The sequence below is a fragment of the Aegilops tauschii genome, chromosome 1 (assembly GCF_002575655.3).
Source record: "Aegilops tauschii subsp. strangulata cultivar AL8/78 chromosome 1, Aet v6.0, whole genome shotgun sequence".
NCBI lineage: Eukaryota > Viridiplantae > Streptophyta > Magnoliopsida > Poales > Poaceae > Aegilops > Aegilops tauschii.
The window spans coordinates 209,534,014-209,606,102 of NC_053035.3; the positions used below are offsets into that span (position 1 = coordinate 209,534,014).

At 46.0% G+C, this 72,089-nt stretch overlaps 1 protein-coding gene and 1 pseudogene across 1 annotated transcript; one reads left to right on the plus strand and one right to left on the minus strand.

Annotated features, from left to right (window-relative positions):
* Window positions 1-30,543: 30,543 nt before the first annotated feature.
* On the plus strand, window positions 30,544-36,553 carry LOC109741811 (uncharacterized). Its single transcript, XM_020300895.4, has 11 exons — window positions 30,544-30,678; window positions 31,289-31,388; window positions 32,519-32,677; window positions 32,860-32,991; window positions 33,062-33,124; window positions 33,267-33,356; window positions 34,504-34,596; window positions 34,692-34,835; window positions 35,385-35,492; window positions 36,194-36,245; window positions 36,332-36,553. Exons 2-11 carry the CDS (start codon window positions 31,293-31,295, stop codon window positions 36,367-36,369), a joined length of 975 nt encoding a protein of 324 aa, XP_020156484.1. The 5' UTR covers window positions 30,544-30,678; window positions 31,289-31,292; the 3' UTR covers window positions 36,370-36,553.
* A 2,570-nt stretch (window positions 36,554-39,123) lies between these two features.
* On the minus strand, window positions 39,124-41,576 carry LOC109741805 (uncharacterized; annotated as a pseudogene).
* Window positions 41,577-72,089: the final 30,513 nt, after the last annotated feature.

A 72,089-nucleotide genomic window follows, 5' to 3' on the forward strand; every position in this document is an offset into this window, starting at 1 on the left:
CTCCTCCTTCTCCTATTCGGCCTCCTTCCTTAGGGGGGGTGCCACCCCTAGTGGGCTGGTGTGCTCCCCTCCTATGGCCCATGAGGCCCATTAATCCCCGGGGGGTTCCGGTACTCCGATATGTACCCGGTACATCCCGAATCACATCTGGTGTCCGAATATCATCATCCTATATATGAATCTTTACCTCTCGGCCATTCCAAGACTCCTCGTCATGTACGTGATCTCATCCGGAACGCCGAACAACATTTGGTCACCAAATCACATAACTCATACAAAATCGTCATCGAACATTAAGCGTGCGGACCCTACGGGTTCGAGAACTATGTATCCATGACCGAGACACCTCTCTGGTCAATAACCAACAGCGAAACCCGGATGCTCATATTGGTTCCCACATATTCTACGAAAATCTTTATCGGTCGTATCGTAGTGACAACATAGTTATTCCCTTTGTCATCGGTATGTTACTTGCCGAGATTCGATCGTCGGTATCTTCATACCTAGTTCAATCTCGTTACCGGCAAGTCTCTTTACTCGTTCCGTAATTCATCATCCCGTAACTAACTCATTGGTCACATTGCTTGCAAGGCTTATTATGATGTGCATTACCGAGACGGCCCAGAGATACCTCTCTGATACTCGGAGTGACAAATCCTAATCCCGATCTATGCCAACCCAACAAACACCTTAGGAGGTACCTGTAGAGCATCTTTACAATCACCCAGTTACGTGTGATGTTTGATAGCACACAAGGTATTCCTCCGGTGTTCGGGAGTTGCATAATCTCATAGTCAAAGGAATATGTATATGACATGAAGAAAGCAATAGGAATAAAATTGAATGATCAATATGCTAAGCTAATGGATGGGTCTTGTCCATCACGCCATTCTCCTAATGATGTGATCCCGTTCATCAAATGATAACACATGTCTATGGTTAGGAAACTTAACCATCTTTGATTAACGAGCTAGTCTAGTGGAGGCTTACTAGGGACACGGTGTTTTGTCTATGTATCCACACATGTATCAAGTTTCCGGTTAATACAGTTCTGGCATGAATAATAAACATTTATCATGAATAAGGGAAAATAAAATAACAACTTTATTATTGCCTTTAGGGCATATTTCCTTCAGTCTCCCACTTGCACTAGAGTCAATAATCTAGATTACATTGTAATGATTCTAACACCCATGGAGTCTTGGTGTTGATCATGTTTTGCTCGTGGAAGAGGCTTAGTCAACGGGTCTGCCACATTCAGATCCGTATGTATTTTGCAAATCTCTATGTCTCCCTCCTTGACTTGATCACGGATGGAGTTGAAGCGTCTCTTGATGTGTTTGGTTCTTTTGTGAAATCTGGATTCCTTCGCTAAGGCAATTGCTCCAGTATTGTCACAAAAGATTTTTATTGGACCCGATGCACTAGGTATTACACCTAGATCGGATATGAACTCCTTCATCCAGACTCCTTTATTTGCTGCTTCCGAAGCAGCTATGTATTCTGCTTCACACGTAGATCCCGCCACGACGCTCTGCTTGGAACTGCACCAACTGACAGCTCCACCATTCAATATGAATACGTATCCAGTTTGTGACTTAGAGTCATCCGGATCAGTGTCAAAGCTAGTATCGACGTATTCGTTTATGACGATCTCTTTGTCACCTCCATAAACGAGAAACATATCCTTAGTCCTTTTCAGGTACTTCAGGATATTCTTGACCTTTGTCAAGTGATCCACTCCTGGATTACTTTGGTACCTCCCTGCTAGACTTATAGCAAGGCTGTGACGCCCCCGTTTTGACCGTACACTAATCATGCACGCAAACGTGTACGATCAAGATCAGGGACTCACGGGAAGATATCACAACACAACTCTAAAACATAAATAAGTCATACAAGCATCATAATACAAGCCAGGGGCCTCGAGGGCTCGAATACAAGTGCTCGATCATAGACGAGTCAGCGGAAGCAACAATATCTGAGTACAGACATAAGTTAAACAAGTTTGCCTTAAGAAGGCTAGCACAAACTGGGATACAGATTGAAAGAGGCGCAGGCCTCCTGCCTGGGATCCTCCTAACTACTCCCGGTCGTCGTCAGCGGGCTGCACGTAGTAGTAGGCACCTCCGGTGTAGTAGGAGTCGTCGTCGACGGTGGCGTCTGGCTCCTGGGCTCCAGCATCTGGTTGCGACAACCAGGTAGAAAGGTCATCTCCCACGATGCGGCTATATCTCCCACGTGTCGAGGCACGACTTAGAGGCATAACCGCATAGTGGTTTTGTCGCAAGAAGGGTCATCTTCACACAATCCCATGTAATGAACAAGAATGGGATAAAGAGTTGGCTTACAATCGCCACTTCACACAATACATAAATATCATCATACATCATCCAAAATACAATCATATAGACCGACTACGGTCAAAATCCAGATGAAAATAAGACAACCCCAAATGCTAGATCCCCGATCGTCCCAACTGGGCTCCACTACTGATCGTCAGGAAAAGACACATAGTAACGACCACGTTCCTCGTCGAACTCCCACTTGAGATCGACGCTATCGTCTGCACTGGCATCGTCGGCACCTGCAACTGTTTTGGTAGAATCTGTGAGTCACGGGGACTCAGCAATCTCACACCCGCGAGATCAAGACTATTTAAGCTTGTAGGAAAAGGAGGAGTAGTGAGGTGGAGCGGCGGCGGCAAAAGCATATATGGTGGCTAACTTGCGCAAATGAGAGCGAGAAGAGAAGCAACGGAACGGACGTCATCTAGCAATGACCAAGAAGTGATCCTGAACACCTACTTACGTCATACATAACACTGACCGTGTTCACTTCCCGGACTCCGCCGAGAAGAGACCATCATGGTTACACACGCACTTGGTGTATTTTACTTGGGTCAAGTGACAAGTTATCTACAACCGGACATTAACAAATTCCCATCTGCCTCATAACCGCGGGCACGGCTTTCAAAAGATAATACCCAGGGGTGTCCCAACTTAGCCCATCATAAGCTCTCACGGTCAACGAAGGATAAACCTTCTCCCGGAAAGACCCGATTAGTCTCGGAATCCCGGTTTACAAGACATCTCGACAATGGTAAAACAAGACCAGCAAAGCCACCCGAATGTGCCGACAAATCCCGATAGGAGCTGCACATATCTCGTTCTCAGGGCACACCGGATTGTCCAAGCTTCCGATAGGCCAGCCCAGAGTTGCCCCTGGTGGCCACCGGCGACTGACAGTTTGGACCAATACTCAGAGGAGCACTGGCCCGGGGGTTTAAAATAAAGATGACCCTCGGGCTCTAGAAAACCCGGGGGAAAAAGGTATAGGTCGCAAATGGTAAAACCAAGGTTGGGCCTTGCTGGAGGAGTTTTATTCAAGGCGAACTGTCAAGGGGGTCCCATAAATCACCCGACCGTGTAAGGAACGCAAACTCAAGGAACATAATCCCGGTATAACAGTAACTAGGGCGGCAAGAGTGGAACAAAACACCAGGCATAAGGCCGAGCCTTCCACCCTTTACCAAAATATGTAGATGCATTAATTAAATAAGAGATATTGTGATATCCCAACATATCCATGTTCCGACATGGAACAAACTTCAACTTCACCTGCAACTAGCAACGCTATAAGAAGGGCTGAGCAAAAGCGGTAACTTAGCCAAACAACGGTTTGCTAGGAGAGGATGGTTAGAGGATGACAAGGCTAAAATGGGAGACATGATATAGCAAGTGATAGGTAGCGGAGCATGGCAATAGAACGAACAACTAGCATAGCAAAGATAGAAGTGACTTCGAGGGGTGGTCATCTTGCCTGCAAGATTCTCAGAGTTGTCGAAAGCTTGATCCTCGTAAGCGTACTCGACAGGTTCCTTGTTCACGAACTCGTCTCCCGGCTCTACCCAAGACAAGAGCACAAACAAACGGAACCACAATCAACAACGAGAAATGCACAAGCAACATGATGCAAAACATGTATGATATGCAAGATATGATATGCGATGCATATGTGTGCTCCGGAAGGAAAATGATGAACATGGCAGTAACTTGGCAAACCAAGCATGCCACTGGAAAGATGATATGATTTCGGTCGAAATCGATATAAAGATCACCAGAATCGGATGCACGGTTTGCAAATGGCAAGCAAAACAAGAATGACACTAATCTGCAATAAACAGCAAGATAGCACTTAAAATGCAACAAGTAACAATGCTACAGCACCCCAACATAGCAACAAAGCACATGGCAGTAATATACAGGAGATGCTTGACAAAAGATGAACATTGAGCTACGTCTAGTTCACAAGATATCAAGCTCAAACAAGCATGGCAAAAGAGCAAAAGATTACAGGTTCACAGACTTGGTGAAAAACTGGACATGGCAGAAAACAGCATCAGGTAGCAATGTTCGGAGCACGAAATCAACATGCTACAGGAACTTAAAATAGCAAAACAAGGCATGGAAGTGTTCTACTAAATGCACATGACAAAAGTCCCTTACTGACCATCAGCCAAAAAGGACCAGAAGATATGATGGCAAGCATGTAAACATAGCAAGTTTCGTTATCAGGTTCCAGACTTAGCAGAAAACAGAGCATGGCAGAAATATTAATATATAGGCCTCTTTGTGAGCTTGATGCACTCACTACAGATAAATGCATGACAAACCAAGCACCCCTACAGCAAGATGGCATGTTTACGAAGCTAACCATGGCAAGAACAATTGCATAGCATGTATGGATCAACTACAATAAGCTTGGCAAGATTGCAAATCATGTCAAAAATATGCCAGAAATATTTTATAGCAAAAGTACAGCAAGATTGAGTCATGCTATGGCACTCCATAATTGCAAAACATTGCAGGAGTGGATCAATTACAACTATATCTACAAAACATCCTTACTAAACATCACCAAAATATGCATGTATCTCTCTGTAGCATCAAGTTTACATGGCAACAAAATTACAGCAGACAAGGACTTAGAGAAATCACTAAGTCCCTGAAATCAGAAATATTACGGGGCCTACTTTGCATGCTTGTGCTAGTCACCACAGAGATCACAAAAATACATGGACTACACCACTGGAAAGATGGCATGGCATACTTCAAAACACATGTAGATCTCATGCTCATAAGATGCACAGATTAAATGATACAAAAATGGCAAATCTCCAAGTTCTGATAAGAACCAGAGATTAACAGCAACTAGCCCTCTTCCAACGAAGCTTTGGGCATCAAGATGACCTCTAATGAACATGGTGCAATTGAACAAAATGGAGAGCATCACCAGGCAAACAATTTGACATATTACACGCGCGAATCGGAGCTACATGCACAATGTTACGGCATCTCAAACAGGAGCACATGCTGAGAAATTTCCAGGACTTACAGAAAAAAGGGGGGCGAGAAAGTCAATGGGCACGTACGTTTCAGATCGGATCGAGGCTCCTCGAGCTCGTGGCTCGGTCGATGGCGACGGCGAGGCAGGAGCCGGCGGGGCCGACCGCGGCGAGGGGACCCGGAGGCCGGAGGAGGGGCGCCGGCCGGAGGCGGTGGTCGCCGGCGGGCGCGGCGGCGCCGGAGGAAGCGGCGGCGGCGGGGCCGGCCGGCGGCGGAGAGGCCGCGGCGGCGCCGGCGAGTGCGGCGGCGCACGGGAGCCCGAGCGGCGGACGCGGGGCACGGGGCCCGAGCGGCGGCGGCGGCGGGAGGAGACGGGCCGGAGGGCCGGGAGCGGGCCGGCGGGCCTCGGCGGCGGCGCGGTGGAGGCGCGCCACGTGGCGGCGGCGGATTCGCCGGGGCGGCGGCGGACGTTGTCCGGCGCGGGCGGACGCGTCCGGCGGCGCGGTGGGAAAATTTCTAGGGTTCGTCTGCAGTTTCGTTTTTCGGGGGAGATGGAGTTTTATAGGTAGAGGGAGCTAGGAGACTCCAAATGAGGTGCGGTTTTCGCCCACACGATCGTGATCGAACGACCTAGAGCATGGAAGAGAGTTTGGTGGGTTTTGGGCTGGTTTTGGAGGGGGTTTTTGCTGGATACTCAAATGGACATTGGGGATGCCCGGTTAACCGTTGTAGTACCAAACGACCTCCGAATGGAACGAAACTTGACCGGTAGTCTCCGGGTGGTATATTAAGACCACTTGACAAGCCTCGGTCCATTCCAAGAAAGTTTGACACACGCACACGAAAGAAAACAAGAGGGGTGCACCGGAGGAGATAGGAGCGCCGGATTGGAAAACGGACAACGGGGAAAATGCTCGGATGCATGAGACGAACACGTATGCGAATGCAATGCACATGATGACATGATATGAAAATGCATGACATGACAAAATACAAAACGAAATACAAAACCCAACAACGGAGGGAAAAACATAACACATAGCCGGAAATGGCAAGAGTCGGAGTTACAAATATGGCAAGTTACATGCGGGGTGTTACATGCACGTTGCGAACGCGTCCGGAAGCAGACCTAGCCTAGCAGGCGTTCCAGTCCAATCCGGCGCGCGCCACTCAGTCGCTGACGTCACGAAGGCTTCGGCTGATACCACGACGTCGAGTGCCCATAACTGTTCCCGCGTAGTTGGTTAGTGCGCATAGACCAAATGGCCAGACTCAGATCAAATACCAAGATCTCGTTAAGCATGTTAAGTATCCGCGAGCGCCGACCAAGGCCAGGCCCACCTCTCTCCTTGGTGGTCTCAACCTGCCCTGTCGCTCCGCCACAAAGTAACAGTCGGGGGCCGTCAGGAACCCAGCCCACCTCTACCGGGATGGAGCCACCTGTCCTTTTAGCCCCCTCATCAGAATCACTTGCGGGTACTCAACGAGCCGACCCGACTTTAGTCACCACATGTGTCATGTATATAAAGTATATAGTATATACCCGTGATCACCTCCCGAAGTGATCACGGCCCAGTAGTATAGCATGGCAGACGGACAAGAGTGTAGGGCCACTGATGGAACACTAGCATCCTATACTAAGCAGTAGGATAGCAGGTAAGGGTAACAACTGTAGCAACAATGACAGGCTATGCAATAGAATAGGATTAACCGAAATCAGTAACATGCTACACTACTCTAATGCAAGCAGTATAGAGAAGAATAGGCGATATCTGGTGATCAAGGGGGGGCTTGCCTGGAAGCTCAGCCGAGAAGGAGGGGTCGTCAACAGCGTAGTCGGTCGGGGCACCAGCAGCGACGTCGGTCTCGTAATCTACCGGAGAGAAGAGGGGGAAGAAACAATGAATATAATGCAAACATAAGCATGACGATGGAAGACATGACAATGCCCGGTGCTAGGTGTGCCCTAACGCGGTAGGAGGTGGTACCGGCGAAGGGGGAAAACATCCGGGAAAGTATTACCGGTGTTTCGCGTTTTTGGACAAATGAATCGGAGGGGAAAAGTTGCGAGTTTGCTATGCTAGGGATGTGTGGCGGACGAACGGACTGCGTATCCGGATTCGTCTCGTCGTTCTAAGCAACTTTTATGTAGAAAGTATTTTCATCTGAGCTACGGATTATTTTATATTAATTTGTAAAGTTTTAAAACATTTTCTAATTTGTTTTAATTTGAAAATTGAACGTCAAATTGCTATGGGTACACAGAATTGTACCCAACAGAATGTATGTGTTGCTGGCAGGTGGGGTCAAGGGAGTCCAGTCAGCATTTGACCAGTCAACTGTTGACTGGTCAACAGGGTCAAATAGGACCCACCTGTCATGGACTGGGTCAACCCAGTCAATAGTTTGACTGGTCAAACTGGACAGGGGGGCCACATGTCATTGACTGACAACTAATTAACCTAGTTAATTAGTTTAATGTATAGATTAATTAGGTTTAGTTAATTAGGTTAATTAGACACAATTAATTTGGTTAATTAATTAATAATTTTATTATTATTATTTTAAATTCTTTTTATTAAACTTTCTAGGGCGCGGGACCCCTTTGTCATAGGCCCCTGGGGGCCTAGCGGGCGAAACGGGCAGCGAGCACCCGGGCGTTTGCATCCGAAGGGCAGACCCGGGGCGCCGCGGGGTGCCGGAACTGGCCGCCGACGTGGCGGTGGCCTGCGGGACCAGAGGCGGAGGCGGGGCATGGGACGACGGCGCCAACACCAAGGACGGCGACGAGCGCGACGTGGTAGGGGGAAGGCAGCGGTGGGCGACGAAGTGCGGGTGTGCGTGCGCACGATGGTTGCGGCGGCGCAGCGACAGCGAGGGCTCGCGCTGGGGCCGGTGGGGAGGCTCGGCGTCCACAGGAGCAGGGAGGCGGGCCATGCGGGCTCGGTCGCGGGCGGAGGCGGAGCAGAGCAGGGGAAAACAGGGGCAGGGATCGCGGCGTGCGGGGTGAGCGAGGGAGACGGGTAGCAGGGGGCGACCGTGGGCGCGTTCAGGGCCGCCGGGCGCGCGCGGTGGTGCGAGGGAGTGCATGCAGCGGTGGGGGTTACGAGCTCCAGCGAGCTCGGGCGACAGGGGGGAGAGGAGGAGAGGCCGGGCCTCACTTGCGGTGTACGGGAATGGCAGTGTGCTCGAGGAGGAGGGCGTGGTAGACGACGACGGTGACGATGGGCGGCTCCGGCGAGGGAGAGGACGGGGCGGACGACGGCGAGCTCCGCGCGGCGGTGGCGTCAGGGCCGAGCCCGAGTTCCAGATCGGGGGCGGAGGGGATGGGGCGATGCGGACGGGCGTCGGTGCCGGCTCGGGGCTGCCGAGGTGTAGAGGGGGCAACGGGGAGGGCGTCGCCGGCGTCGGGGCCAACTGCCCCGATCCAGATCTGATCGGGGGGGCAGAGAGGAGAGGTGGGGGTCGAGGGGATCGTGCGGGGGGGAGTGGGTGGACCGATCTAGGTCACCGGGGGAGTGGGGTGGGTTGTAGGCGCGGTTGGGCCGGGGGAGGGAGTTGGGTCGGCCTGGCTGGGTCATAGCCCAGTTGGGCCGAGCGGGAGTTCTTTCTTTTTTTTTGTTTTTGTTTTCATTTATTTATTTATTTCTTTTCTGTTTTATTTATTTTAGTTAGCAAAACTTTTTTACAAAAATACAACCCCTACTCCTAAATTAGCATAATAACATAGGCCACCTACTCCAAAAAGTTTGGTGATTATATAAACTAGATTAACATTTGTTTAGTATTTAAAAGCATTTAAATAATTGTTTTGCTGGTGTTTTTACTTACTATAGTGCAGTTAAATACTTTACAAAAGTGTGGTTTCTTCACCAATATTTAATATGGACTATTTGGCTCACTCCGAACATTTTAGTTTTAATATTTGTAAACTTTTATTATTTGTTTTTATTTAAATTTTGAATTTGTTTTGGTTCTGAACTGTCGGGAGTTTATCAACAGTAAACGGGGTGATGTGGCATCGTTAACATGGGATTATTGTAGCTTAATTATCCGGGCATCACAATTCTCCTCCACTACAAGAAATCTCGTCCCGAGATTTAAGAGGGGTGTAAGGGGGAAAGTTCTGGTTACGAAATTCTAACGATTCTTCTCGGTCTTGGTTGCTCTTCTCGAAGAGGTCGATCCATTACGTTGATGTCTTCATTTCTCTGCTTCAGGTCATCATGATGAAGTCGGCGTCCTTTCTTCGGGAACTCTATCGTGCTTACGAAAGAATAAAGGGGTATTCCGGGAGAACGGACCTCTGCAAGGTCGACTATCTGGTTGATAACATCGAGGAAGGTGGCGAAAGTATCTCTCGAATTGAAATTTAAGAAAATATCTAGAGCAATATAAAGAGGTATCATGGGAAGTTTCAAGCGGGCAGGCAATCGTTTGATGCCTGAAACAGAGTGTGAAAGGGTTGAGAGCAATGGGCATAAGTATTGTTTCGGATACCAGAATTGGTGATCTCTCGAAAGGTAGCCCGTGAATTACATACGAAGCCGCGCGTGAGGAATAAATTTGGAAACAAGGGGTACAGGAGAGTCAGGTTTTGATCCTGTGGAACTGTGGGTTATGGGCCCACCATGTGGGTTAAAAGTAGAAAGGGGTAGTAATGTCTTGCACGATCATGTAAGCAAGGCATGTAAGAGGAGAGCATGTCGGTTATGTCGGCAACAACATCGGTACCAAGGGCGAGGGACGAAGAGAACCATTTTCCTGCTCGTTGAACGAGGCGGACCAATAGGCAAGTTCTCGTCCATCGGTGGCTACCGGAATGTCATCAACAATAGTAACAGGGTCTTGCTGACAGAATTGTACACCGAGTTTACATAAGCAGGAGAATATTACTGCTTAGATCATATAGATCACAAGAAAGGTTAAACCAAACAATGGAAAGGAAATTATGATTATCAGATTAAACAGAACAATGGAAAGGAAAATGTGTTTAAACACATATTTCAGGGGTATGTCCTTCCCAAGGACAAGCAGAGCATGATATCCATGATAGGATATAACATAGAAAACCCTTTAGGAGAGGGGAGAGAAATATCATGACATTACCCATACAGCGGTGTTTGGATAATTGAGCAGGAAACATTTAGCATTGGGCTTCAAATGCTCTTATTGAAAATCGGAGTATCACAGACATGCTTCAGGATAGCATTGACATGGTCTTCAAGCAAAGGTCGGACTTTGGATACTCAATGGATGCATCAGGAATAACTTATAGTATAAGTCTTACAATTTCCTCACGAAAGAATAGCTAACCTTGCTAAAAAAAGAAAACTTATAACAATAGGTCCTCCGGCCAGGTGTGTTAGGCATGACATCACCTTACCGGGTCATAATTAGACCAATGTTATAACTCTTGGAAATATGTTCCAACCATCATATCTGACCGAGATTCAGATCTGATTGGTGTCAGGATAACTCAGACTCAGGATGCCTGAGAAGAAAAGGTGCAACACAAATTGACGAGATGACAATGTAAGATTCTCGGGAGATGAACTATGGAAGCGAGTTCCGAATAAGGGTTCATCATTAAATCAAGTAGAGGTGAGGAGGTGGCTGATGGACTCAGCGACATATCATCGAGATTTCCAAAAGGATGGATTTCTACAATTAGGTGAACAAGGAGATAACATTTGTCATAACAAATGATATAATGATGTATGCTCGAGGAAAAACATACACAAATAAGCATTGGTTGAAAAGTGCGCCCGAAATATGGCCTTAGGTAGCACGATCAATGTTAGAATGGTGATTCAATAATCAATAGTCTAAGAATGAACTGTCGACCACTAATCTTCAAAGCAATAGGGTTGCTAGAAGGGCAGAATCCAAACAACACCGTTCACTTGTTGGTACCCCGGTTAGAACCAACACGAGGACCAAGAAGAATGATGATGGGGAGAAGTATCATTATACAAAGAATTCTTAAGAGGTGGAGCAATTCTCACAACATTCTTGACATAAAAGATGGTAATACTCCAAGGTAGAACAAATCATAAGCTAGATAGCAAGGAAATCAAGATACAACACAAAATATGAACAAGCTTGTGTTGGGGGGAGGCAAGAATGTGGTCGATGATAACATAATTCATCGAGGGGTAAGGATGGTATTTCTCATCCTGAATTTCGACACACAACTTGGAAGAAGTCAAACTGTTGACAATGATTACGACAAATTTGTCGAGAGGTTTTCAAGAAGAGGTAATTGATCGACGATGACATCAAGTCAAAGGAATGATGAAAGCGAAAGGTTATTGGAACCACGGGTAGGACATAAACTCGAAATCAAGTTTGCTGTTCAAGGAGAAGTGATATGACGAGGAAGATCGACGCAAGATTATCTCACTGTCGAAATTTGTGCGCTGGGAAGGACCAGGTAGCAAAGTTAAAATCGGCACGATAATGACATAGCCGAGCAGGCTAGGGATGACGTGATCGAGTACGAACTCGTAAGCAAAGGAGATTACTAAGAGTTGTTTAATCGTGATGCGGACTCGGTTCAATTATCGATGTCCTTGAGTGTTTAATAACTCGGAGCCCGTGAAAAATTGGAATCAATGAGAATGTAATACTTGATGGAGAACTCATAAGAGGTTATGCAGTTCCGTGATAATCTCGAGATACCAGGGGGGTAATACTCGACGATAGATTAAAGTAAAGGTTGGACAGGTGCAATGATCTACAGAGGACAAGTGGTGTAACTTGTCTGAGAAATTGAATCAAGGGGAACAGTATGGTCAGAAACACATTTGTAAATGATCAAACCACGGATACAAGAACTTATAACAAGGGGGTAACTATTTTACGAGAAGCTTCCATGATAAGATTTACATCGTGTCCATGCGCATGAACACAAAGTTCAAGGTCGACTCCCACTTCTCTAATGCATAACCTTTCATTCACTTCTCGCCTTCAACGAAGTTGTGTTGAAATTTTATCTGACATATCAACAGTAGAGTATGACCCGTAGTAGTTTTCGGGTTCACAGAGATTAGAAAAAGGCATAGGTACAACCCATTAGGGTCTCTTAGGAACATATGCCACAAACTTCAGGAGTAAATAACACAAGCTCGAAAGCAGAGCATGGTTGGTCAATCAGAGGATAGGATTTACCAATGGAGAAAGAACTTCCAAAGTGATTGGATATGAAGGACGCTATCGGATAAAATCCCACAAAGGATCTGGTGGTCCTCAAGGGATCTGATGTGAGCATCGGTACTCAGTCAGAGGAAGATACAATGCAAGGAGATCAAATTATAGAAACAACCTACCAATTCAATCAAATGCAAAGGAATTATGTTTTCCAAATCAAGAGATCAGAAGCAATGTTCTGATTAGGGATGGATAAGTTGAATAGCCTTAGGGGTACAATCGACGACAATTGGATTGGTTGAGAACCAGCTCATGTTTAAAATGACATCTGAGCCAGAAAGATAATTTAAAAGGATCAACAGATGATTGCGTGCATTCGCACTCATGTTGAATCAAAAGGATCAAAATGACGGCGCCTAAGGATACTAACGAATATTGCCAGACATATGGAAAGCATCCATCATGCAAGCAGACAAGTATTGCAGAGCAATAAGCTACTAAGGATTTTTGGAGGATCGAATAGTATTTCGAAGACCATTGTGAAACACATGAACAACTGGGGGATGAGCGGATACTCGATAAGTGCGAGAATTATCCGTAGGGGTATTCAGGTGACAAAGAACAGCAAGGCAGTAAGCTCAAAGGATTATCGAAACAACGACGAGTATTTCGGGGTATCTTGCAATAACAAGACCAACTAGGGATGAATGTAAGAACAACAACTGCAAGTAGTTATCCATAAGGGTTGACGGTGGAAGGGGAATTACAAACGCGATGAACACAAGTTCTTGGGTTAACAGCGGAGAGTATCTTCAGGGTCTTCACGTGCAGCAGACGATCATCAGTAATAAGGGGCTCTCCGGGTGAAAGTGATAACGAGATCCTAATGTTAGATTTAGCAAAATTCATTTAACCTGAATAGAAGAGATGTTAGAGTCCCAGAGTATAGGTTGAGGAATAAAAGATCCTACTACCACCCAATGGCGACGAGGGCCCGTAAGCCACACAGTCATGTTATTAAAAGTTTTTCAATGACTAGACTCGACTTCGGCCAAGGAGTTGGAAAGGGGGATTCCTACAGGCAGTCGGCTCTGATACCAACTTGTGACGCCCCCGTTTTGACCGTACACTAATCATGCACGCAAACGTGTACGATCAAGATCAGGGACTCACGGGAAGATATCAAAACACAACTCTAAAACATAAATAAGTCATACAAGCATCATAATACAAGCCAGGGGCCTCGAGGGCTCGAATACAAGTGCTCGATCATAGACGAGTCAGCGGAAGCAACAATATCTGAGTACAGACATAAGTTAAACAAGTTTGCCTTCAGAAGGCTAGCACAAACTGGGATATAGATCGAAAGAGGCGCAGGCCTCCTGCCTGGGATCCTCCTAACTACTCCTCGTCGTCGTCAGCGGGCTGCACGTAGTAGTAGCACCTCCGGTGTAGTAGGAGTCGTCGTCGACGGTGGCGTCTGGCTCCTGGGCTCCAGCATCTGGTTGCGACAACCAGGTAGAAAGGAAAGGGGGAAAAGAGGGAGAAAAGCAACCGTGAGTACTCATCCAAAGTACTCGCAAGCAAGAAGCTACACTACATATGCATGGTTATATGTGTAAAGGGCCATATCGGTGGACTGAACTGCAAAATGCAAGAATAAGGGGGGATAGCTAGTCCTGTCGAAGACTACGCTTCTGGCAGCCTCCATCTTGCAGCATGTAGAAGAGAGTAGATTGAAGTCCTCCAAGTAGCATCGCATAGCATAATCCTACCCGGCGATCCCCTCCTCGTCGCCCTGTTAGAGAGCGATCACCGGGTTATATCTGGCACTTGGAAGGGTGTGTTTTATTAAGTATCCAGTTCTAGTTGTCATAAGGTCAAGGTACAACTCCGGGTCGTCCTTTTACCGAGGGACACGGCTATTCGAATAGATAAACTTCCCTGCAGGGGTGCACCACATAACCCAACACGCTCGATCCCATTTGGCCGGACACACTTTTCTGGGTCATGCCCGTCCTCGGAAGATCAACACGTCGCAGCCCCACCTAGGCACAACAGAGAGGTCAGCACGCCGGTCTAAATCCTATGGCGCAGGGGTCTGGGCCCATCGCCCATTGCACACCTGCACGTTGCGAACGCGGCCGGAAGAAGACCTAGCCTAACAGGCGTTCCAGTCCAATCCGGCGCGCGCCACTCAGTCGCCGACGTCACGAAGGCTTCGGCTGATACCACGACGTCGAGTGCCCATAACTATTCCCGCGTAGTTGGTTAGTGCGCATAGACCAAATGGCCAGACTCAGATCAAATACCAAGATCTCGTTAAGCGTGTTAAGTATCCGCGAACGCCGACCAAGGCCAGGCCCACCTCTCTCCTAGGTGGTCTCAACCTGCCCTGTCGCTCCGCCACAAAGTAACAGTCGAGGGCCGTCAGGAACCCAGGCCCACCTCTACCGGGATGGAGCCACCTATCCTTTCAGCCCCCTCATCAGAATCACTTGCGGGTACTCAACGAGCCGACCCGACTTTAGTCACCACATGTGTCATGTATATAAAGTATATAGTATATACCCGTGATCACCTCCCGAAGTGATCACGGCCCAGTAGTATAGCATGGCAGACGGACAAGAGTGTAGGGCCACTGATGGAACACTAGCATCCTATACTAAGTAGTAGGATAGCAGGTAAGGGTAACAACTGTAGCAACAATGACAGGCTATGCAACAGAATAGGATTAACCGAAATCAGTAACATGCTACACTACTCTAATGCAAGCAGTATAGAGAAGAATAGGCAATATCTGGTGATCAAGGGGGGGCTTGCCTGGAAGCTCAGCCGAGAAGGAGGGGTCCTCAACAGCGTAGTCGGTCAGGGCACCAGCAGCGACGTCGGTCTCGTAGTCTACCGGAGAGAAGAGGGGGAAGAAACAATGAATATAATGCAAACATAAGCATGACGATGGAAGACATGACAATGCGCGGTGCTAGGTGTGCCCTAACGCGGTAGGAGGTGGTACCGGCGAAGGGGGAAACATCCGGGAAAGTATTACCGGTGTTTCGCGTTTTCGGACAGATGAATCGGAGGGGAAAAGTTGCGAGTTTGCTATGCTAGGGATGTGTGGCGGACGAACGGGCTGCGTATCCGGATTCGTCTCGTTGTTCTGAGCAACTTTCATGTAGAAAGTATTTTCATCTGAGCTACGAATTATTTTATATTAATTTGTAAAGTTTTAAAACATTTTCTAATTTGTTTTAATTTGAAAATTGAATGTCAAATTGCTATGGGTACACAGAATTGTACCCAACAGAATGTATGTGTGGCTGGCAGGTGGGGTCAAGGGGGTCCGGTCAGCATTTGACCAGTCAACTGTTGACTGGTCAACAGGGTCAAACAGGACCCACCTGTCATGGACTGGGTCAACCCAGTCAACAGTTTGACTAGTCAAACTGGAGAGGGGGCCCACATGTCATTGACTGATAACTAATTAACCTAGTTAATTAGTTTAATGTACAGATTAATTAGGTTTAGTTAATTAGGTTAATTAGACACAATTGATTTGGTTAATTAATTAATTAATAATTTTATTATTATTATTTTAAATTCTGTTTTATTAAACGTTCTGGGGCGCGGGACCCCTTTGTCATAGGCCCCTGGGGACCTAGCGGGCGAAACGGGCAGTGAGCACCCGGGCGTTTGCACCCGAAGGGCAGACCCGGGGCGCCGCGGGGTGCCGGAACTGGCCGCCGGCGTGGCCGCGGCCTGCGGGGCCAGAGGCGGAGGCGGGGCACGGGACGACGGCGCCAACACCAGGGACGGCGACGAGCGCGACGTGGTAGGGGGAAGGCAGCGGTGGGCGACGAAGTGCGGGTGTGCGTGCGCACGGCGGTTGCGGTGGCGCAGCGACAGCGAGGGCTCGCGCCGGGGCCGGTGGGGAGGCTCGGCGTCCACAGGAGCAGGGGAGGCGGGCCATGCGGGCTCGGTCGCGGCCGGAGGCGGAGCAGAGCAGGGGAAAACAGGGGCAGGGATCGCGGCGTGCGGGGTGAGCGAGGGAGACGGGTAGCAGGGGCGACCGTGGGCGCGTTCAGGGCCGCCGGGGCACGCGCGGTGGTGCGAGGGAGTGCATGCAGCGGTGGGGGTTACGAGCTCCAGCGAGCTCGGGCGACAGGGGGGAGAGGAGGAGAGGCCGGGCCTCACTTGCGGTGTAGGGGAATGGCAGTGTGCTCGAGGAGGAGGACGAGGTAGACGGCGACGGTGACGATGGGCGGCTCCGGCGAGGGAGAGGACGGGGCGAACGACGGCGAGCTCCGCGCGGCGGTGGCGTCAGGGCCGAGCCCGAGTTCCAGATCGGGGGCGGAGGGGATGGGGCGGTGCGGACAGGCGTCGGTGCCGGCTCGGGGCTACCGAGGTGTAGAGGGGGCAACGGGGAGGGCGTCGCCGGCGTCGGGGCCAACCGCCCCGATCCAGATCCGATCGGGGGGCAGAGAGGAGAGGTGGGGGTCAAGGGGATCGTGCGGGGGGGGGGAGTGGGTGGACCGATCTAGGTCACCGGGGGAGTGGGGTGGGTTGTAGGCGCGGTTGGGCCGGGGGAGGGAGTTGGGTCGGCCTGGCTGGGTCATAGCCCAGTTGGGCCGAGCGGGAGTTCTTTCTATTTTTTTGTTTTTGTTTTTATTTATTTCTTTCTTTTCTGTTTTATTTATTTTAGTTAGCAAAACAGTTTTACAAAAATACAACCCCTACTCCTAAATTAGCATAATAACATAGGCCACCTACTCCAAAAAGTTTGGTGATTATATAAACTAGATCAACATTTGTTTAGTATTTAAAAGCATTTAAATAATTGTTTTGCTGGTGTTTTTACTTACTATAGTGCAGTTAAATACTTTACAAAAGTGTGGTTTCTTCACCAATATTTAATATGGACTATTTGGCTCACTCCGAACATTTTAGTTTTAATATTTGTAAACTTTTATTATTTGCTTTTATTTAAATTTTGAATTTGTTTCGGTTCTGAACTATCGAGAGTTTATCAACAGTAAACGGGGTGACGTGGCATCGTTAACGTGGGATTACTGTAGCTTAATTATCCGGGCGTCACAAAGGCACACATCAGGTCTGGCACACAGCATAGCATACATGATAGAACCTATGGCTGAGGCATAGATAATGACTTTCATTTTCTCTCTATCTTCTGAAGTGGTCGGGCATTGAGTCTGACTCAACTTCACACCTTGTAACACAAACAAGAACCCTTTCTTTGACTGATCCATTTTGAACTTCTTCAAAACTTTATCAAGGTATGTGCTTTGTGAAAGTCCAATTAAGCGTCTTGATCTATCTCTATAGATCTTGATGCCCAATATATAAGTAGCTTCACCGAGGTCTTTCACTAAAAAACTCTTATTCAAGTATCCTTTTATGCTATCCAGAAATTCCATATCATTTCCAATCAACAATATGTCATCCACATATAATATTAGAAATGCTACAGAGCTCCCACTCACTTTCTTGTAAATACGGGCTTCTCCAAAAGTCTGTATAAAACCATATGCTTTGATCACCTCATCAAAGCGTATATTCCAACTCCGAGATGCTTGCACTAGTCCATAAATGGATCGCTGGAGCTTGCACACTTTGTTAGCACCTTTAGGATCGACAAAACCTTCTGGTTGCATCATATACAACTCTTCTTTAAGAAAGCCATTAAGGAATGCAGTTTTGACGTCCATTTGCCAGATTTCATAATCATAAAATGCGGCAATTGCTAACATGACTCAGATAGACTTAAGCATCGCTACGGGTGAGAAAGTCTCATCGTAGTCAACTCCTTGAACTTGTCGAAAACCTTTTGCGACAAGTCGCGCTTTGTAGACAGTAGCATTACCATCAACGTCAGTCTTTTCTTGAAGATCCATTTATTATCTATGGCTCACCGATCATCGGGCAAGTCAACCAAAGTCCATACTTTGCTCTCATACATGGATCCTATCTCAGATTTCATGGCTTAAGCCATTCTGCGGAATCTGGGCTCATCATAGCTTCTTCATCGTTCGTAGGTTCGTCATGGTCTAGTAACATGACTTCCAGAACATGATTACTGTACCACTCTGGTGTGGAACGTACTCTAGTTGACCTACGAGGTTCGATAGTAACTTGATCTGAAGTTTCATGATCATTATCATTAGCTTCCTCTCTATATGGCGTAGGCATCATGGGAACGGATTTCTCTGATGTGCTACTATCCAAATTGAGAGAAGGTACAATTACATCATCAAGTTCTACTTTCCTCCCACTCATTCCTTTCGAGAGAAACTCCTTCACTACAAAGGGTCCATTCTTAGCAACAAAGATCTTGCCTTCGGATCTGTGGTAGAAGGTGTACCCAACAGTTTCTTTTGGGTATCCTATGAAGACGCACTTCTCTGATTTGGGTTCGAGCTTATCAGGCTGAAGCTTTTTCACATAAGCATCGCAACCCCAAACTTTAAGAAACGACAGCTTAGGTTTCTTGCCAAACCACAGTTCATACGGTGTCGTCTCAACGGATTTAGATAGTGCCCTATTTAACGTGAATGCGGCTGTCTCTAATGCATAACCCCAAAACGATAGTGGTAAATCGGTAAGAGACATCATAGATCGCACCATATCTAATAGAGTACGGTTATGATGTTCGGACACATCATTACGCTGTGGTGTTCCAGGTGGCGTGAGTTGTGAAAGTATTCCACATTATTTTAAATGAAGGCCAAACTCATAACTCAAATATTCGCCTCCACGATCAGATCGTAGAAACTTTATTTTTTTTGTTACGATGATTTTCCACTTCACTCTGAAATTCTTTGAACTTTTCAAATGTTTCAGACTTGTGTTTCATCAAGTAGATATACCCATATCTGCTCAAATCATCTATGAAGGTCAGAAAATAACGATACTCGTTGCGAACCTCAACACTTATCGAACCACCTACATCGGTATGTATTATTTCCAATAAGTATGTGGCTCGCTCCATTGTTCCGAAGAACGGAGTCTTAGTCATCTTGCCCATGAGGCATGGTTTGCAAGCATCAAATGATTCATAATCAAGTGATTCCAAAAGTCCATCCGCATGGAGTTTCTTCATGCGCTTTACACCAACACTACTAGGGAAAACCCTAGCAGTAGCGCGGGTATTTTGCCTACCAGTAGCGCGAGATGATGCGCTACTGATAAGGCGCTACAGCTAACGTGTAGCAGTAGCGCCTGTCGTCCCATGCTACTGCTATACATGGATAGCAGTAGCGCGCATTGGTGAAGAGCGCTGCTGCTAATATCTGCAGCGCTTTTTAGAAGGAAGCGCTACTGGTAAGGCAGCGCTACTGCTAACTTTGTTCCACTCGCTACTGCTAGTTTTATTAGTTTTTTCTGCATATTTGTTTTGTATTTGAATAGGCTTTATACAATAATCTTTAGCATATCATACACATACAAATGTAATCATAGCATATACATACAACTAGTCTCATCAAATCATGTCATCGTCATAATCGTCATCCAACACAAAGTGGTCTCTCGTCATCATCTCGAAAATAGCGATACAAGTCTCAATTACTTGCAACTACATCGTCATCCATATCTAAACAATGATATACGCGAGAAGAGCTATCACTTTGAGTGAGAGCAGAACTATGCAGTACATGAGTTCGTATCCCCTCTCTCGCATTAGCGTGAACCTAAACTAACTACTGCCTGTCACTCGGAAGCCGGAAACTGGTACACCTGGGCCTGACACTCCGGCCGCTCGTCGTATATATACTCCTGGCGTAGCACTTCTTCCCCATCGATGATCTATGCACCTGCATCGTCACATGAGTCGATGATATGCAACATATATAGTTAAGCAACAGAAAGAGACAGACTTGGCAAAAATAGAAGCAACATATCATAAGCATAAATAACAAAGTTGATCGTACCCAAAATGCCCTAACTAGAGTGATCGTGTGTGACACCCCCGATTTGACCGTACACTAATCATACATGCAAACGTGTACGATCAAGATCATGGACTCACGGGAAGATATCACAACACAACTCTAAAAATAAAATAAGTCATACAAGCATCATAATACAAGCCAGGGGCCTCGAGGGCTCGAATACAAGTGCTCGATCATAGACGAGTCAGCGGAAGCAACAGTATCTGAGTACAGACATTAATAAACAGTTGCCATAAGATGGCTAGCACAAACTGGGATGTAGATCGAAAGAGGCGCGGGCCTCCTGCCTGGGATCCTCCTAAACTACTCCTGGCCATCGTCAGCGGCCTGCACGTAGTAGTAGGCACCTCCGGTGTAGTAGGAGTCGTTGTCGACGGTGGCGTCAAGCTCCTGGGCTCCAGCATCTGGTTGCGACAACCAGGTAGAATGGAAAGGGGGAAAAGAGGGAGAAAAGCAACCGTGAGTACTCATCCAAAGTACTCGCAAGCAAGGAGCTACACTACATATGCATGGGTATATGTGTAAAGGGCCATATCGGTGGACTGAACTGCAGAATGCCAGAGTAAGAGGGGGATAGCTAATCCTGTTGAAGACTACGCTTCTGGAGCCTCCATCTTGCAGCATGTAGAAGAGAGTAGATGGTAAGTTCACCAAGTAGCATCGCATAGCATAATCCTACCCGGCGATCCTCCCCTCGTCGCCCTATGTGAGAGCGATCACCGGGTTATATCTGGCACTTGGAAGGGTGTGTTTTATTAAGTATCCGGTTCTAGTTGTCATAAGGTCAAGGTACAACTCCGGGTCGTCCTTTTACCGAGGGACACGGCTATTCGAATAGATAAACTTCCCTGCAGGGGTGCACCACATAACCCAACACGCTCGATCCCATTTGGCCGGACACACTTTCCTGGATCATGCCCGGCCTCGGAAGATCAACACGTCGCAGCCCCACCTAGGCACAACAGAGAGGTCAGCACGCTGGTCTAAATCCTATGGCGCAGGGGTCTGGGCCCATCGCCCATTGCACACCTGCACGTTGCGGGGGCGGCCGGAAGCAGACCTAGCAACCTCCATTACAAAGGAAGTCATGTTACGCGGTCCAATCTGGCGCGCGCCGCTCAGTCGCTGACGTCACGAAGGCTTTGGATGATACCACGACGCCGAGTGCCCATAACTGTTCCCGCGTAGTTGGTTAGTGCGTATAGGCCAATGGCCAGACTCGGATCAAATACCAAGATCTCGTTAAGCGTGTTATGTATCCGCGAATGCCGACCAGGGCCTGGCCCACCTCTCTCCTAGGTGGTCTCAACCTGCCCTGTCGCTCCGCCACAAAGTAACAGTCGAGGGCCCTCGGGAACCCAGGCCCACCTCTACCGGGATGGAGCCACCTGCCCCTTCAGCCCCCATCTCCGAACAGTATCATAAGTAATGAATCAGTATCAAGTATATAGCATATGCCCGTGATCACCTCCCGAAGTGATCACGGCCCAGTAGTATAGCAAGGCAGACGGACAAGAGTGTAGGACCACTGATGGAATACTAGCATCCTGTACTAAGCATTTAGGATTGTAGGTAAGGGTAGCAACTGTAGCAACAATGACAGGCTATGCAGCAGAATAGGATTAACGGAAAGCAGTAACATGCTACACTACTCTAATGCAAGCAGTATAGAGAAGAGTAGGCGATATCTGGTGATCAGGGGGGGCTTGCCTGGTTGCTCTGGCAAGAGAAGGGTTCGTCATCGATGTAGTCGATCACAGGGGTACCGGCAGCGGTCTCGGCGTCTACCGGAAATAAGTAACGGAGGGGGAACATAATAAATAACACAGCAATCAAAGCATCACAAAGCATAACATGGCAATACGCGGTACTAGGGGCGACCTAACGCAGTAGGAGGTGATACCGACGAAGGGGGGAAACATCCGGGAAAGTATCCCCGGTGTTTCGCGTTTTCGGACAAATGAAACGGAGGGGGAAAGTTGTGTGTTTGCTATGCTAGGGATGTGTGACGGACAAACAGGCTACGTATTCGTATTCGTCTCGTCGTTCTGAGCAACTTTCATGTACAAAGTTTTTCCATCCGAGCTACGGTTTATTTTATATTAATTTTAAAAGATTTAAATCATTTTTAGGATTTATTTAATTATTTTAAATCAACATTATCCAGAATAGTGTTTGCTGACGTCATCATGACGTCAGCAGTCAACTGTGACCATTGACCGGTCAAACCGACAGGTGGGCCCGTTCGTCATTGTCTTAGACTAACTAAGTAGGTTTAATTAGTTTAATTAACTCATTATGTTAATTTAACAGATTTAATTAAGTTAATTAATTATCTAATTAATTAATAATTTTCTAATTAATTTTCTAGTTCTTTTTTTTATTAAACGTTCTGGGGGCGGCCCCACATGTCAAAGGCACGGAGGCCTTAGCGGGCACAGGGCGGTGCGGGTGCGGGCGTGAGCATTGGCCCGACTAGGCACTGGGCGAGGCCAGCCGCGGGGTGGGGCTCGGCGTTCGGCGCCGGCGAGGGACGACCGACCGGAGTGGCGCAGGGCGGCGGAGCGATGCAGCAGCGGTTGCGGCGGCGGGAGCAGGCACACGCGGCTGGGCGCAGGTGGGTGTGGCCAGGGCGCAGAGGGAGTGGAGCAGGCGCAGGGGAGCAGAACTCCGGGCGCGGCCACGGGAGGTCGCGGGCGCGACGAGCGCGTCCCCGGAACGAGGCAGGGCGCGGCCACGGCGCGCACGGGCCGCGGGGACATGCAGGCAGGGACGGAACACAGAGGCGCGGGACGAACTACATGGGCGGCGGCGACTAGGCTAGGGCGTTGCGGCGAGCGCGCTCAAGCTTGAATCCGAGCTCGATAAATTGCGGGAAAGTGGCGGTGCTCACTGTGGTTGCGTAGGGATGCTTGAGGGAGCCGGAGATGGTCTGAACGGCGTGGATCGAGGCGAGGGATGTGGCGGCCATCGTCGAAGAAGATCGTCGAGGGCGCCGTCGTTGGGGCGTCCTAGCTCGCATGCGCCAGTGTAGATGACGAAGGCGACGAGGCAGACCTCACAGACGCGATGGGTTGCTGATTCGGTGGCGGTGGTTTGCGGCGGTTCCTCGGGCGCGGGTGCGCCGGCGAGGTGGTGCTCCTGCGCGGCAAGGGATCGGGCGCGGGGTGCCTAGCGACGCTGGAGAACGAGAGGGAGTGGGGGTCTCAGTCGGGAGGAGTGGGGGTCGTGCGGGAGGAGTGGTGGGATCGTGCGGGGCGACGGGGATGGGCGCCGTTTAGATCCAGGGCGAGCGGGAGTGAGAGGGGATCGGGGAGGGGAGAGGCTAGGGTTCAGGAGTCGGCAGGCCATATAGGCCAGGGGCGCGGTTGGGCCGGTGGGCCGGCCGGCTGGGTCGTGCCCAGTTGGCCAGGGGGGTTCTGTTTTTTTATTTCTCTTTTGTTTAAGTTTTTGGTTTTTATCTATTTCCCTTTGTTTTATTTATTTATTTTAGTTTGAATAAAATACATAATTGGTTCCTAAATTAGTCTAACAATTATACTACTGCTACATGACTTTGGACATCCAAATAAAATAGTCTAATATTTTACAAAATACAAAAGGCATTTAATTAATTTATTTTGCTGCTGTTTACCCATTTTTGAGTATTTACACATTTTATACAAGTGTGGTTTCTCCACCATTATTACTTAGGATTTATTTGTCCCATTTTGAACATTTTAGTTTTAATGTTTGAAAACTTTTATTTTTTGCCCTGATTTTGAATTTTGAATTCGAACCGGTTTCAAACTAACGCGAGATTAACAACAGTAACAGCGGTGACAAGGCATCATTACTAGAGGGTTACTGTAGCTTGATTATCCGGGCGTCACATCGTGGCTAGTCGAGGAGGACGGTTTAATTACATCACAAACAAAGTTTCGTCATGCACAACTCAAAGTTTCGTCATACAGAAAGTATGGACTAAGCGGACACATTGTCATATATCGACAATCACTCCAACATGTCGTGCCATCCATCCAAGTCAGGGAGATAGTCCCCGAGCCTAGTGAAAGGCTTCAGGTCGAGACGCTGAGAGGCTACCCGTGTTCGGATGTCTTCCCGCGACATTTGTCCTTCGTAGAACATCCCTGTTTTTTCAACGACCTCCTTCATGATGATTTGGGCAAGTTCGCGCTGGATGTGATAGAACTCAGCTCGAAGTCGATGATCCTCGATAGCTCCTACATTCTTTGCCCATTGCAGAATATGGGCATCGCCGGATGTAGGTGACATGCGAAGGTTCTGGTGATCCCGTCTGTACTCCAGCATGTGGTGTAGGACATAGAATCCATCATTAAGAGAATCACTCGGTTGCTGGATGCAGCAGAAGTCGGTCTTATGGCCGAAGGCGGGCCTGCCGCCCCTTCTCTTCTTGTCCTTGACCTCTCCACCCCGTGCGTCGTAGTAAAACATAGCACTATCGAGAACATCCTTGATGTGGGTGTAATCCTTTTTGTTAATGTTCTTCGACGAGTCCAAGTAAAGAGCGTGGGAGTATCGGGGGTAGAGGATGATGAGGACGGCGCGCCCGCCGCTGCGCAAAATAAGTACACCTCAAATTAGTTAGCCTCCACCGTGCAAATGAATGATTGAAATCGAAGGAAGGATATCCGCGAGGATGACTTACAGGGGATGATAAGGCACGAGAATCACCTCCTTGTCCTTATTGGCGAGCATGAAATTGACGATGTATTCCCTCGCGTATTCACGGTGCTTTGCGCAGACTCCCAAGAAGCCCTCGTGCATGAAGTACGGGTCAGCGACACAGATATGAGGTATCTGCTCAACCCCGATGATGTAGTTCATGTGCAAGGCATAAAGGCGGACAAACGTAAAATCCAGCTTCTTCACGTGAAACATGTCGAATATGTAATCGAATCGAAGGAAGAACTTATCCGCGGGGAAGAAGTCGACGTACGACAATTGCCGCGGAACGTTAACCACGTAGAGTGGGTATCCTGGATCTTTCGAGGCGATGAGGCCTTTCTCTATCCGCAGCACATCATCATGAAGTCTCCTTAGATCGCCAAATCTGGCCCCTAGCGCTGCTGCAGGTAGGATTGGTTGACCGGGGATATGCCATTTATCCACACCGGGGATATCTATACGGTCTTGAACCCGAGGCTGCTGAGGCGGCTGGATCATAGAATCTGCTTTCTTGCCTTTCCTCGGTCTCTTCCTACGCTTCTTTGCCGGAAGGTCGTCTATAATACGTTGAGCCTCCGGAGGCGGCAATTCAGGCACCGGCTCATGATGCTCAAACCCTGAGTAGGCGCCATTATAGACATACTATTGAGTGCCATCGTCATCCTAATCCTCATCCATGGCGACATCATCAGCGACTAATGGAGCCTCTTCCTTACCCCGTCCGCTATCACCCAACCCGACACCCGACGCTAATTGGGTAGGTGGGGTGTTGATGTTCATACCTTGCTGAGGCTGCGTACTCGTGGGTGTGCTCCCGGCCACCTCCAGACGAAGCAAACTCTTTGGCCACAACAGGACCCACCCATTGCAACAATCACCAAGCTGCCGCGGGGTCTCGTCGTCATCCCCCACTAGTACCAGAGGAGGCAAATTCTCGTGCCCCGGTTTGACACTGGCCACGGAAACCTTGAAGACGTTCGGGGGGATCGACCGGCTGTGGAACAATGGTTCCTTCGGCTTCATTATCGTCGCCTTCCCCACGTCCACCTTCTGGTCGCCGATGGTGTACAATATGGTGCACGGGGTTTCGTCAGCCTGCAAAGAAAAGTCTGCGACGTGAGACATCCGAAAGGCAATGAAAACGGGAGATTATACATTTATTGAAGGGGGCCGGTGTGACAGATACCGTGAGAGCGTCGAGCTCAGCCAAAGACGAAGCACCGCCAAGCACGTCCGGTGCCGGAGCAGGTGCGGGAGCAGGTGCAGCTGCAGGTGCTGGTGCAACGCTAGTCGAGCTGCTCCCCAAGAAGTCAGCAAGGGGAAAGTCCGCTGCATTTTTTTCTGGATTTTGCCTGGTCCAATTGAAAACGGCCGGAACCAAGGAAGTAGACATATCTACAACCACCTGTTTTGCGGCAGCTACCGCTGTTGCGACTGTCTGAGGTGATTTCTTCTCAACCGCAATCTCAACCTTCTTGTCGATGTTTTCTTCAGTTAACCTCCGTCTTTCCTTTCTCTCCTCCGTGGTCTCACGGTAGTACTTCTTCCACGTGGCGCCGTCTCCGACACCGTGCACGCGTCCATACGACGGTCGAGTCTCCACCGGGAGTCGTTTCAATATGTTCAACGCCCGGTTGAATGGAGTGTCCCACTTGGGCCTCGCCAACGCCTTAGACGGCGAGTCGCTTTCGGCCGCAATCCTGTGCTGCTCTCTCTGCAAAAGGCACAAGGATCGTTTACAAATATGACTAACGTGTAGTCGAATTGATCAGAAACTAAAATTACCAGCAGTCTCATGAACTCCGTCGTGACCGCGTTCGTCTCGAAAACCTTCTTCACTGGGTCCCAACGGTGCCGGGCCCTGAGGACGTCACGCTCCTGCGGGACGGTGAACTCCGCCAAGGGGTCTGGGATGCCTAGACTCACGGCTTCCGCGTCCTCCTTGGTCCATATGGACCTCTTCCCGCCGTAACCACAGTTTCTGAGGTGGTGGCACCCAGTGTTCCTCTGTTGAAGCCCCTTCATGTACTTTGACTTTTTTTGGCATCTTCGGCCTCGCAAGCCGCCTTGAATATTTCAAAGTGCTCTGTCGTGATTGTCGGATTATCCTTTAAAATCTCGGAGTAGGGTTCCTTTTTGTCGATCTTTGCTTTCGCCCTTGTTTTCCAGGTGGCCAACGCGTCGCTAAACTTGGACATGGCATGTTTGTTTATCTTCTTCATTGCTGGGTCCTTATCTGGATCTTTATAATCCTTTTCATTCTGGCCCGGGAACAAGAATATCTGGTGCGGCTTCTTTAGGAGGGAGGGCCTCATATTATCTATCTTCTGTAGTTTCTCATCGTTGATGGTGGCGGTTGTCCGTACGATGCAGCCTATTTGATTGTCGTAGCACGCACGCGCTTCATCGGGCGCGGTTGGCTCAAAATTGCCGTCGTCCACCTCCGTGACCACCAGTCTAGTAGTCCTGAGTTTGTTAGGAAGGCGTTGCCTCTTTGCTTTCGGTTCTACACCGGCTCCGCTCCCCGAGGCAGCGTCGGTCTCAGTCTTAGCGCCGGTCTCGATGCCGGTCTCAGTCTCAGCACCGGTCTGTGTGTCGGTCTCAGTCCCCGATGCGACCGGTGGGCCCAGCAACAACCTCGGTTGATCGTCGACAAGGCTCAAAAAACGTCGTTTTTCACCGAAACCTTGTGAACGGACATAAAATGTCCGTATATACACGCGGGATTTTTGTTCCGAATTTTTCAACTTTTCGAAATGTGTATTTAGACAATGGGTGCATATGCACGTAGGAGCAAAAGGGAATATCCCCTATGCTCCTACTTACACACCCCTATACGTATTGTCAGAGTTTACACCACAAAAATTTGCTTCTCATTTAAATATTTTTTAAATTCAAATTCCATAGCACAAAATATCTGGAACTTTGTATGTGATAAGGAGGCTAGTCCAACCCCATATAATTAATTTCAAGAATTTTGGGGGAGTTATAATTCAATTTCTACCAATATAAACCTAGATTTAATTAGTGTCTGAGGTTTATTCAAATATTCAAATTTTATTTTAAACTTTAAAATTTTGTGAGAGCCACATAATCAAAATTAGTTTTTTATTTAAAAAATAGGGTTTGGAAGGGTATTTTGGGCAATTGGCAAAAATTAGGGTTTTAGCCCTTTAGAAAATCTTGATGGTTTATTAAATCCTCATTTTCAATTGAAAAATCAAAATATCTAAATTTTACTAATTTTAAACTTATTATTTTGGGAGAGCCACATAATCAAAATGAGGATTTTTTCAATATAATTATGGTTTGGACAATTGGCAAAATTTGGAATTTTAGCCCTTTTGGAAAAACTTGCGGGTTAAGTAAAATTCTTATTTTCAATTGAAAAATTAAATAAACATGATGCTTATGAGATGATCATGATGCACAATCAATTCCTAATTAATGATGTAACCTTGGGTTGTTATATAGGTTGCATTCTAGCGAACCACTCGTTGTCCAAAAGCCTAACCATAAATGTAGTGGTTTCATGCTATTTACTGAAATTAGCAGATATTTGTTGTGCCTAAGTGTGTGAGTTTAGAAAACAACGTTGATTAAATATCTAAGTCACACAAAATATTAGTTTTTACAGAAACAACTTTGTTAAATCTAAGTTGCTTGTGATTGTTACATATCTAATCGATATTCTGGGCGCCTGATGTCGCAGAGTTAGGATTCTCCTACGCATGGGAGATAAAGATTTGCTCAAATAACCATTACCATCGATGTGGATACAAGAAAATAAGAATATTAATCTTAACCGAGTTAGATGCATACAAACTTACACTAAATTTCAAGCCCTGCTAATCAATGAACATGTACTCCCTCCGTCTTATAATATTACATCCAATATACATATTTAATGTAATAATGTTTTATATTATAAGACAGAGGGACTAGTAATTAGGCAGTCAACTACTCGTGTTCTTGGTTCTGGTGGTTGTAGGATGAAATAGTCGGTACCACATGACACATGTGGTAAGCAACTCAAACTTGACAAAAAAGGGTGAAATAGTCGTTCATGGTTGACATTATAATAGAAAAGAAATCGCTTATGATGGTTGCTTTATATATAAAATGGCGGATCGAGGACGGACAAGATGCCGCCTCCGGAGCAGGCCTCCTCGACGAACCTCGTGAGCGTCGTCCCTTCCAAGAACATAGCATCGGTAGGCCTCTTCCAGGTGAACATCTCCAGCAAAAGAATCTCGTAGTTGTACGCGTCGCCGCCGGCGCATGCTCGCCCGCCCATCCCGTACTCTACAAAATCTCAGAGCATTTCCGGTGAACATTTCTGCAGCGCGTGTGCTAGAATTTATACGTAGTACGTGGTTGATCTTTAGTTACCTGGGGCAATGTAACCGATGAAACCCTTGAGGATCACAGAGCTGCAAGCTTGCCCACTCGGGTCGGCAACACCGAGAATCTCGCGAGACCGAAGTCGTCGACGCGGGCAACCATGTCGTCATCGAGAAGGATGTTGCTCGGCTTCAGATCACAGTGCGCGATCGGCGCCTCGCAGTCGCTGTGAAGGTAATCCAGCGCCGAGGCCACGTCCACGGCGATGTTGAGCCACTGCACAAGGGTCAGCGTCCTGGTGTCCTGGTGCAACCACCTCTCCAGTCTCTCGTTGGGCATGTACCCGTACATCAGAGCCTTGAACTCCTCCCCTCTGCCGCTCACGCACACGGTCAGAATCCTGATGAGGTTGCGGTGCTGGGCATGTCACAGGGGCACATGAGTCCTAGTCGGTTACGTCGGTGAAGAGGAGTCCTCCACGGATTAGGAGTCTTTATCTTGTCTTGTACGTCATGGCTTCTTATAGATCGTCATGGGCAACCCGAAGTGGTCCCTTATGAACCCTCATGGGTCTTCGGCCCGACCCACGTAGCCGGGAGACGACATGGTGAATGATCGCTAACTCAGGACAGCATCGGATGGCGTGTGAAGGTGTGTCTTCGACAGATCTCGTAAGATTCGATAGTAATTGTCTTTGATGGATCTACTCGGATCTGTTCTTCCTTCATCTACGTTCGTGTGATTCTTTCCGATCTACACTTCTCTTCATCGATGATATTTTTTTTTCTGATGCGCTGGTCTTATGGAGCCTTAACACGATGACCTTAAGACTGTTTACTACAACAAGTTTTGCCCGGCTTCGATGAGGAAGGGACGATGACGGCGGCGCGCCTTCGGCTCTCCTTAATGTTTGTGTTGCTGCTAGGTGGTCTACGGATCTCTGAATGTAATTTTTATTATTTCTGGTGGTGTTTGTTGATAAAATAATAATAAAATGATTATTATCATTTCCGTCTGTTTTTTGATGATTGATTTGAGACTGGGGTCTTCGTTTGTTGTTGCCTTTCCGGTCCCCGCTTCACCTCCGTCGGCCGTCTCCCCTGTTCTCCCGTCCCAAACCTCTTCCCTTCCCACCGAAACGCGGCTACCACCTCGAAGCCCGACCACCGGGCTTGCTGGTAAGGAAGCCCTAGAGTCTGCAAATGCATTGCTGTTCGTTTTGCTCTGGTCTTCTCTCTGCTGTAAATAATCGACCCACCCGGATCTTTCTTAACAAAGATGGATCGCTGTTGAGCCCCGTCAAATAGGGTTTACCCAAGGTGCTGTTGCTGCATCCGCCCTATTTTCCAGTAAGATTTGGGGGCTTCGACTGAACCCACACCACATGCCCCGCGTGAAGTCGCTCCCTGGAATATACAGAGCCATGGAGTAGCATCGCCATAGTCTGGTGGAAGTTAGGGCACCTTCTCCATCAGCGATTCTGCAATCCATTCGTTGTTTCCTTAGGAATTTGAGTTAATCTTGCATAAGTTGGTTATTTTAGGTACGTTTTTGTAGTTTATTATGTAGAAACTAGAAAGCGCCATTCGTTTTTTCAGAATTTTGAGACATAGGCTATACATTGTTCACATTTTAGGATATAAATGCCTTTATATGGCATAGATTGAGTATGGTAACCAACAACTGGAAAACATTTTTGCTTGTGTAATGCATCTTATAATTAGATTTCTACACGATAACATTTTGTGCCTTGGAGGATTGCTTGATTTATTCTTCTTCTTTTGGCAGTCCTATGGAAGAAGGCGGTGACTATTATGTTGTCAAGAAAGGGGACATGGTTGCTGTTTACAAAACTTTAAATGATTGCCAGGCGCAAATTTGCTCTTCGGTACGTGATGCTATATGAAGAATTTTCAGTTAACTTGCTTGCACTTTACCACTATGCTGATATCTAAGATTCTTATTATGCCATTATCAGAAGTCAGAATTATGCCATAATGTATCAACCCTACTATTACTACTCTAAACATGAAGTTGTTTTAGCAAATGTTCCACTTGTCCTTGCTCCCTCAGTCAAGTCTGTATCCTAAAATCACCATGGTTGCATATGTACGAAGTTTTACTAAACCTTGTTTCTTTTGCCTTCTGGCCTTGGCATGTTCCATACTTAGTGGAAGGGAGATGAACATGTCAGCATAGCTCCTTTTGTAGCTTCTATCAGTGTTTGCTGTTCCATGCCTTAGTGAAGTAGCGAACTACTGACATTGTTCCTTCCAATTTTTCTAATGCTGGTTAACCAGGCTGAGGTTTCAATATTTCTTGATATTTACTTGAAGTTAATTGGTTGGATAGATACATACTGCTAGTCTTATGAACAACAATTAAATCATTATTTGTAGCTAGGTTAGTACGTTACTGTATGGTTGGTTCCGCAGGTGGAGTTTGCTATACATTGAACCTCTTAAGGTTAGCTAATCACAACAATCTTGCAATACCTCAAAATATATCAGCTAAATTTTATATGTTTGATTTGAGAATTATATGCCAATTCATTATGATGCTCAGTTGCTACCAATGTTTGCTTGTATTTATTTAATTGTATTAGCTAAATTTAACAAGACGCATACCTTTTCATAATATAGCATATTCATGACTCCACATAATTCCAGTTGAACTACTACAATATTGCTTCCAATTCCTTGTACTGGTCTGGTTATATACAGACAGTTAACCACAGGATTTATGTTTTAAGCTGGGGAATAGTGTAATAGCAGCCTGTATTTCTATGTTACTCTTGCTGCTACAACTATCCAATACTATATATATTTTTTGTGTCCTTCATGTTTACTATGAAAATAACTTGGAATCTGCAGATAGCAAAACTATAAAATGATCATTGTACATGAACCTCGAAAACAAGGTGGGATGGAAGATGAACCATTCACCAGCTTATCACCATTCCGATATTCTTACGAGCAAAGGCGTTATCTTCTCACATTTTGGTTTTGTTTTTGAAAGGTATCTGGTCCTGCTGCAAGTGCCTACAAGGGTTACTGCTGGAGCAAAGAAAAGGCAGAATACCTCTCTTCACGTGGACTAGTCAATGCTTCGTATACAATCAGTGCAGCTGAACTTAGGGAAGATTTATTGGGTGCCCTTGTGCCCTGCACTTTCCAGGTAAACTGCTAATAATTGCACTTGAATTCGCTTTCCCATAATCAGATGACATGTTATAATCTGAAAATAGTTACTATGAGGTATGAGGTCAAAGCTTGTAATGAGTTATTTTCTTGTTTTTTGACCTAGTACAGCTGGTATCTTTGATGCATTGAATTATCATATTTTTCTTTTCTTTATAGGAGGTAACTGCTACTAGTTCAAACCAACGAGCTCCAAATCGGTCCACCCTCGGCAGTGATATAAGATATCAACCTGGCATCCATAATGATATAAAATATGAGCCTGGGACACAACCTGTGGATCTGAATTATGTAAGTTCTGCTATTGCAAGCAGCCAACCACTCATAATATCATCAATTACGTCATATTGTGTTATTACAGAGTGTCGCTGGATCTGGTCAAGCTCAAGGTTACTCAGTCCAGGAACATGCATTTAGTGGGCAGGTATGTAATATGTCACGACTAAGAATATACAGCACGCAAATTATGCGCTTCTAGCATATATTTCCCCTTTTCAAATACAATTGCAAGCACTTGTCTAATATGGAAGTATTGATTTTTTTTATATGATGGGCTTATATTGCAGGAAGCCAAACCAAGGTCCTCCAGTTATTCCTCGCCAAATAACCTTAACCACACTGGAGCTTTTGATGCACAACCTGTCTCAAAACAATATGTAATGTTTGGTCATGTTTGGACTGATTGCTTATAAGTTTTCCAATCTGTTTGAGATGCTGTAGGAAGTGATCTATGCACTTAAGTTCTGTCTAGTAGGTCCAATATCAAAGAAGCTAAGCATACATAGTTTCAATTTTGAAATATCTAATATGCTTCAATGGTAAATATTTGTAATTGGTGTTGTTAGACTCACGATGCTGAATTAGATGAGATGTTCATCGGCAGGATAGCGCAATATAGCCTCAGTGTAGAATCAGGATCAAACCAGATTCTACAAAATAAACACTTTAAACATCTGTAGTCAACTATAGAAATTATACTTACAACTTAAATTTTCGAAAACGCAGTGGATGCTAAAGATCATTTAATATTTATACATATTATAATGGATATGAAAAAAAAAAGGTTCGCCAGAATTATCTCTCGAAATAGGCTTTCGCCCCGCTTTATAAATAAAGCCACCAGCTTGGTTCGCCAAAATTATCATTTGATAAGAAGTAAGATGTTACACTAAAGAGGACATATACAGTCAACGATCCTACAAATTTTTGTGTTACGTAGGATTAGATTGGTCCAATCAATCGGTCTTACAATGTAGGATTGTATGACTTGGGTCAAGATTCTGACTTAGCATCACTATATTTTTTTATTTTGCCACAAAATCAACCAAATAGGTCTTCAGTTCCGAACCTGTTCTGGCACTAACTCAATTCCATTCATGAACATGTTCTGATTAAAAAGGAAAATTTTATCCAGATGTATTTTTGCATGATCATTTACGGAAAGCTTGTATATTTATAATCTGCTCACATCAGGCCATTAAATTATGAGGTACTTTTCAAGTGCGCTTATTTGTTGTATCTCTTGGCTGCTATACTTTGTTTAGTCAAAGCGGGTGTATTAATATTGTATAATCTATTCAATTAAGACTACCTGCCCATAATAGGTGTTTCAAGTATATTCATTTCCTGCACCTAAAGACTTGCACCTAGCCTTATAACTGTTGCAGCCAAACTATTGAAACAAACTTTGATGGTTGTGTGGTTACATACTTCTCTTGCACGTAACTTGCCTCAGCTGGCCATCAGCGCATGCTATATTTTCATGTTGAATTTATACAAGTTCTGCACTTTTCTGGTCATCAGATGGTATGTGTGGTTCACTTTGACGGTGCTTCAAAAGGAAACCCAGGAAAATCAGGTGCTGGAGCTGTACTTATGACTGAAGACGGGAGAGTGGTACAGTAAATATTTAATGTACTTCAGAGTTTATCCTTTGCAGTTTTGGTCTGTCGATCTATCCCTTGACTTCATGTCCTGACATATCCTTGAAGATATCCCGACTTCGTGAGGGTCTTGGTGTTGCTACCAATAATGTTGCTGAGTACCGGGGCCTTATCTTAGGACTGAAATATGCCATCAGGCTTGGATTCAAGAGAATCAAAGTATATGGTGACTCTCAACTAGTCTGTTATCAGGTACATGCTTATGAGCTTCTTTTTTATCAGTGATCAAGTTGCCCACATTTTATGGTTGTCTGGCAACTCTGCATTTTCATGCTTATCTAAATCACAAGTCATGCGGCTAACTGAAACAGTAAGAGACAACTGGAAAAAGAGAGCAAAAGTCATACAAATCTTAGTTTTACTTGTGCATTATTCTACAGGCAACTAGGAATCAATATTCCCATATTTAATGCTATGTAGGAAAACATTAATCAGAAACACTCAGGATGTCTGTAGCATTTTTCTTATTTTTGTAGCACTTCGTTTACTCTGAAACCTTCAACGTGCATATCAGCACCTTAAAACCTGGAACTGTTCTTGTAATCATCGTGCATTTTCTTTGAGAACTTCACTGCACAACTATTGAAAGTGTAAACTAGAGTACAGGAGGATAAAAAGGACAAACGTCATTTTACAAACGATGTTAAAAATTTCTATCGAAATCATGGGGCAAAGAAAGATGATGTGGAGACTAGAAAAGATATTTGTTCTTTCGACAGCCTTCTCATATTTCTTAAACAGGTGAAAGGTACATGGCAAGCAAAGAAAGAGAACATGATGGAACTGTGCAAAGAAGTGAGAAATCTTCAAGAGAACTTCATCTCTTTTGAGGTCCACCATGTCCGACGGGTATTGTACATTCTATTCCTCTCGGTCTATTGGTATCCTAATAATTCCAACGTGCTGCTGGTTTGGTAATTTGATATATAGCATGCATAGTGAGGCCACATTATTTTCTTAGCACTTCCTAAAGAGGAACCTTAGCACTTGATGTTAAGTCATGGGCATTTATTGGCATTGGTAACTGTACGTTTGAGAAAGATTGTGTTGTTAGCGTTAGACTTGCAGGCAAGGGTTGTGTGACAAAGGGTGCCTTGGAGAGGCATTCTTTCTTCTATTACCTGTCAAGATGAAATTGCTAATACTCTTTGCGGGGAAATATAAAGTAAAATGGAAGTACTAGTTTACTCCTATTTGATTCATAGTCACATACAGCGGATTGTGGGCACCTCCTAAACCTCTGAATGAACTGAAACCAGTACATTATTTTCTCTTTGGTTTTGCATCCACACCAATGCATCATCCTGTTCTTATACTTTCCATGTGGAAGAGCAAATTCTGTTTACAGCATAACAGTGCCTTGACAATGCAAGATAATACTCCCTCCGTCCCAAAATAAGTGTCACAACTTTAGTAACTTAGTACACAGTTGAGACACTTATTTTGGGACGGAGGGAGTATGTTTTATGCTTCCTGTACTACATTTGTGGTGTCTGCTTCAGACAGCAATATGTTTGGCTTTGCTGATCTGTCCATTTTCTGAATGCAAGGAATGGAACTCTGAGGCGGATCGCCAGGCAAACATAGCCATCACCCTCGCAAGTACGATATGTTCAGCCCATATTTTCTTCGCATTTCATGTGCTTAATCATTTAACCTTGACGGCTTGAACAAACTACGCACCACAGGCGGCGCGGTTTCTGAGGAGCGTGGCGACGGCTTCTGAGCTTGTGACAGTAGCCTTGTCCGACTATAACTAGTCTATGTATTTAGTTAACAGTAGTCTTACCCTAAAAAGAAGTTAACAGTAGTCTGTGTTGGAGTGGTTATCTGTGTCCATTTTCTTGTATTTGAACTTGGTTCTCTGTCTCCAGTTGAATGTGATGCACTGTGCTTCTCCTTGTTGCTTATTACTGGTTGGGCCTCTTTTGGACAATCAGGTAGCTTTCTTGCCGTAAACTTCCAATAGATGGCCTTTAATTTTGGTTTGCTTTGTTCGCCTCTTCACAATTATTTTTGGCAGAAAGAATAGTATTCCCTCCGTTCACAAATAGGAATATAAGTGTTCTAACTTTTATTTCTGAATTGGAGGTATATAGACACGTTTTAGTGTGTTTGTTCATTCATTTTAGTCCGTATTGAAATATTCAAAACATTTTATGTTTGTGAACAGAAGGAGTATGTTTCTGACCAATCAAAACAATTTAATGACAGCTTTGCGATTTACTCCCTCTGTTCCTAAATACAAGTATTTCTAGAGATTTCAATAGAGAAATTGGATCTTTTGCCTCACTTTTCTTCTAACTTTGATCATCCAAGAATGACGGGTGGGCCTGGGGCCACTTGCTATTGAGACATGCATGGGGCAAATCATCAAACCCCATGTAAAGGGGGGCAAAAGATCCAATCCCCTGATTTCAATATAGACTACATATGGATGTATATAGACGTAGTTAGTGTAGATTCATTCATTTTGCTCTGTATGTAGTTTATATTAGAATCTCTAAAAAGACTTGGGCCTCCTTTGGTTTGGAGGAATTTTGTTGGAATTTCATAGGGTAGGATTTTTATAGGAAAAATCCCTATAGAACTCTTTGGTTTGTAGGAATGGAATCCTATTCCTATGAAGGAATCTTCCTATCCTTCACATTTCATAGAAAAATAAACATTAGCCTAGATTCAATGAAAAAAAAATCCTATGATGTGAAACAAAGGACATCTCCTTTCCTATTCCTACTCGTAGGATTTGAGATGCATGTCATCTCAATTCCTATATCTTTTCTATTCCTCTAATTTTCCTATCCTATGAACCAAAGGAGGCCTTATATTTAGGAACGGAAGGAGTACAATGTAGAGAGATTGTTTTGATAAAGTGTTACAAGGAACATAGGGGGGGGGGGAGTAGCTTGGTGACATTTTTGTTCTTACATAAAAAAGTTTCGTCTACATGTATACAAGACGATGATATATGAATGAACTCACTCATTTCATGTATTGATCTTGTTTTTAGTCAAACATATTTAAGATTAATCAAATTGATAGAATAAAATATCATTTTTCCTAGGACAATATCTTATGTCTCTGGCTCGAAGGATCCTTTGCCCACAAGAAAAGATCCAAGCTTTTCTCCTCCTGCGACGGCGGCGTAGGAATAATGTCTCCCATGACCCGATTTTCTATCCCCATGATGTGTTTATTGTTGTCGGAGGGCGTTTTGAGTTGTATCTCCGTTGGATCTGATCTTCGTTTGTGTGTTTACATGTTTTATTCTTCTGATCTATAACTTTCTTCATCGGCGATGGTTGCTGCCCTGGTCCATTGATCTTGTGTGTCTTTAGCATGATGACTTCTCGACTGTGTGTCCTTAGCATGATGACTTCTCGACTGCGCCTTCAGCTCACTCCAGTGTTTGTAGTAGTCGCTAGGCGGTCCATGGACCTTGTTGTGATTTTTATTACCTCTTGTGTTCTTTGTACTGCCGTGGTTGGTTACAGATCGAAGTTTCTACCACAAAAAAAAAAATCAATATTTGCGACACCAAATTAATATCATGAGATCATGACATATGTTTTCATAATATATTCATTTAGTATTGTACTTTTTTTCTTCATATTGTTACTATTAACTCGGCCCAACTTAAGACAAGATTAAGTGAGCCTTGTATACATGGAAAGAGGGATCACATGTTTACAAAAACTTGGTTTATTTTTGTATCTGTAAATATATTTTTCTTTCTAATTTTAGGGTCTATTTGGATTGGATTTTCATGATAATTTTGGTGGATTTGATTTCTAAGTAGAACCTTTTTCCTATGAAAGCCCTTGGGGTCATAGTATTGGGTTACCAAATTCCTCTATCATCCACTCATGTGTCCCCCATTCCATATGAATCTCAACATGAGCTCAAACATCATTTCATTTTTCCTCTAATAAGTCCAATGAGGGGTTTTGGAATCTCAATATAATTTCTATTATGTTCGAGATGCTTTGTACTTCCGCTGAACTTTGATAATAGACCTGGATCATTTTCGCAAAAAATAGTCAAATGAACTTTCACTCTTTCCTCAATCCTCCAAACTTCTTGTATTTGTTTCTTGTACACCAACCAAGGACACATATTGCAGAATTTCTTTGTTCTAGAATCATACATGACTAGAAGGATTGGGCGCGCTTTACTGTGCCGTTGGTGTTGTTGGTTTTGCTAAAAAAATTAACCACTTTGTTTCAAAATATAAGGTGTATTACTTTTTTGAAAAGTCAAACCTTTTAGTTTGATCAAATTTGTAGAGAAATATATCAAAATCCATAATTTCAGATCGGTATGATTAGATTCATCATGGAATGAATTTTCATACTTTTTGTTTAATATTTCGTAAAATAATAATATCGTGGATGTCGATATGTTTGCTCTGAACTTGATCAAAGCTAAAGAAGTTTGACTTCTCAAAAAACTAATACCCCTTATAGTTTGGAACTGATGAAATATTTAGTTTGATGGATGAGGAAGATGATGGAGTGCGTTTAATTTTTATTTAAAATGCGATGATTTGGTTGGACTTTCGTGGTTGATTCTATGTTATCCACTAACCAACGTATATCTATGTAGGGAAATTTTTGCGTCGCTGACTACATGTACTATATTGGTGCTACAATATCACATGGTTTTTCTAGATAGTGAGAGGATGCACGGGATTGATATATTTTTATAGGCCAGTTGCTGCTGATTGATTTGAAAAATCGTTGGCCTGGTCAAAATTGTAAACCAATTCAAAATTGAATGTTTCAAATAGCTTCAAAATTAGGGAACATAGTGAATTACAAAAACTGAATGGGAGAGTTTGAGAAATTGTTGACCCGGTCAAAATCGGGTGACCCAATTCTAAATTGAATACCTCAATTAACTGTGAGGCCTTAAAAATTAGGAAGCATAGTGTATGGTACTCCAATTCTAAAAGAATTGAATGGGAATACTTTGAGAAATTGTTTATTGGGTCAAAATTGGGTGACCCAATGTTAGACCTCAATTGAATGTGGGGCTCTTTAAAACTAGGGAGCATAGTGTTATAGAGAACATAGTGTATAATATAAAAGAATTGAATAAGAAAATTTTGAGAAATTGTTGACCCGATCAAAATCGAATGATCCAATTCTAATTAGAGATCTTAATTAAATGTGGCTCTTTAAACTAAGGAGCATAGTGTTATAGAGGATTCCACGGTACTGTAAAGCCCTCTTATATTTATTTACTGAAGGAGTACATGCTATCTCAATGCTGTATTTTTTTTTTCTATTCCTATGCAATGTATGTCTTAAAATTCCTCTATCGGAACTGTTTATCCCTGGAACTCAAAGGCCACAAAGGTATTTATCTAAACATGAAGTTTGAGATTTGTCTCAAACCATTAGCGCTATAACAAGAAGCACTAAAGGTCTAAAGCACATCATGCATCTCATGTCTACTTAATTGCAACAGAAACACATAAATAATGTGAAGCGTAAGTTGACAAAGATCAAGCAAGTTCCTGCTTATTGGAACATTGACCATAAAAGCAAAGAACCACCAAAAACTGGATGCCCTTTACCACCAAAACCAAGGTACTCCTACTGCTTATTCTAAATCATTTTGTGCTAATGAAGTGTAGATAGAGCAGTACGTCTTTAAACCAAAAACATAAATAAATCTCCAAACGGCAGAAACCATTGTCAACACTTCACTTGTCCGGCGGCAGTGGATGAGGAGCCCCGGCAGGGCGCATCTGGGCGACGCGGCTGTGCCTGTTGGAGTGCAGCTCCGGGGAGAAAGTGGGGCTGCGCAGCGGCCGGTACTCCGGCACCAGGCGGCCGGCCCGGTACCGCATGCCGCACGCATTGCACAGCGTCTTGCGGCCCTCCGGTCCCTGGCGCCATTGCGGCGTCTCCGCCGTCCCACAGTGCCGGCACAGCCGCTGCCCCAGGTCAGAAAGCGCCGGCGACGCCACTGCACGTCGCGCCGCCCCCTCCGTCCGAGGCGTCACCACCGACGGCTTCGGCTCCATTATCTCCACCGCCGGGACGTTCTTGTTCGGCAGCCACTCCCGCTCCTCCTCCGCAGCCGCCCCCTCGCGCCATTGCGGCTTCTTCATCTTCCCGCAGTGCTGGCACCACTGCTGCTCCGGCTCAGCCGCTGTCGGAGTCGGAGGCCACGCCAAAGTCCGTCGCTGGCGCACCACCCTCTTCGTCTGAGACCCCAACTCCGGCGGCTCCGGCTCCACAGTCCCCAATGCCTCGCCGCCGCCAACCTCCAGTCCCTGCAAGGGCCAAACATTACCTCCATTTTCCCTACCAAGCAACCCAAATTCCCTGACCAAAAGGAACAGCATGCGGAAAACGCGTACTGCCTGATCAGAGGGTGCATGCTCCGGGCGTTCCCTCTTGTACCGCACGCCACACGCGTTGCACAAGGTGCGGCAGCCCGCTGGTCCCCTGTGCCACTGCGGCGTCTTCGTCGTCCCGCAGTGCCTGCACCGCCGCTGCCCCGGCCTAGCCGACATCGCCCCGCGCCGCCGGCGCACCACCTTCGTCCGAGGCCCTATCACCGCTGGTTCCTGCTCCATCTCCTCCACCGTCGGGAATGCGTCCTTGTTGGGCAGCGACTCGAGCTCCTCCTGGGCCCGACGGCCCCCCATCACCGCTGGCTCCAGGTCCATCTCCTCCAACGCCGGGAACGCGTCCTTGTTGGACAACCACTCGAGCTCCTCCTCCGCCAGCCGCCGCCTCCAGCCCCTGCAACTGCAAGCACCAACCTTCATCGCCAATTCCGTACGACGAGACCCCCCAAAAAGCCTCACCGAAAGGAAAAACCTACCAACTGGTCAAAGAAGGACTGGAGGTCGCCGCCGCTAGAAAGGAGATCGTCAACGACCGCGTCCCCGTGGAGCCCGTCCACCGTCGCCATCGCCGCCGCCTGCTTCCTTAGCCCGAGAGGAGAACGCGAAAGGGTGTGGGGAAACTTCTGTGCTTGGTGGGCTTCTAGGAGAAGGTAAGTCGGTGAGGTGGGTGGGCTAAGGGGCTTCTTTTGAAGTTCGCTGGCGGGAGTGAGTCTGATTTACCTTTTCATTTCGTTGGACGCGCGAGTTTGGAATTTGGAGATGGCCACCGTAAAAACGAATGAAGCGGACAAAACATCGAAAATCCATATCTGCATCCGAGCTCATCTGCACCCCCGCTGACGAAAAAAATCAAAACAAATACTACAAAATTCAAAAAATTCCAATTTTTTTGTGTGATAGACAATTTGATGCGTGAGGTCCGCTCCAATTTTTATGTCATTTGGACATATGAGGAGCTCTCAGCAAAAATACAGATTGGGGGTCTGTAAAAAGTTTAGTGTTCATGTATTGTTTTGATCTGATTTGTCTTTTTTGCTGAGAGCTTCTCAGATGTCCAAATGACTTGAATTTCGGAGCGAGCCTCACGCGTCAAATTGTCTACCGCACAAAAAAATTTGGAATTTTTTGAATTTTTTTTGACTTTTTTACGATTTGTTTTCTAGCCGGGTGCAGATGAGCCTAGGCACCGAAACGCCCTACTCAACATCACTTTTTGTTTGTTAACAAGAAAACAGTAGGAAAAAAATAAATCCTACTGCAACGTTTTAAACTTACCTCTGCAAATAAAAAATAAAAAAATTACATCACCAGCCTAGAGCTGCAATTTGTTGTTTTCCATTTGTATTTTGCATTTTGTTAACCTGTGATGGCTTGAACCACATGAAACATGTGGTAAGCAATTCAAACAATTCAAAAAAAAAACCTATGATGGCTTGACGCGAAGATAGGGCGTCACTGATCTGACTCCCTGCAGCCGTTAGATGCCTCCCAGATGTGCCTCTTTGAGGATAAGATCCCCTTGTGTCTTTCCTCACCCGGCAAACAAACTCGTTTGTCTCTCGTCTCGCAGCAGTTGTCGTAGTGCTGTCGCTCGTTGCCCCCACGACATTCCATCGCATCTCGCTTGTAGCACGGTGGCACTGCTCACCGATTGTAGCACCGGTGCCCACTAATCCGCCCTATGCACCAAATCGTACAGCCGGACCTAACAAAAAAAATCGTCTCACCGGTCCCCAACATTCATCACCAATGGAGCCCTGCCATAAGTCGACGCTGTAGCCAGTTGCAGCAATGGTGGGTGACGGGTCCAACATCTGCGCAGTACATGGTGCAAAACGTGGTGTGCATCGTCGACTCAACCCCTTGCAACATTTTATGTCGCCAGTCCGGGTTGAAGCTTTTTCCATCTATGGTTGAAGCTCTTCATCTCAACGGTTGCATATTTTTTGGTTGGGCAGTGTCCGGTTGAAACTTTCTATATCGCCAGTTGAAGCTTTTTCCATATACCGTTGAAGCTTCTCAAGTCAGTGGTTGCAACTTTTCGGGTTGCGCAGTGGCCAGTTGAAGCTTTCTACATCGCTAGTTGAAACTTTTTTCATGTATGGTTGAAGCTTTCATGTCAATTGTTGCAGTTTTTTTGGTTGCGCAATGGTCAATTGAAGCTTTCTGTATCGTCGGTTGAAGCTTTTCCATCTATGGTTGACGCTTTTCATGTCAACGGCTACAACACTAGTATGCGGATGTTCCAGCATTCGGCTCCACTGGTCGTGCGTCGCTGGTCATCAACACAAGGAGCCTACAGTCTCAACATGTCAAGTCTGCATTCCAGGACCCGCCATCACCGTTGCAACATGTGCCCCTGGTGTCATCGCAACTCGTGTGTGCAGAGGCGAGTGTTGCGTGAGAGGGAGAGGAAGAAGGAGGTGTGGCTATTTTCTCCGCCCTGCGATGGCTTGTCCTACCAACACACAACAACAACTCCGCCCAGCTTGCCGCGACGTGTCGCATGATGAGGGAAGAGAAGTGGACTTTTTTTTCCAGCAAGCAACACGTCGTGTAAAAGGTAGAAGAAAGGAGTGGTCCATGTGGATAAGATACGAGAGGTGAGGGAGGAGTATAATGCAAAAAAGAAGCAAAAAGAGAGTGCATGATGTGATGGGATCCGACGTCTCACATGAGACCAGCAGAAACTTTGGTTGGTCACCCAAAAGCATAATTTACCAAATTGATACCGAGTCATTAGATAAAAAAGGCACCGCTAGGCGCTAGACGATCGACAAAATGCATGGAGCGGTCGCATACAAATCGTTGGATGCATCACTCCTTGCAGTCGGATCGGGACTTCACTTCCCCCACCTCGCACGCGTCCTCCACACTCCTCGCTCTCGAAGAAAGGAGCATGATTTTATTGTGCCCCATGTTTCCTGCCTGCCTCCCTGGCCCATGTCTCCAGGACGCCTCCCGGCATGAATGACGATCGCAATAGCTCAGCCATGGCTGCTTGCAGCTCCTGGCGGCGATGGTTGTAACACCACCGCTGGAGTTGCGTGTGACACCTTTGCCACCCCCAGCAGCACACCTTGCTGATTGTAGCGTCAACCATCCACGGTAGCTGCAGGCGACGGTTGCAACATCAGTCCACCCTGTTGCAGCACTCTACGCCACCGTCGAAGCTTCCTGCATCGCTGGTTCCAGCATCTCACCGCGCCAGTTTTAGCACCGCTCACCTCCGGTTGTAGCGCCGTTCGCCTCCAGTCATAACACGACTCGCCGGTTGCTACTTGTGAAATGCATTGGATTTCCTTGAAGAGGAAGGGTGAAGTAATATATTAGCGAAAAGTATTTCCTTCAGTAAAGACCAAGGTTTATCGAACCAGTAGGAGAATTATCCAAATGACCTTTAGCAATACCTACACAGACAAGAGCAAATACTTGCATCCAATGCGGGCAAAAGGGTTGCCAATCCCCTTGTACTCGTTAATTGCAAGGATCAAATCTGATAGTAGGAGACATATAAATTGCAAAGTAAAATAAAAGTAAATAAATTGCAGCAAGATATTTAGGGTTTTAGTAATATGATTTAAATGGACCCAGGGGGCCATAGCTTTCACTAGAGGCATCTCTCTGATAAGCATAACGATACGGCGGGTGAACAAATTACTGTTGGGCAATTGATAGAATAGCGCATAGTTATGATGTTATTCATGGCATGATCAGTACATAGGCATTACGCCCGTGATAGGTAGACCGACATCCATCTGCATCTACTACTATTACTCCACTTCAAGAGAGCTTTTATGCTTGCCTCTCTAGGTATTAAGTTCATGACAAATAGAGTAATGCATTAAGTATAATGACATAATGTAAACAAAATAAGATCAACTAATACAATCGAACCCCATCGTTTTACCTTAGTAGCAACAATACAAATACGTGCCTTGCTATCCCTTCTGTCATGAGGTGAGGACATCGCAAGATTAAACCTACTACTATGCACCACTTCGCTGAAGATCTAATCATTAACATGGCCAAAGATAACTCATAAATCAGAAAGCATTACATAGCTATAACAACCAAACATAATAAAGTTCAGAATACAACTATATTACTTTCAATGAATAATCTCATCATAAACCCATAATTCATCGGATCCCAACAAACACACCGCATAAAAGGATTACATCATATGGATCTCCAAAGAGAGAACATTGGATTGAAGATCATAACGAGAGAGAGAGAGAGCTATCCAGCTCATGCTATGGACCCATAGGTCCAGTGGGGAACTACTCACACATCATCGCAGGTGCAACAAGGTTGACGTAGAAGCCCTCCGTGATCGATCCCCCCGGCAGAGTACCGGCGGAGGCCTCCAGATGAGATTGCAGAAGAACAGAGGCTTGCATCGGCGGAATAATTGTTTTGGGTCTTGCTCTGGTGGTTTCTGGAATTTAGAGAATTTATGGAGTTGGAATTAGGTAAAACGGAGCTACGAGGGGCCCACAAGGTCAGGCGGCAACCCCCTGGGGGGCGCGCCATGTGAGCTTGTGGCCCTATCGTATATCTTTTGGCCTCCTCCCGAAGCTTTGTAACATCCCAAATTTGCATTTGGAATGTTTTTCAAATAATTAAGCATCTATCATCATCATCATTTGCATTGAATGCCTTTTGAATTTTAGGTCCATTGAATTTCATTTGAATCCTTTTCAAATTTGAGTTTAAATCTTTTCAAAATCCCCTAATCCAAATAAAGAGAGGAGGAACATGACCCTTCAAAAGCCAGAGGAAATTTGGAAATACATTTGGAGATGGAAAACTGAAAAATATATGGAAAATGTTTGAAAAAACAAATTTTCCTTTTATTTGGAATTTCCATAATATTTTTTTAAAGTATTTTATTTGCCTTTGGAAAATATATATTGCCTATGGCAAATTTTATTTCATTTTACTTTTTCTTCTCGGTTTATTTTAAAAAGGAAAGGCCTCTTTGTTTTTATAGAACGCCCGAAGCCCACTTACCGCCAGCTGGCCCAGCTAGCCCTCGCCCCACCGGATCCACTTGCCAATCCTTCTCTCTCTGGCGCATGGGCCCCATCGACCGATCGTATCACCCCACGCTCACTGATGTCTACTACACAACCTTCTTCTTGTAGACGTTGTTGGGCCTCCAAGTGCAGAGGTTTGTAGGACAGTAGCAAATTTCCCTCAAGTGGATGACCTAAGGTTTATCAATCCGTGGGAGGTGTAGTATGAAGATGGTCTCTCTCAAGCAACCCTGCAACCAAATAACAAAGAGTCTCTTGTGTCCCCAACACACCCAATACAATGGTAAATTGTATAGGTGCACTAGTTCGGCGAAGAGATGGTGATACAAGTGCAATATGGATGGTAGATATAGGTTTTTGTAATCTGAAAATATAAAAACAACAAGGTAGCAAGTGATAAAAGCGAGCGTAAACGGTATTGCAATGCTAGGAAACAAGGCCTAGGGTTCATACTTTCACTAGTGCAAGTTCTCTCAACAATAATAACATAATTGGATCATATAACTATCCCTCAACATGCAACAAAGAGTCACTCCAAAGTCAAGCGGAGAACAAACGAAGAGATTATGGTAGGGTACGAAACCACCTCAAAGTTATTCTTTCTGATCGATCTATTCAAGAGTCCGTAGTAAAATAACACGAAGCTATTCTTTCCGTTCGATCTATCATAGAGTTCGTACTAGAATAACACCTTAAGACACAAATCAACCAAAACCCTAATGTCACGTAGATACTCCAATGTCACCTCAAGTATCCGTGGGTATGATTATACGATATGCATCAGACAATCTCAGATTCATCTATTCAACCAACACAAAGAACTTCAAAGAGTGCCCCAAAGTTTCTACCGGAGAGTCAAGACGAAAACGTGCGCCAACCCCTATGCATAGATTCCCAAGGTCACGGAACCCGCAAGTTGATCACCAAAACATACATCAAGTGACTCAATAGAATACCCCATTGTCACCACGGGTATGCCATGCAAGACATACATCAAGTGTTCTCAAATCCTTAAAGACTCAATCCGATAAGATAACTTCAAAGGGAAAACTCAATCCATTACAAGAGAGTAGATGGGGAGAAAGATCATAAGATCCAACTATAATAGCAAAGCTCGCGGAACATCAAGATCGTGTCGAATCAAGAACACGAGAGAGAGAGAGAGATCAAACACATAGCTACTGGTACATACCCTCAGCCCCGAGGGTGAACTACTCCCTCCTCGTCATGGAGGGCGCCGGGATGACGAAGATGGCCACCGGTGAGGGACCCCCCCTCCGGCAGGGTGCCGGAACAGGGTCCCGATTGGTTTTTGGTGGCTACAGAGGCTTGCGGCGGCGGAACTCCCGATCTAGGTTATTTTCTGGAGGTTTCTGTATTTATAGGAGTTTTTGGCGTAGGTCTCACGTCGGGGGGGGGGGGGGTCTCCGAGTCGTCCACGAGATAGGGGGACGCGCCCAGGGGGGTAGGGCGCGCCCCCACCCTCGTGGATGGCTCAGGACTCTTCTTGCCCAACTCTTTTAATCCGGGGGCTTCTTTTGGTCCATAAAAAATCATCAAAAATTGGCACATCAATTGGACTCCGTTTGGTATTCCTTTCTGTAAAACTCAAAAACAAGGAAAAATAGAAACTGACACTGGGCTCTAGGTTAATAGGTTAGTCCCAAAAATCATATAAAATAGCATATAAATGCATATAAAACATCCTAGATGGATAATATAATAGCATGGAACAATAAAAAATTATAGATACGTTGGAGACGTATCACTCACCTTCCCTTTCATCGTAGGAGCATCGCCGAAATTGGGTCCCGCCGCGGTTCTCTTCCATTTTGAGCTCGCCCCCTCCTCCACGGCACGCCCCTATATAAACCGCCCCCTCCCACACCCGCTCCGCCCTAAAGCCCCAACCCCGACCCCTTACTCTCGCTGTAATCTCTCACCGTTGTTCCCGAACGCCACCGCACCCCCCGTCACCATTGAGCTCGCCCACCCCTTCTAGCTACCCCTGAGCCTCGCCGTCGTCACTATCATCACCACCGTCATCGACTACGCCTCCCCGACATCTTCCCTGACCCCTAAGACCACCAGAGCTGCCGTCCACCCACCACCCGAACGCCATCGCTATCGCCACTGTCGCCGGAGATCTCCACCGCCGCTGTAAGCCACCAGAGCCCCACCACCGTTAGATCTGAACCCAACGGCCGAGATTAGATCATTTTGTTTTATTTTTTCCCAGGAACATTTTCTGTTATGCATCGGATTTCCGCTCGTTTAGCTCCGCAGCGCACACCCGGTAGCCAATGTGATCGCACCACGTGTCCCTGGCCGGCCCGTAGCGTTTTAGACTTTTTCAATTTCTATTTTAAAACAGATTTAGTTTCAATCTTAGTTCTTCATATATTTTAGAGTTTTTAATATTTTTGAGTGATTCTTTTCACACAAGCTTCACAAAATTATGTAGTTTCTGTAGACCCAAAAAGAAATATCATGTTTGAAGTTTTTAAATTTGAATTTGAACAAATTTGCTTTAAACCCTAGTTTTTTAATAACTTTTATTTAAAAATAGGTTTTTGAGTAATTCTTTTTTGCAATTTGTCACTACATCTATTGCCTATCCAGTAATGTTTCACAAATTATTTTTGGAATAATTTGAAATTGATTTAAATAAAAAACAATACTGTTTTGACCATAGATTTGTTTTATTCTTAAACTATTTGGTTTTAATTATTTTATTTTTGTCACTTTTGATAAATTATAATATGGTTATGTTAGACAACAGTAGACAATTTTATTATTAATTAAAAATATTTTTGTATTAAAACTTGTATAGATCATAACTAGGGTTTTATAATAGCAATTAAATTGATTCTTTTTGCTAATAAAACTTTGAGTAAAATTCTTTCGATTAGATTAATAAAAAAATATTTTCTTTCTGGTAAGTAGTGAGTTACTACAGAAAACTATTTCTGTTTTGTTTTACAACTATTGAAGTTTTCCAAAGTGTTTTCTAGAGATTCCATTAAATTGGTATTTGCGTTTATTTTGGATTTCACTTTTCGTCTTCTCCATGTCATGCATGTTAAATTACTTGTTGATGCCTGGTATGAGTGTTTGCTTATGTATGCAATTGTTTGCTTCTTTAGATTATCCGGAGTGCAAAACTTGCTACTATGACTCCCTAGAGTTTCAAGGACATTATCAAGGCAAGTCACGTTGATCATATTTTTAGCAATACCCATGATTATTATTGCATTAGAGTCAACTTTCCACCATGCATGCAAGTAGGTAACAGTGAAATTGGTTTTTGAGTAGTATCATGAGGTAGGAAAACCCCACATTCCTGTTACCAATGCCCGGGAAATGATGATTTATTATGTTGCTACGCTCTAGTAGACGGGGATTGGTTGAGTGATGCGGAGCATCCCCCGGTCATCCCGATGGATCTACCTATGTCTCCCACATCACCACTTGGACCAATGACAAGAGCTCGAGCAAAGGCTATCGAAACTAAGGTGAACTTGCTCCTCTCCGAATTATCACTTTCTACATATGAGACATGGCTACTACCTCAAGCGGAGACCCTATGTGTGATCAAGTACTTGGAGGAAAGCCATGGGACAACTACACCCAACAGACAAGACGGCAAGGACACCAAGTACAAGGACCAAGAGGAAGAGCTGCCAGGAGGCTACAGCCATCGAAAGACCGTCACCTGTCGGATGTCCGACGCCTAAAGGCACCAGCCAGCCAGCCGAGTCCCAGCCAGCGCACGCTCTAGCGGCTGGACGACCGCCACGGACCGGACGCCTGACACGTCCAGCGTCCGGACGACCGAGTGATGAGGACATCAATACCATTGTTACACCCACAACCCCTACTGCTATACATACCACACCAATTACTAGAGCTCGCGCATGCCAATTGAATTACCATGTACTTTCATTTCTTGGTGACAATTCTAATGTTCATGAGAATATGATGCTGCCTAAATTGGATACATTTGTGTTGATTACTAATGAAGGGCCTAGCATGGACAAGAGGGATGAACACTCTTGCTGCACCTTAGTTACTTTTGTTACTTGTTACCCGTTACAAATTATCTTATCACACAACTATCTGTTACCGATAATTTTAGTGCTTGCAGAGAATACCTTGCTGAAAACCGCTTGTCATTTCCTTCCGCTCCTCGTTGGGTTCGACACTATTACTTATCGAAAGGACTACGATAGAACCCCTATACTTGTGGGTCATCAAGACTCTTTTCTGGCGCCGTTGCCGGGGAGTGAAGCGCCTTTGGTGAGTGGAATTTGGTAAGGAAACATTTGTATTATGTGCTGAAATTTACTGTCACTTGTCACTATGGAAAATAATCCTTTGAGGGGCTTGTACGGGGTATCTTCACCTCGACCGGAAGATCAAAGAGTTGCTCCTCAACCTACTGCACCTACTGAAAATATTTGTTATGAAATTCCTTCAGGTATGATAGAGAAACTGCTAGCTAATCTGTATGCAGGAGACGGAACATTACATCCTGATATGCATCTAATCTATGTGGATGAAGTTTGTGGATTATTGAAGCTTGCAGGTTTGCCCGAGGATGATGTTAAGAAGAAGGTCTTCCCTTTATCTTTGAAGGTAAAGGCATTGACATGGTATAGTCTATGTGATGATATTGGATCTTGGAACTACAACCGATTGAAATTGGAATTTCATCAGAAGTTTTATCCTATGCATCTGGTTCATCGTGATCGGAATTTTATATATAATTTTTGGCCCCGTGAAGGAGAAAGTATCGCTCAAGTTTGGGGGAGGCTTAAGTCAATGTTATATTCATGCCCCGATCATGAGCTCTCAAGAGAAATTATTATTCAGAATTTTTATGCTCGGCTTTCTCGTAATGATCAATCCATGCTTGATACTTCCTGTACCAGTTCTTTTATGAAGAAGACTATTGAATTCAAATGGTATTTATTGGAAAGAATTAAACGCAACTCTGAAGATTGGAAACTCGACAAAGGTAATGAGTCAGGTATAAACCTTAAGTTTGATTGTGTTAAATCTTTCATGGATACCGATGCCTTTTGTGATTTTAGCACTAAATATGGACTTGACTCTGAGATAGTAGCTTCTTTCTGTGAATCTTTTACTACTCGTGTTGATCTCCCCAAGGAGAAGTGGTTTAAATATCGTCCTCCCATTGAATTAAAAGTAGTAGAACCTATTAAAATTGCAGAAGAAACTATTACTTATAATGTTGATCCTATTGTTCCAACTGCTTATATTGAGAAACAACCTTTTCCTGTTAGGATAAAGGATCATGCTAAAGCATCAGCTGTGGTTGGTAAGAGTTATACTAGAACACCTACACCCCCTGAAAAAATTAAAGTTGAACCTAGCATTGCTATGGTTAAAGATCTCTTGGTTGATAATATTGATGGGCATGTAATTTATTTCTGTGATGAAGCTGCTAGGATCACTAGACCCGATGATAAAGATAACATAGACCTATTGTTGGCATGCTGATAACCCACAAGTATTGGGGATCGCAACAGTTTTTGAGGGTAGAGTATTCAACCCAAATTTATTGATTCGACACAAGGGGAGCCAAAGAATATTCTCAAGTATTAGCAGTTGAGTTGTCAATTCAACCACACATGTGTAACTTAATATCTGCAGCAAAGTATTTAGTAGCAAAGTAGTATGGTAGTAGCGGTAACGGTAGCAAAAGTAACAGTAGTAGTATTGTAGTGATTGTAACAGTGGCAATGGAAAAGTAAATAAGCGAATAAAAATATGTGAAAAGCTTGTAGGCATTGGATCGGTGATGGAGAATTATTCCGGATGCGATTATTCATGCAACAGTTATAACATAGGGTGACACAGAACTAGCTCCAATTCATCAATGTAATGTAGGCATGTATTCCGAATATAGTCATACGTGCTTATGGAAAAGAACTTGCATGACATCTTTTGTCCTACCCTCCCGTGGCAGCGGGGTCCTACTGGAAACTAAGGGATATTAAGGCCTCCTTTTAATAGAGTACCAGACCAAAGCATTAACACATAGTGAATACATGAACACCTCAAACTATGGTCATCACCGGGAGTGGTCCCGATTATTGTCACTTCGGGGTTGCCGGATCATAACACATAGTAGGTGACTAATGACTTGCAAGATAGGATCAAGAACTCACATATATTCATGAAAACATAATTGGTTCAGATCTGAAATCATGGCACTCGGGCCCTAGTGACAAGCATTAAGCATAGCAAAGTCATAACAACATCAATCTCAGAACATAGTGGATACTAGGGATCAAACCCTAACAAAACTAACTCGATTACATGATAAATCTCATCCAACCCATCACCGTCCAGCAAGCCTACGATGGAATTACTCACACACGGCGGTGAGCATCATGAAATTGGTGATGGAGGATGGTTGATGATGACGACGGCGACGGATTCCCCTCTCCGGAGCCCCGAACGGACTCCAGATCAGCCCTCCCTAGAGAGATTAGGGCTTGGCAGCGGCTCCGTATCGTAAAACGCGATGAATCCTTCTTTCTGATTTTTTTCTCCTGAACGTGAATATATAGAGTTGGAGTTGAGGTCGGTGGAGCTCCAGGGGGCCCATGAGGCAGGGGGGCACGCCCAGGGGTGGCAGGCGCGCCCCCACCCTCGTGGATAGGTGTGGGCCCCCTGGCCTTGATTCTTTCGCCAGTATTTTTTATTATTTCCAAAAATAATCTCCGTGAAGTTTCAGGTCATTCCGAGAACTTTTGTTTCTGCACAAAAATAACACCATGGCAATTCTGCTGAAAACAGCGTCAGTCCGGGTTAGTTCCATTCAAATCATGCAAGTTAGAGTCCAAAACAAGGGCAAAAGTGTTTGGAAAAGTAGATACGACGGAGACGTATCAACTCGCCCAAGCTTAAACATTTGCTTGTCCTCAAGCAATTCAGTTGATAAACTGAAAGTGATAAAGAAAAACTTTTACAAACTCTAGTTTGCTCTTGTTGTTGTAAATATGTAAAGCCAGCATTCAAGTTTTCAGCAAAGATTATGAACTAACCATATTCATAATAACATTTCGGTCTCATGTTTACTCATATCAATGGCATAATCAACTAGCGAGCAATAATAATAAATCTCGGATGACAACACTTTCTCAAAACAATCATAATATGATATAACAAGATGATATCTCGCTAGCCCTTTCTGAGACCGCAAAACATAAATGCAGAGCACCTTTAAAGATCAAGGACTGACTAGACATTGTAATTCATGGTAAAAGAGATCCAGTCATAGTCATACTCAATATAAATTAATAGTAATGGACGCAAATGACAGCAGTGCTCTCCAACTAGTGCTTTTTAATAAGAGGGTGATGACTCAACATAAAAGTAAATGGATAGGCCCTTCGCAGAGGGAAGCAGGGATTTGTAGAGGTGCCAGAGCTCGATTTTTGAAATAGAGATAAATAATATTTTAAGCGGCATACTTTCATTGTCAACATAACAACCGAGAGATCTCGATATCTTCCATGCTACACACATTATAGGCGGTTCCCAAACAGAATGGTAAAGTTTATACTCCCCCACCACCAACAAGCATCAATCCATGGCTTGCTCGAAACAACGAGTGCCTCCAACTAGCAACAGCCCTGGGAGAGTTTTGTTTGCAGTTATTTTGATTTGGTTTGCTTAAAGCATGGGACTGGGCATCCCGGTGACCAGCCATTTTCTCGTGAGTAAGGAGCGGAGTCCACTCCTCTTGAGAATAACCCGCCTAGCATGGAAGATACAGACAACCCTAGTTGATACATGAGCTATTCAAGCATACAAAACAAAATTTCATTTGAAGGTTTAGAGTTTGGCACATACAAATTTACTTGGAACGGCAGGTAGATACCGCATATAGGAAGGTATGGTGGACTCATATGGAATAACTTTGGGGTTTAAGGGATTGGATGCACAAGCAGTATTCCCGCTTAGTACAAGTGAAGGCTAGCAAAAGACTGGGAAGCGACCAGCTAGAGAGCGACAACAGTCATGAACATGCATTAAAATTAATAAACATTGAGTGCAAGCATGAGTAGGATATAATCCACCATGAACATAAATATCGTGAAGGCTATGTTGATTTTGTTTCAACTACATGCGTGAACATGTGCCAAGTCAAGTCACTCGAATCGTTCAAAGGAGGATACCACCCTATCATACCACATCACAACCTTTTTAATAGCATGTTGGCACGCAAGGTAAACCATTATAAACTCCTAGCTAATTAAGCATGGCATAAGCAACTATAATCTCTAATTGTGATTGCAAACATGCTTATTCATAATAGGCTGAATCAGGAACGATGAACTAATCATATTTACAAAAACAAGAGAGGTCGAGTTCATACCAGCTTCTCTCATCTCAATCAGTTCATCATATATCGTCATTATTGCCTTTCACTTGCACGACCGAACGATGTGTATAATAATAGTGCATGTGCATTTGAACTAAGCTGGAATCAGCAGGCATTTTAATACAAGGGAGAAGACAAGGCAATATGGGCTCTTGGTTAAATCAGCAATAATGCATATAAGAGCCACTTCAACATTTTCATCATGGTCTTCTCCTCTCGACCCCCAAAGAAAAGAAATAAATAAAACTATTTACACGGGAAAACTCCCAACAAGCAAAAGAAGAACGAGAAATCTTTTTGGATTTTCTTTTAATTACACTACTACAGGCATGAAAAGTAAACTAGCTAAAAGCTACAACTATTTTTTTTGGTTTTTCTTAAAGTTTATCAAACACACAAGAATAAAGCATAAAAAGGAAAATAAACTAGCATGGATAGTACAATGAGAAAGTATAAGCACCGACAACTAGCAATGAGTGTGTGAACATGAATGTAATGTCGGTGAGAAATACGTACTCCCCCAAGCTTAGGCTTTTGGCCTAAGTTGGTCTATTGCCACGGCTGGCCTGGCGGATATCCAAAGTTGTAGTTGGGGTCGTACTGAGAAGCAGCGGCTATTGCATCGTGGGCTGCAGCTTGGAGGCGAGCTACCCTCGTCCTCCTCTCGTACTCATTTGCCTCCTCCCTGGTTATGACATATCTCCCCTTTGCCTGAAAGTCAAAGAGAGTAGGAGCAGGGAGAACAATATTGACAGCGTGACGCCTGTCAAAGATTAGTCGGTACTGGAGAGGCGGTTCATTCCTCTCAATGAACTGATGACGAACCATGGCATTAAAATCTAGATAAGCAGGAGGCAATTCCATATCATAATCACGAATAGGTATCTCAAGATAATAGCTAAACGGGTTGCATAAATTCCACCAAAGAAATCTCCATTAATACTATTATTATGCAACCTACGCGCCACAATGGCTCCCAAATTATAATGTTTATCTCCTAATACAGCACTCCTGAGAACACTGAGATCAGGAACACACATGTGACAAGCTTCATCCTTACCATTTATGCATCGGCCTATAAAGAGAGCAAAATAATGTATAGCAAGAAAATGAATGCTCCCTATGGTAGCTTGTGTTATTTCGCTAGATTCACCCACTATGATACTAGCAAGAAAATCTCTAAACTCAGATTTGCGAGGTTCACTAGGACTACCCCATTGCGGGAGTTTACAAGCAGTAGTAAAATCCTCTAGGTCCATGGTATAGGATTTATCATAAAGATCAAACAGGACCGTGTGAGAGTCGCGTGAAGATAAAAATCCAAATCTTCTCACAAAGGAATCAGTAAGGTAATAGTGTTGGAGGCACTTATCTGACATGAAGCCCTCCAAATCAGCGTTACACACATATGCCTCGAATTCCTCCTTAATTCCTGCTCGGACCATGAAGTTTTCTGACAGCCATTCACAAGGCCGCACTTGAGCTTCTCTTGGTGGTTCAAGGTCTGGCTCACGCATTGCAGGTCTGGGTCCTTGCTTCCTTGAAAAACCTCCTTGGTACATTTTCCTAAACATATTTCTTCCTCTGAAAAATTTCTAATTTTTTTAGTAACTTCAAATAAAAGTGAACCAAGCTCAACAAAATTAATAGCAACTACTCCCACAAGTGCCTAGAGACTATATCATGCATTAAAACTACTTGGGACCATATAAATTTGACATGCAAGCTCAAGAACAGGGTCACATAGGCAGCAAAAATTTGTAATGAATAAAGCACTAGAACAAAAACTAATTGGTCCATTGGAGGAGTCACATACCAAAGAACAATCCCCCAAAGTAGTTTTGTGAATGAAGCTCTGAGCAAGGAGATCGAAAATGGCAGCAAGATGAGCTAGAACTTATGCTTGAGCTGGTTGGTGATTTTTTTGGGAGGAAGAAGGAGTGTGTGGTAGCTGGAATAAGTGGAGGGGAGCCACCATGGGCCCACGAGGCAGGGGGCGCGCCTAGGGGGGTGGGCGCGCCCTGGACCCTCGTGGCCAGGTGCTTGCTCCCCCTGCTGTGTTCTCAGTGCCAGATATTCTCAAATATTCCAGAAAAAATCATATTTTATTTTCGGGGCATTTGGAGAACTTTTATTTTTGGAGTATTTTTTTATTGCACGGATAATTCAGAAAACAGACGGAAAATACTATTTTTGCTTTATTTAACAGAAAGTAAAAGGAGGGTACAGAAGGTTGTGCTTTCTAACTTCATCCATCTCATGCTCATCAAAAGGAATCCACTAACAAGGTTGATCAGGTCTTGTTAACAAACTCATTCAGAATTGCATGAAACCGGAGAATTTTCGAATAGCACTAGGTTACCTCAACGGGGATATGCATGTCCCCAATAATAAGAATATCATATTTCTTCTTGACAGTAGGAAGAGGAAATTCAAAACCTCCAAAAATAATCGATGGAATCTTTCCAATAGAGTTTATACTATGAACTTGAGGTTGTTTCCTCGGAAAGTGTACCGTATGCTCATTACCATTAACATGAAAAGTGACATTGCCTTTGTTGCAATCAATAACAGCCCTTGCAGTATTCAAAAAGGGTCTTCCAAGAATAATAGACATACTATCATCCTCGGGAATATCAAGAATAACAAAGTCCATTAAAATAGTAACGTTTGCAACCACAACAGGCACATTGTCACAAATACCGACAGGTATAGCAGTTGATTTATCGGCCATTTGCAAAGATATTTCAGTAGGTGTCAACTTATTCAAATCAAGTTTACGATACAAAGATAGAGGCATAACACTAACACCGGCTCCAAGATCACATAAAGCAGTTTTAAGATAGTTTCTTTTAATGGAGCATGGTATAGTTGGTACTCCTGGATCTCCTAGTTTCTTGGGTATTCCACCTTTAAAAGTGTAATTAGCAAGCATGGTGGAAATTTCAGCTTCCGGTATCTTTCTGTTATTAGTAACAATTTCTTTCATGTACTTAGCATAGGGATTCATTTTGAGCATATCAGTTAAACGCATACGCAAAAAGATAGGCCTAATCATTTCAGCAAAGCGCTCAAAGTCCTCATCATCCTTTTTCTTGGATGGTTTGGGAGGAAAAGGCATGGGTTTCTGAACCCATGGTTCTCTTTCTTTACCGTTCTTCCTAGCAACAGAGTCTCTCTTATCATAACGTTGATTCTTTGATTGTGGGTTATCAAGATCAACAACAGGTTCAATTTCTACATCATTGTCATTACTAGGTTGAGAATCAACATGAACATCATCATTAACATTATCACTAGGTTCATGCTCATTACTAGATTGTGTTTCAGCATCAGAAATAGAAATATCATTGGGATTCTCATGTGTGTCAACAACAGGTTCACTAGAAGCATGCAAAGTCCTATCATTTTTCTTTTACTTCTTGTTTTTAGAAGGACTAGGTGCATCAACATTATTTCTCTGAGAATCCTGCTCAATTTTCTTAGGGTGGCCCTCAGGATACAAAGGTTCCTGAGTGATTTTACCCCCTCTAGTTGCAACTCTAACAGCAAAGTCATTATTCTTACTATTTAATTCATTGAGCAAATCATTCTGAGCTTTAAGTACTTGTTCAACTTGAGTGGTAACCATAGAAGCATGTTTACTAATGAGTTTAAGTTCACCTTTAACTCTAGACATATAATCACTCAAGTGTTCAATCATATAAGCATTGCGTTTTAATTATCTACCAAAATAAGCATTAAAATCTTCTTGCTTAACCATAAAATTATCATACTCATCTAAGCATTGGCTAGCAAACTTAGTAGGAGGGATTTCAGCTTTATCATATCTCTAGAGAGAATTTACCTTTACTACCTGTGTCGGGTTATCAAGACCATATGTTTCTTCAACAGGCGGTAAATTAAGACCACGTATTTCTTCAACAGGAGGTAAATTCTTAACATCTTCAGCTTTAATACCTTTTTCTTTCATAGATTTCTTTGCCTCTTGCATATCTTCAGGACTGAGAAATAGAACACCCCTTTTCTTCGGAGTTGGCTTAGGAGTTGGTTCGGGAAGTGTCCAATTATTTTCATTTGTCAACATATTATTCAATAGAATTTCAGCTTCATCAACAGTTCTTTCCCTGAAAACACAACCAGCACAACTATCCAGGTGGTCTCTGGAAGCATCGGTTAGTCCATTCACTACAAAAAAAAGACACATCCGTGACATTTTCGGCCGAACGATTTTTTTTCTGTCATACATATGACACTTCTATGACGATAATTGTGACAAAACCCGGTATCATCATAGATGTGGTGGGCTCCTACTTCTATGACAAAAAATCATGACAGAAAATGGGCTTTTCGTCCTGGGCGGGCCGGAGACGCAGCTGCATGACATTCTTTGGGCCGTCCATGATGGAAAAAACCATGGTAGAAGCGAGGGCGAGGAAAATTTTGGGGAGTTTCCGGTTACGGTGGGAGGTCGGGGCCGAGCGATGCGCATTTCTCTCGTACACGTACGTGCGTGTGTGCGAGGCGTTGGCTCTAACTGAACCCGAGCGAGGCGTTGGGCTCTAACTGAACCCGGGCGATTGCACTGCAGGCTACGCGCTACCGAACCCAAGTGATCGATCGATGGCTGTTAACTGAACCCGATCGAGCGATTCCTTCGCTACTGCTGCTAACTGAAGCCGATCGATGCTGCCTCCGAATGAACAGTGAGCGTTGCTGGGGGGTTTGGATGAACAGTTCCCGGTGGGGGTGGATGAACAGGACCCCGTGGTGTTGCCTCTGGATGAACAGGACCCCGATCGATCGAGCCGGTTAGGGCTGGATGAACAGGACCCCGTGGAGGGCAGGATGAACAGGACCACCCCATGGAGGGCAGGATGAATAGTAGACGGTGGAGGTCTGGATGAACAGTAGCCCGTGGAGGGGTGGTTGAACAGGAGCTCGTGGAGAGGGCTGGTTGAACAGTAGCCGGTGGAGTAGCACGTGGTGGAGGCTGGATGAACAGGAGCCCGTGGATGAACAGTCGTAGGTGGAGGCTGGAGGAGGTTGACGGTGGATGAACAGTAGCCCGTGGAGGCTGGAGGGGGTCGACGGTGGAGATGAACAGTGTCCCGTGGAGTCTCGTTTTGCGGTACGCCACACCCCTCCCGATGAACAGGACCCCCGTTTCGACCGTAGGAGGTCCGTTTCGTCCGTTTTGCGGTACGCCACACCCCTCCCGATCAACAGGACCCCCGTTTCGACCGTAGGAGGTCCGTTTCCTCCGTTTTGCGGTACGCCAGACCCCTCCCGATGAACAGGATCCCGTTTCAAACGTGGCCGGTCGAACACAAGGCCGTTTCCTCCGTTCTGCAATACGCCAGGCCTCGTTTCCATCGGTTGTTCCGTCCAAGCCCTCCCGATGAACACGACGACGCATTCCGTTCTGACCCAGCCGGTTGGCTCCCCATGAACACGACGACGACGCTGTTTCTCCGTTCTGACCCAGCCATGTACAGGAGCCCTGGCCGTACGTATGCGCGAGTAGGCGTTCGAGACCCTGCCCGTATGTACGTACGTGGCCGTATTTTCTTTCTTGCACACTGGCCATTGTACGTACGTGTACATGCTACGTGCGCGCCTCTACTATGACACGTGCGCGCCTCTACATCGACCAGTATGTACGTACACGTTCGCGACCAGAATGACAATGCTACGTACGCTTCGACCTTTTGCCCGGACGCACTTCCTTGCGTGCGAAGATGTAGCTGGTGGGTCCCAGCAGTCAGGGGGAAACGTTTTTTTCACAAAATACAGTGGCCCGTCCGGTGGGTCCCAGCTGTCAGGTGGAGGAATCATTATTTTCCGCGTAATAAGGAGGCACTTCCTTGCTGCGGCCGTGGACCCAGCTGTCAGCCTCTCCACGTACAGTCCATGTCTGATGGAAGTCGTTCCTTGACCACGTTGACCACGCCGCGCCAAGAGCACCAGGGCGGTGGACGACGGCGAGGCCTAGGAAGGGGACGACGGGGAGCCGGGGAAGACGCGGCAGTGGAAGCCCGCGCGGAGAGGAGTACGAGGGTTCACTGGTTCGGCTGCGGTGTGAGGCTGCCGTCGCCGCAGGGCCTGGCCAGCGGTGGGAATAGTAGGGGGTGGTGAGGCCTCCGCGGCAGCACAGCCGGCCACGGGAGGCAGGAGCATGCGGCACGACCGGCGCTGCTTTGGGCGGCTGGAGCAAGAAGACCAGAGGTTGAAGAAGCACTACGGCCGTTGGATGGACATCGTACGGTCACCGGAGCTAGAATCATTCATATTGACTAAAGTTGACAAAGGCCCCCGTCCCAGTCAACTTAGTAGGCCCACAAGTTAGCCTCCCACCATGGTGGGTCCCAACTAGCAGGGGGAGTATTCATTTTTTTGTGCGTAATAAGGAGGCACTTCCTTGCGTGCGAAGATATAGCTGGTGGGTCTGAGCTGTCAGTGGCGGTAATGTTTTTTCGTGAAATACAGAGGCCCTTTCGGTGGGTCCCTGATGTCAGGTGGAGGAATCATTATTTTGCGCGTAATAAGGAGGCATTTCCTTGCGTGCGGCCGTGGACCCAGCTGTCGGCCTCTCCACGTACAGTCCACTTCAGATGCATGTCGGTCGTTGACCACGTTGACCAGGCCGCGCCGAGAGCACCAAGGCGGTGGACGACGGCGAGGCCTAGGAAGGGAACGACACGGAGGCAGGGAAGACTCGGCAGTTGTTTCCCACGCGAAGGGGAGTACGACTGTACGAGGGTTTACTGGTTCGTCTGCCGTCGCCGGAGAATAACAGTAGGTGTGGGTGAGTAGAGGGATGGCTAGGCCAGCGATGGGAGTACGATGGGGCGGTGAGGCCTGCGCGGCAGCACAGCCGGCCACGGGAAGGAGGGAGCAGGCAGTCCCGCCGGCGCTTGTTTGAGCGGCTGGAGCAGGAAGAGCAGAGATTGAAGAAGCACGACGACCGTTGGATGGACATCCAGCAGTCAGTGCTTGTGCGTCAACCTTTTTTTAGGAAAGCCTCAAATCTATGGAAAACAGCATACAGCTCATCTGCCATTATTTCTAATAATTACAGCCCATTTGCTAATTCTTAAGGGTTTTTTTGGAGCCCATATTCTTTTTGTTAGCATTACAGCCCATGTTGTGGCCACGGTTAAAAAATTATACGAAATTTTGCATATTTTGGTGCGGTCCGAACTGTTTTTAATCCCGAAATTTTGACTCACATTCAAACTGATTTTAAAAATAAATGTATATCAATATAAAATCCAACAAATTCTCCACGCATAAAAATTAATGTAATTTAAAATCTTGAAATAAAAAAAAGATATTTGAAACTAATTGCCGGTTTGATGTGTTTTAAAAATGTACAGCCCATTTCTCATTACTGATGGGCCATTTTCTCGGCCAGCCGAATGAAAGCTCTCCTCGTCTTGAAAGATTTGCAGCCCAACAGGCCTGACAAAGCGACTTACTTGGCAAATCACAAAAAAACTGGGCTGTGGCCATGGACCCAGCTGTTAGCCTCTCCACATACGGTACTCTTCCGATAGAAGTCGTTCCTTGACCACATTGACCACGCCGCGCGGAGAGCACCACGGCGGTGGACGACGGCGAGGCCTAGGAAGGGGACTACGCGGAGCCAGGGAAGACGCGGCAGTGGAAGCCCGCGCGGAGAGGAGTACGAGGGTTCACTGGTTCGGCTGCGGTGTGAGGCTGCCGTCGCCGTAGGGCCTGGCAGCGGTGGGAATAGTAGGGGGCGGTGAGGCCTCTGCGGCAGCACAGCCGGCCACGGGAGGCAGGAGCATGCGACACGATCGGCGCTGCTTTGGGCGGCTGGAGCAAGAAGACCAGAGGTTGAAGAAGCACTATGGCCGTTGGATGGACATCGTACGATCACTTGAGCTAGAATCATTCATATTGACTAAGTTGACAAAGCCCTTCGTCCCCGTCAACTTAGTAGGCCCACAAGTCAGCCTCCCACCAAGGTGGGTCCCAGCTAGCCGGGGGAGTATTCATTTTTTGTGCATAATAAGGAGGCACTTCCGGTGGGTCCGAGCTGACAGCGGGGGGAACGTTTTTTTCGCGAAATACGATGGCCCGTCCGGTGGGTCCCAGCAGTCAGGCGGAAACGATTTTTTTCGCAAAATACTGGTGGCCCGTCCGGTGGGTCCCCGCTGTCAGGTGGAGGAATAATTATTTTCCGCGTAATAAGGAGGTGCGGCTGCCGTGGACCCAACTGTCAGCCTCTCCACGTACAGTACTCTTCCGATGGAAGTCGGTCGTTGACCACATTGACCACGCCGCGCTGAGAGCACCACGGCGGTGGTCGACGGCGAGGCCTAGGAAGGGGACGACGCGGAGCCGGGCAAGACGCGGCAGTGGATGCCCACGCGAAGAGGAGTACGAGCGTTCACTGGTTCGGCTGCGGTGTGAGGCTGCCGTTGCCGCAGAATAACAGGGGGTGTGAGTTAGTGGAGGGATGGCCTGGCCAGTGGTGGGAGTAGTATGGGGGCGGTGAGGCCTCCGCGGTAGCACAGCCGGCCACGGGAGGCAGGAGCAGGCGACACGACCGGCGCTGCTTTGGGCGGCTGGAGCAAGAAGACCAGAGGTTGAAGAAGCACTATGGCCGTTGGATGGACATCATACGGTCACTGGAGTATTGACTAAGTTGACAAAGCCCTCCGTCCCCGTCAACTTAGTAGGCCCACAAGTCAGCCCAACAATATGGTGGGTCCCAGCTAGCAGGGGGGTATTCATTTTTTTGGGCGTAATAAGGAGGCACTTCCTTGCGTGCGAAGATATAGCTGGTGGGTCCGACCTGTCAGCGGGGGGAACGTTTTTTTCGCGAAATACAGAGGCCCTTCCTGTGGGTCCTAGCTGTCAGGTGGAGGAATCATTATTTTGCGCGTAATAAGGAGGCATTTCCTTGCGTGCGGCCGTGGACCCAGCTGTCAGCCTCTCCACGTACAGTCCACTTCTGATGGATGTCGTTCATTGACCATGTTGACCAGGCCGCGCCGAGAGCACCAGGGCGGTGGGCGACGGCGAGGCCTAGGAAGGGAACGACACGGAGCCAGGGAATACTCGGCAGTTGTTTCCCACGCGGAGGAGTACGAGGGTTTACTGGTTCGTCTACCGTCGCTGGAGAATAACAGCATGTGTGGGTGAGTAGAGGGATGGCTAGGCCAGCGATGGGAGTACGGTGGGGCCGTGAGGCCTGCGCGGTAGCATAGCCGGCCGCGGGAGGAGGGAGCACGCAGTCCCGCCGGCGCTTGTTTGAGCGGCTGGAGCATGAAGAGCAGAGATTGAAGAAGCACGACAGCCGTTGGATGGACATCCAACAGTCACTGCTCTCGTGTGTTGACTAAGTTGACAGGGCGTTGCGTGTGCGTCAACCTTTTTTTTATGAAAGCATACGCGTCAACCTGTAGTAGGCGCACAAGTCAGCCTCAAATCTGTGGAAAACATCATACATCCCATCTGCCATTATTTCTAATAATGTACAGCCCATTTGCTAATTCTTAAGAATTTTTTTGGAGCCCATCTTCTTTTTGTTAGCATTACATCCCGTATTGTGGCCACAGTTAAAAAGTATACGAAATTTTGCATATTTTGGTGCGGTCAACTATTTTTAATCCAGAAATATCGATTCACATTCAAACTATTTTGAAAAATAATTTATATAAATATAAAATCCAAATAATTGTCCACGCATAAAAATCAATGGAATTTAAGATCTTGTAATGAAAAAAATTGAATCTAATTCCCGGTTTGATGTGTTTTAATAATGTACAGCCCATTTCTGGGCAAACCGAATGAAACTCTCCTCGTCTTGAAAGATTTGCAGCCCAGCAGCCGATAAAGCAAGTAGGCCTTGTTTGGGTATTTCTTTTAAAAAAATAGAACTGGGCTAGCCATTTTCAGCAAGAAAAAAACACAACTGGGCTCATGATGTGGTAAACATAAATAAAACCCTGGCTAGACGGGCCACAGCCCCGTTGTTACCCTGATCCGTCGCTAAAACTAGTATAAATAACAACTGCTTGTTCCTCAAAAAAAATAACTGCGCGACTTGCTGGGTCCCTGGTGTCAGCCGCTCATAGTGTAATTCTCTCGTTTATTGACTACGTTGACAATGGCGTGAGCCCCAGATGTCCAACCATTAGGAGGAACCATATTTTTGGGCTTGTACTATAGAGGCACCTGCTTGCGTACTGCCATGACACTGGTGGGTCCCTACTGTCATCCTCTCCACGTACAGTCATCTCCTTGTTCCTCTCGGTTGTTGACGACGTTGACAACGCAAGAGGGCGGCGCACCGCGCACGGCGAGCAAACCAAGGCCGCAAGGCGGAGGACGACGGCGAGGCCTCGGACGGAACGAACAGGAGCCGTTGAAGATGCGCCGGTCCAGTCGCAGGCGGAGGGGAGTACGAGGGTTGACTGGTTCGGGTGCGGGTGCGTGTTGGGGCTGACGTCGCCGGAGAATAACAAGACGTGTGGGGGAATAGAGGGAGGGACTGGCCAACGTTGGAGGGTACGTACGGTAGGGCGGCGGAGGTGCAGCCAGCCATGGGAGGCGGGAGCAGGCGGAGCCGACGGGGTGGTTTGGTTTGGGCGGCTGGAGGAAGAAGAAGACAAGAGATAGAAGATACACGACAGATGTTGGATGTCAATCCAACGGCTGGTAGGCAGAATCGTTTGTTGACTGGCTAGTAAGTCGACACCACCTTGGATAGGCTAGTTCCTCGCGGGTCCCAAATGTCAGAATCCAAATCTGTCACGGTCATGCAACCTTTCCTATGAAAATTTACAGCCCATTTGGTGTGCTAGTTCGAAATAAGTTTGTGGGTGCTGGTGGGGGCTAATCACTTGGCTTCTGTAATGCACAATGAGCTCAAGCAGCCGGCGAGAGTGATGTTATTTCCCTTGGTTGGGATTTGTTACAATATTTCACTCTAAATTAAACGAATGGCAAGCCATTTGCCTTGTTTCAAAGAAAATAAGACAGTCACAGCCGAGTTGAAAAGGGCAGGAACATCTAACTCCAGCTTACAAACTGTACAAAAGCATGAGGGTTAATTGTTCATCAGGTTTACAAAAAAACCAGATTGAAAAGGGCAACAACATCTAACTCCAGCACTGTTTTCAGCAGTCACAGTCAAATGGATCGGTCAGGTCCATAGAATGAACATCCTGGGTCGTAAAATTTACTGGATTATGACCACAATATGTTGTAAATAGAAGCCCGGCACGTTCAGAAGCTCTTTTGCCCACCTGAAACTCCTTTTTTTGCTCTTCGACATACCCATCCGTCAAAACCATGCTGCTGATAAACTTAAGCCTGATGGACAATAGTAACCTCGCATTCAGCAGGAAGAATGTGACAAATCTTGTGTTTGCACGGTTGGCTACATATCGTTCTAGCGTTATTGTCTTCAATCGAATCTCATGAGAAGTGAGAAAATCCCGATGCTTACGAATCCACCGATTGGTTATAACTTTCTTACCCCGTCCTGTTACCTAAATAGACATGAAGATTGAAAACAGTTAAGGTCTAAAAGAAGAGTGTCGAAAGAGCAACAGCTGAACGGTTAATTCTAGTACACTATATGCGGGCTTCCATTGTGCGTGAAATTATCACCTTTATATACAACTTCTCCAGACATGGAAAGCATTGCAGCAAGCCAATAATCTTGTTCAGATCAAAACTATTCATTTGGATACATAAGATCTTGTCAGAATCCAGCACCATTGATAGGCCATCCATGGAGAAACTCGTCATTGAGCATAGAACATAATATTAGTACAAAATGTGTACTCCAAGATGATATATAAATTATGCGCAGAAATTTAAAATGCAGCTTATGGTTACAAGTGTAGACGATAATATAAAGTACCTGAAGAACCATGGAGCCAAACACCATATTGAAATGAGCACAGAGATCATGTATTACACCCAAGGTCTCCAGTTTAGGCGCAGAGAGGACGGTTATTTGCAACGGTGAATAACTAGAATCAAGGATCAACCTTTGAAGTGAAGGGGCATCTTGGATGATGAGCTGCCTTCCGTCAAAAGAAATTCCAATTCTTACAAGGTTAGGCGACTTTATTTGGAGACAACTGATTCTAACTGTGAAAACAAGCACCAAGCACTCCAGCGCAGGGCAACTGGAGTGGATGATGCTGTGCAGTGAGGCCTCCGATATACGAACGCGCACAAGTGAAAGTTTCTTGAGAAATGGGAGTCGAAGGTTTAGTACCAGATTGTCTGGTAGGTAGCACAGCGCAAAGGTGGCGGTGTGGAGAGAGGACGAAAACCGTGAGATGGACATCGGTGCTGAGGGCACAAGTTCATGGCGTTCGGTATGTGGTATGTGATTTCCAGGGGAATAGTAGAACTCAAGCAGCTGTAGTTCTGTGAATTCAGGGGATTTCAGCCAGGCGTCCACCATGCAGGGCATGGTATGCTTGCTCAGGTAGCATGACGGGATGCAGAGGCTTTGAACGGAGCCCTGGTGGGAGGAGATGATGGCTCTGGGGATTTCAAAATCATTGAAGAGAGATAGCTGACGACAGTCGAGATTAAGGGGCACGACGCGCCATAGAGGGCGCCACCGAATTGAGAGGACTTGGGTGCGTCAGCAATCCTTGGTGGGGAGAAGCGAGATGATCTCCCCAAGGACGGCGTCCGGGAGATCACTGATGCGGTCCACCCAAGATTCTACGGGTTCCTGGGATCCGGTGGTGGCGAGGTCGCCGCTTCTCCCCGCGCTGCCGGGTGCGGGATCTACAACAGGCGTCGCCACTGGCGGGAGCCTCATCTTCTTGGCGCTGGGGTCAGCCGACTCCATTTTCCTCGAGGGCGTCGCGTCGCGCTCACGGATTTGAGCAGAGTAACGAATGACGAGCCTAGTTGTAGTGCGAGCGAAGAAGAAGGGGAGCTGGGGGTTTTCTGTAGGAGTGAGGAAGAAGGGGAGCTGGGGTTTTCTGTAGGAGTGAGGTGAGGAATTTGGGGGTACGAGTGGAGCGAGCTGACGTGAGGTGGGTGGGAGCGAGGAGGAAGAAGAGCACCTAGTGTGGATGGGCTTTTGAATTGATTTTACTATTTACTAGTGTGGATGGGCTGTTTTGTCTTGGGCCCAGAGAAACAATTACTACTAGTACAGTGGAGACACTCTACAGCTACCCAGAAAAACAATTACTACTAGTACAGTGGAGACACTCTACCGCTTCTGGCTCCTCCTAGGTCATTGAAACGTCTCCCTCTACTGAATGCCGTTATACTTTTGTTCACCAACATGCGGGCCATGCAGCGCGCGGGCCCAAATGCCATCCACCAAATTAGAAGGCAGTATGCAGGCGGAGAGTCACCCCGGTCGTAGCGCGGCAGTAACGAGCCGTCGTATCACAAAACCCCACCTCCCCGCAGTCTAAGTTTGACGGACGAAGCAACCATCATTTCACTCTTCGCTGAATCCCCTTCCCCCTCATCGTCTTCAAGAAAGGCAACACTCGCATCTGCCACTGTTCTTCTCTCCGAACGAAGGTAAGGTAAGCGGATCCGTGATGTTGGTATATTTTCGTTCAGAAAAAAAGAACTTTTGCAAAGCAGTAACCGATCCTCACTCTCTTTTTTGTTTCATTGTCATTGCGATTGTGTTTTCCTTTCAATGGTCTCCTAGTATTCGTCAGTTTCATGATGGACCAAGGATAAACCAGGCAAAGATCTGCCGATATTGGAGCAGACGCGGGAGGCTGATCCCCATGAGACAAAGAGCTCCAAGAAGATGGAGGCAACCACCGAGCTGACCCCAGATACGCTCACGGCCACTACTAAGATGGTCAACGCCCCGTTTGAGGTTACAGCCCCCGTGGCACTGCAGGAGCAGTTTCCCCCCTTGGAGGATGTGTCCCCCCCCCCCTGCTGAGCTGCCCAAGGTGATTTCCTTCTTTGCCGATCTCGATTGTGGTTTTTCATCTAAGTATGTGGTGATTTTTTTAAGAAAAGGAAGTATGTTGTGATTAATAATGCAAAATTTTATTAGCTTCGATGCCATGCTATACATAGTGGTTTAAATAACTTGTGTTTCTTATACTGAAAAGTAATTCAGAATTTGTTTCTGTTTCAATTAGAGCCCTGATGCAGACAAGGATTGTGTGGTTGTACATGTCACTCGCTATGAGGCGGACGACCTGAATATACGCACTGGGAAAACAGAGTTCTTAGGCTGTTGGATCCTGGAAGCCATTTGCGATTATACCAATGAAGAGTTGTATTCCAGCCTCACTGTTGTCAGGCGTGTTGTCCAGGGTGTACTGAAGCACAAGAAGTTCAAAGCTACTCCTTCGTTTGTGAGGCATACTGTTCTTGTCAAGCTTACGCAGGAAGATGACGTGGCATGCCTCCACAAACAAGTTTATCAGTGGCAAGGCCACAAGGTTGTCTTCATGAAGGTTCACAGGATTGAGCTGCTGCGGGACGTCCTCGATGATGTTCATGGCAAGGTCCGTCTTGTGTCCAGCCCAAATTAGATCGAGGCATGAAATAGTTGCCCCAGCTAGTGTTTAATAGTAGTTTGGATTGTGTCTAATTATCCGAACCTTGCCTGTTATCGACCCCTCTGGGGCTAGTACTCTGTTTGAATCCGTCTATGGGAACTGCTGCTACTTTTGTGTGCCCGTGAATCATGTGAGAACCATCGTAATTGTTGCCGAAACAGATGCGTCCTCACTAGTTTTTTCATGAATATGGCATGGTAAGACATAAGTTGTCACGGTTTATCATACGAGCAGTGTGTGTTTTGATGAAATAGAGCACTCGTTCGAGAACCGTGCGCCGACGTATACATAAGTACTTGTAAACACTGTTGGTGCTACCCCACTTGTAAGCAGTTGTGCAAAACACGGCACATTGGCTCAGCTCGCTTCAACACTAGGCTATCGACCAGCTAACAATCAACAATCTGCTGTCTGACATATAATCAACTATGTATCTTGTTATAGTGGTTCATGCAGTTAATTGAGGCCACAATGTAATAAATTCCAAACGTTCACACGCTAGTCCAGCGCTCATGTGGAACACTCACATTAAACTCGTCTTCATAAAAAACTTGAAAAGCATAAGTTAAGCAATTTTATACATCTCAATAATTCATAGAACATAACAAACATATACTAGTTCACAGCAAAAGACAAAGTTGTGAGAAGGTTTACAAATCAGGAAAAAAACAAGCAAGGCTTCTCTGAGCAAAGGGCCTCCCAGCAGGCTTAAATTTCCTGGAGTTCACTCTAGTTTTTTCTTGTTGCCACCATTCAGGGTTAGGTTCTCTCATTCCAGAATAACCAATTATAATTGTGGTCTCAGCTGGAATGCTGAACTGAACCATGCAGTGTACTGACCAGCTGAAATGCTTGTGCATTCCACTAAATTTAAGCACCGCTATTTGCAGAAATAAGCAGACCACAATGCCTCTTGTCCGCGCACCTGTCCAAAAAACCGCCGTGCAGCCGTGCCAGCTAGTCCTCGGTCCATGGATGAACTGGTAGAAAGTGCATTCTGGACTAGGATGCAGTTGTTTTCGCTCATCCCTGCACTGCAATCAGGAAGTACAACGTACAAATCAGCTTCTTTTAGATTGCATTGGTCATTCTACCTTAGTTACTAGTACCAATGTAGGGATACCTTGAAGACGGGAGGTTAAACGACGGCAATGAGGGATAGCCATCTCATTTTGCGCAGTTGTACTAAAACTGAGGTGTGTGCTTTTGATTGCACGGATAGAAATGATACAGAGACAGACATCCCGAAACGATATGGAGACAGACATCCCTGTTTGCACAAATACGAAATACGGTTATTTAAACAGTGATAGATATTACTACTTTCCCCCGTTTCCTCTTAGAACCAAGTCCTAGATTCATGCTACAGCTTTCCCACTTTCTTCCCTGTTTGAACCAATGCTTTGAGTCGACTGTATGAACTAGCTTTACTTCTAATAATAGTAGAAGTCTAGGTGGCTTTGGAACAGCGGACGGAAGTAGAAAAGGATCCACACGAAGGGAGCTGGGGCAGTAGAGCAAGGCAGGTTTCGAAGGAATATATACCTGAGGGTCGTCGGCATGTGGCAAAGACGGCGTCGGGAGGCCGCATCTTGGCCACAATACCGCAGGGAGGAAGAAGGGGTCGGAGGCCCTCCCGAGCCGGCGCTCTCTCGGAGAGAACGGCACGGCCACCGATCGGGACGTGCGGGCAGCCGTTGGTCTCCTCCCTCGCCGCCGACGATAGCGTGAACGATGCACCTACACCCCTGCCCCGGTCGAGGTTGTCCGGCCGGATTTGTGACCAGCCGTGAGCTGAGAGAGAGTGTGGCCGCCTATGTGTTGCTTAGATCTGGAGAGCATGAGAGAGTGAACGAGAGGAACCCTAGTAAAGCAAGCGCTAAGGCTCCTGCTTCTATATATAGTGGAGTGATTTTGTTGTACCAGCTTCAAAAAAATGCGCTCCTACGTGTACCCGCGAGTGGGTGTGAGAGAACTAGTGCGTGCGTGCACCGCTTCTCCTCGTGAGAGTACAATATACTATGCCCAAAGAACGTTCGCCGCAAGAGTAATAGTATAAGTGTGTGACGCGTGAGCTAAAATAAAATGTGCGCGCCGTCTTTTGTTTTTTAGAAGTTCTGAGGGTAGGGTGTGAAGAGCACATATGTGCGTGACGTCTACCTGCAGATAGACGGTGGGTGCGACGTGCGAGTCTGCGAGAGGACTCGGGAGAGTCGTGACTCGTGAGGGTGCGTGTGCGTGAGAGAGAGGGGGCACGTATCAAGAGTGAAGTCTGAAATAAACCTTGAGGTTGTAGATGCCGACGAAAATAAACCCTCACCTTCAAATCCCTGAAATCGGTACCCTGATCTTTTGTATCCCGGTCTATCCTAACCCTTCATATGTTTGGCACACCGGGAAAAGCGCAATCCTACCGGGAAATCGCTTCTCTCACTGTAGCACAGGCAACGCATCGTTGCCATCTTCTTCCTCGCTCCCATCTCTCTCCTCCTGTCCCCTTTCCTCTCAGATCCATCAATAGCAACAGGCTAGATGATCCTTGGTAGGTGGCCGCGAGTTGACGAGCTGCAGCCTGCAGGATACATCGGTGGGGGGGGGGAGATGCAGCCAGGGCGAGCCATCGGCTTTGTCAACACCGTGTCTTGGAGTCGGAGGGCACCGCCGTCTGCGACGACAAGCTCCTGCCGTAGCTCGCAAAGCTCATCCGCGACGACGTGATCCTTCCACAGCTCACGGAGATGAGACATCAGGGGTCCGCCATGGCCGCCTCCCGCTGCAGCTCAGCAGGCGTGGGCGCGCACGGCAAGGGCGACGACGCCACGACCACCCAAACTTATTTTGTATCCATGAAAATTTCGATGAGCAGCAATAGAGGATTGATGTTCCGCCGGGATAGCATGCCGTTAGGCTTGGAAGCACCCAGGAGCTTGTCTGGGATGGCGACGACGGCTGGCCTAACCCCGTCGAGTACGCTCATCAGGACCTCGTCCGGAGGCGAGCCGAGGATCAATTGGCGAGTGAACTAGTGAGGAACATACCAGGGAA

What these genes read in the sequence shown, in the direction of transcription:
- LOC109741811 (XM_020300895.4), top strand. Translation starts at nt 31,293, where the DNA reads ATGGAAGAAGGCGGTGACTATTATGTTGTCAAGAAAGGGGACATGGTT. An exon ending in AGGCGCAAATTTGCTCTTCG is followed by an intron (nt 31,389 to 32,518) that starts GTACGTGATGCT and finishes TGTTTTTGAAAG; the next exon opens with GTATCTGGTCCTGCTGCAAG. An exon ending in AACCTGTCTCAAAACAATAT is followed by an intron (nt 33,357 to 34,503) that starts GTAATGTTTGGT and finishes TCTGGTCATCAG; the next exon opens with ATGGTATGTGTGGTTCACTT.